The 72,089-nt window shown below is 45.4% G+C and overlaps 1 protein-coding gene across 1 annotated transcript; it reads left to right on the top strand.

Annotated features, from left to right (window-relative positions):
- Nucleotides 1-5,942: 5,942 nt before the first annotated feature.
- On the top strand, nucleotides 5,943-58,265 carry LOC136628985 (zinc finger protein 585A-like). The gene is made up of 5 exons (XM_066605070.1): nucleotides 5,943-6,115; nucleotides 6,198-6,321; nucleotides 24,629-24,693; nucleotides 45,611-45,713; nucleotides 55,322-58,265. Exons 1-5 carry the CDS (start codon nucleotides 6,020-6,022, stop codon nucleotides 57,526-57,528), a joined length of 2,595 nt encoding a protein of 864 aa, XP_066461167.1. The 5' UTR covers nucleotides 5,943-6,019; the 3' UTR covers nucleotides 57,529-58,265.
- The last annotated feature ends 13,824 nt before the right edge of the window (nucleotides 58,266-72,089 follow it).

Consider the following 72,089-nt stretch of genomic DNA (forward strand, 5'->3'; position numbering starts at 1 on the left):
GAGTGGGAGTATTTGGAAGGACACAAGGATCTGTACAAGGAGGCCATGATGGAGACCCGCCAGCCACTCACATCACCAGGTAATGGATGTATGTAGCAGGATCATAGCTGTGGAGGGGTGATGTGGGGCATGTGCCCCTGGTGCTTGTAGGCAGGAAGTGGGGTGTGAGCCAGGCAGGACACTGTGCTAGCTGGATTAGTAGAGCCATTCACTACACAGTTGATTAAAGTCAGTATAATCAGAAGGCCTACATATCACCAATACACATGTAGGCCCCCGGCACACGGGCGGAAATTCCACAGCAGGATTTCACGCAGAATTTACGCCTTTGGAAGCTGCCATAAGATTTTGTTAGAAAACGCAGTCCTATGCAGACGGCCGCCATTTGTCTGCGCGAAATCACGTGTGGAAAACAACTCGTGGTATGCTCTATCTCAGAGCCCCGCACAGAAATGTCACTCCCCGGCTGGCGGCTCCGCTCCGGCATGTGCCTGCTGGCCAGCAGCTGGCAGATCAAAGAGCCTGAGCCGCGCTGGTCCCTGCAGGGGCTCGGGTCGGGTTCCTCTGCGACAATTCTCGCAGCAGGATCTGACCCGGTCGTCTGCAGGCGGCCTTATTAATTGCTGATATGTAAGCATCCCGGTCCTACAGTGACACTAGTCAGCGACTATATGGCGGATGACTGATATATCAAACAGAATGTGTCTACAGAAGATCTCTGCTCCACCAGCCCTACTGCTGCAGTAGCCGGCGGCGGTGCAGGGCTGGAAAGGCGCCTTGGCCCATGCTGCCCCTGTCCCCCCAACCATCTCCACCAGCTCCTCCGCTTTGCATTTAATCCCTGCAGGACCGGAGGAGGAGGGATCTGGCATCACCGGTAAGAGCTGCTAGGTTGTATCTACAAAGTGGATATCCAGCTTAGTGGGACTCGTAAAATATCGTTGTCCGCCTTTATTGTTCTCTTAGTTTCATATTGGTAATTGATAGAACCCCTCTAAATTGGTGAAGGGGTCACCAGTACGGCTATGGCTACATGGAGACTCTGACCACAATACTCTTCTCATTGGGATGTAATGGCGGTCAGTACGGTTGTATCGCAGTTTGCTGTGACCCTACAATTACATGAAGCCCAGCTAGTTTGGACTTCTTGTGATTGTCGGGGCGGGGGGGGGGGGGCAAACTACAAGCCACAATGCGTTCCCCTTCACAGAAGTAGTGGATGGAAGTTGTTTCGTGGATATCGCCTATCTGGGTGTCAGGAAAGCCTTTGTACAGTTTCACATTAACCCCTTAGTGACGGAGCCAAATTTTGAAAATCTGACATGCGTCGTTCAACATAGCATAACTCCGTAAAGGTTTTGCATATCCCAGTGATTCTGACAGTGTTTTTTCGCCACATGTTGTAATTCATTTAGCTGGTAAAAATAGACTGATAGTATTTATGTATATTTATTAAAAGTACCAATATTGGGAACATTTTGAAAAAATTGTCATTTTTTTCACATTTTCAGCTATAATATCTCAAATATGTCCAAGCATACTGTACAAAGTTTTGATGGGATATATAGTTCCACCTGTTTACTTTATTCTGGATGCACGTTTAAAAAACTTGTGTGTTTTTTTAACCATTTAGGAGCCGTACAAATTTAACATTACTTTTCAGCATTTTGAAGAACGCTTTGTTTTCTTACACCAAGCTAAGATTGCAAAGGCTTATAGGTGTCAGAATGATAGATACCCCCACAAATGACCCCAATTTAAAAACTACACCCCTTAATGTATCAGCTGAGGGAGTCAGGAGTATTTTGACCACACAGCTTTTTTTCAGGAATTCAAATTTAAAGACCTATTTTTTTTTCTATAGCGCACATGAAAATGAGGATTGACACCCCAAAATGGATCCCCCTGTTTGTCCAGTGTTCAGAGACATGCGCATTGTGGCCCTAATCTTATGTCTGGATGCACAACGTGGGCCAAAATGAAAGGAGTAGTCGGTGTCTTTCAGAACATAAATTTGCTTGAAGGTGTTTTAGGCCCCATTGCCCACTTGTAGAGCTCTTGAGTGGCCAAAACCATAGAGAAACCCCACAAATGACCCCATTTTGAAAACTAGACCCCTTACCAAATTTATCTAGGGGTGTACTGTGTATTTTGAACCCATAGTTTTTGAATGAATTCAAGGAAAGCAAAAGGAAAAAATTGTGATTTTTCTTTTTTTTTGGCAATTGTCATTTTAGAAAACGCTTTTTTTGAACAGCACGCACATGAATGAAGACTTCCACCCCAAAAGAGATACCCCTGTTTGTCCCGTGTTCAGAGACATGCCCATTGTGGCCCTAGTCTTATGTCTGGATGCACAACGGGGCCCAAAATGAAAGGAGTAATCGGTGACTTTCAGAACAGACATTTTGCATGAAGGTGATTTAGGCCCCATTGCCCACTTGTAGAGCCCTTGAGCGGCCAAAACCATAGAGAAACCCCACAAATGACCCCATTTTGAAAACTAGACCTCTTAATAAATTCATCTAGGGGTGTACTGTGTATTGTAACCCTACAGTATTTTTCATTTTTTTGTCAATTTTTGTCAATTTAAAAACAGTTTTTTTTCGTAAAGCACACACATGAATGAAGACGTTCACCCCAAAATGGACACCCCCGTTTGTCCCGTGTTCAAAAACATTCCCGCTGTGGTCCCAATCTACTTACAGGAAACATGGCGAGGCCTGTAATGGAGGGAACACCGTTGTATTGCAGGGCACAACTGAATAAATTCCAGGCCCCATTGCCCAATTGTACAAAATAAAAATTGACACGTTGAAAAATACATTTCCTGGGCTCCCCGACTCCTGCGCATGTGTCCGGTGTTTTGCCGGTGGTCGCATGTGCAGAATCCGGGAAAGTTCACGGAGAAAGATCGCGTCGACTTGCAAATACGGAGGCCCCCCTAAAAGGTTTCATCTCCTCTCAACGATCACATCAGGGAGGGGAGATGAAGCTTCACCTTTTTTTACTTTTAAGTGATCGCCATTATCCATTGGAAAATGGCGAACACGTGATCAGGAACCGCTCACTGCGGCTCTCCGTGAAATCTCCAGGCTCTCGGCTAAATTTTGTAGCCAGGAGCAGGGAGATTTTGAATTTCCCGGGCAATCTTTGACTTTTGCGAATGCGTCCGCCATTTTGGCGATAGGCGCGTGCGCAAAAGCTAGGGTAAGGTCCGCGGATAAATCCAGGGGCCTTACGTATGTCATTTCATCCTCCCTCATGGATATGATCCGTGGGGGGAGATGAAATGTAAGCTTTTTACACTTTAAATGATCACATGCTGGGTGACATCCCTCTGCTCCTGGCTACACATGGCAGCCAGGAGCAGAGGGATTTTGAATTTACGCCCTGTTGTGGGAAGGGGTTGAAGCCTTATGCTGAGGCGTATCTGTAGGATCTGACAATTTGGGGCCTGTAGGGTCCCACATTATAAAAGGACCCTCAGAACGCTCCTTACCCCGCCCCCTCTGATGTCACTGGTGGGTTGGGTCCTGGATTCCTGGTGGAAAATCATAATTCCCTGTTTTCGGTCATATCTTGGCGGGAAAGCCCTCCAAACGTGAATATGGACGTGGCATATTCTTTGTTCTGATATTACATATGGTTTGAGCCCACGCACGGATGGGTTGACATCCATATTTCCCCAGATATGCAGTTCTGGGTGCTCTGAGCCTTGGACCTCAATGCCTGTAGATGAGTTTTGTTCGGCTGGTCAGCCAGATTCTCAAAATATAATTCATATTGGGCTAAGACCTTCATTCACCCAAATATCCTTTATTAAATGATTTCCTTCTGATGTAAAATTGGGCACCAGGATGTCTGCCTGAACCATCCAAGGTGCCAATCCATGCCAGCAGGGGCCTATTTAGCATCTCCTTGTCAGTAGCCGGTGGGACAAAGGGCTTCCTGTCCTCCTGTAGATCGAAGGCTTGCCAGATACAAAGGAGAGGAATAAGAGATTAGAACACTGAATTCATCCAGCTTTCCCAGGGCCTGACAAATGACAACCATAACATGGAAGCTGAGATAGGCCCAAGGCCTGACACAACAATGCCTGACGGCCTGAAGTCTCTACACCACCCTGTGCTACTTATCCAGGAAACTGCCATCCAGAACTCATTATGGTCAACGGGGTCTGTCCAGTACCTTATCCTCTGTATAAGAATAGTAAGTCGTAGTGGCTGAAGGACCAGATCCCTCTGACCACCAGGATGAAGACTCCTCTGTATAAGACTAGTAAATCCTAGCGGCTGAAGGACCAGATCCCTCTGACCACCAGGATGTAGACTCCTCTGTAAAGGAATAGTAACTCTTAGTAGATGGAGCAGATTCTTCTGACAACCAGGTTGTTGATTCCTCTGTCTAAGAATAATTAGTCCTAGCGGCTGAAGGACCAGATTCCTCTTACTACCAGGATTTAGACTCCTCTGTATAAGAATAGTAAGTCCTAGCGGCTCAAGGACCAGATTCCTCTTACCACCGGGATGTGGACTTCTCTGTATAAGAATAGTAAGTCCTAGTAGATGAAGGACCAGATGCCTCTGATCACCAGGGTGTAGAAGATGCAATCCTTTGCAGGGCAGGGTGAGGCTGGAGGGCGCCCCCTGCAGGTTTATTTTGGTGGCCATTTGTATGACCTTCAGGATGTTTTCCATCTGTCATCAGGAATGTATTAGCCGTTCCTCGCTAGTGATATTTGTTATCTCTGAGACGGCAGCGTGTAACGGGTTTTCGCTATAGAAGCGGTCGGCCTACTTTCTGCTACAGATTGGGCCCAGACGGGATAGGGCGGTGTAAACTTTACTGAGGTTTGTGCGGATTATTGGATGCCGCGATCCGGACGCTGGTAAACGTTTAGGTCGTGGAGTCAGTACGTAATTAGTACAGAGAAGTAATTAGATGGGAATGGGCTCATCTTCTCACTCCTTTTCTGGAGGAGCCACGGGCATGGCTTGATAGGCATTCTGCCAGGACAGCCCGGGGCGTCACAGAGGGGCCCCGGCTGCCATGACGCCCGGACGGCTCCCTGCGATCTCATTGCATTTTAAATGGCGCTATCAGAATTGACAGCTTATCGGAGTTGGTATCAGCCGCAGTAAACAGCCGGCGCTCGCGCTGTATGGAGGGAGATCGCCGCGCGTTCATACATACCCCGACGCTGCAGGACGTACATGTACTACCTATAGCACTAAGGGGTTAAAGGATTCCAGCAAATGTTTTTATAAAATTTCCTATTAAATGAATTCCTAATAAAGTATTTCTAAGGTTCTCCCACATTAAATGCTGCTATTAAAAATCCTACTTGTCCCTCACAATACCGGCGCTCATCCAGCTTTATTAGCAGATATAATAGCAATTGTCGTTGGGCGGTGGGGAGGAGAAATGGCTGCAGGAAGGGGTTAACGGGAGGCTGTCCGGAGGATTCTGCTGCCCGATGTCACACATACATCCCAACACGCATGTACATTGCAGACATCTATATTGTGCGCTAAAACACTGCAGCGCTTCAGAGAAAACCCTGTAAAAAGCAGCTGAACTTGGAGATGTTGGTTTTTGTGGTTTTTACATTGGTTCATATTGTTTCCATTCAGGTCCCTACAGGACTGATTCATCAAAGATGGAGAAGAACAGAAACAAGATGGCGGAGAGTGTATTCAACCTCACCCTAGATATACTGCTCCAGCTGACTGGGGAGGTGAGAGATTCTGATGATGTCACATTACATCATTCTTATCTTTAGTAATAACAGATGATGTCACTGGAGAGGGGAGAGATTCTGATGATGTCATATGTCATTCTTATCTATGGTAATGACTGATGATGTCACTGGGGAGGTGATGGACTCTGGAAATGTCTGTAGTGATATTTATAAATGTCTCCCCATATACAGGATTACACAATAGTGAAGAAGACCTCTAGTGATGACTGTCGGGCCCCTGTGTGTGATGGATGGGGAAGACCCCTGAGCCCAATCATGGGGCCCCCACTTCGCCCCCTGATACATGAGGACATCAATGTAGGGAAGATTCTAGAACTCACCAACAAGATGATTGAGCTGCTGACTGGAGAGGTGACGCTGCAGGGAATGCTGGGACATTATACAGTAACAGCACTGGAGGCTTCTGGGTGATGACTGTATATTGTGTTGTCAGGTTCCCATAAGGTGTCAGGATGTCGCTGTCTATTTCTCCATGGAGGAGTGGGAGTATTTAGAAGGACACAAGGATCTGTACAAGGACGCCATGATGGAGACCCGCCAGCCGCTCCCATTACCAGGTAATGGATATATTTAGGATCATAGCTGTGGAGGGGTGATGTGGGGCATGTGCCCCTGGTGCTTGTAGGCAGGAAGTGGGGTGTGAGCCAGGCAGGACACTGTGCTAGTTGGATTAGTAGAGCCATTCACTACACAGTTGTTAATTAAAGTCAGTGTATAATCAGAATTCCTACGGATCACCAATACACATTTACTAATTGCTGATATGTAAGCATCCCAGTCATACAGTGATACTAGTCAGCGACTACATGGCGGATGGCTGCTGTATCGCGCATCAGTAAGAGAATGTGGCTACCGAAGATCTCTGCTTCAACAGACATACTGCTACAGTAGTCGGCGGCGGTGCAGGGCTGGAGAGGTGCCTTGGCCCATGCTACCCCCGTCCCCCCAAGTATCACTACCAGCTCCTGCTCCGCTTTGCATATTGTCCCTGCAGGACTGGAGGAAGAGGGATCTGGCATCACCGGTAAGAGCTGCTAGGTTGTATCTACAGAGTGGGAATCCTGCTTGGTGGGACTTGTGAGCGATGGTGGCCAATAATATATCATTGTCTGCCTTTATTGTTATCTTAGTTTCATATTGGTAATTCGTAGAACCCCTCTAAATTGGTGAAGGGGTCACCAGTACGGCTACATGGTGACTCTGGCCACAATACTTTTCTCATTGGGATGTAATGGCGGTCAGTACGGTTGTATCGCAGTTTGCTGTGACCCTACAATTACATGAAGCCCGGCTAGTTTGGACTTCTTGTGATTGTTGGGGCGGGGGGGCAGACTACAAGCCACAATGCATTCCCCTTCACAGAAGTAGTGGATGAAAGTGGTGTCGTGGATATCACCTATCTGGGTGTCAGGAAAGCCTTTGTACAGTTTCACATAAAAATGAATCTCTGAGCTCTTATTGGCTGCAGTCCCTGTGACGTCCCACAAACCGGGCGGGACTGCAGCTGTAAACTGAGACCGGAGGGGGGACATAGCACCATGGTGGGACACAGCGGGAGGGGGGAGAGGTGAGTATATGACAGTTGGTTGTATTGCTCAGTGGGGAAGGGGTTGCCCCCAGATGGTACCACTAGGTATTTATTATATAGTTTTTGGTATTATTACCCTCATTTAGTGCTTGTATTAAACTCTATAGAACCTATTAATAAAGTTATGTTTTACTGCTACATTTAGTGATTTACCAGCATTATTTGCACATCATCTCTCGGTGGTAACCCCCTCCCCAGTAATGCTTCAGCTCCGATAACTGAACATCATTAACCCCTTAATAACGCTGCCCCCTTTTTTTTCTCCAGTTTTGTTTTTTCCTTTGCCCCTTTTAAAAAATTGTAACACGTTTTATTTACCCATCGACGTCACTGTACGAGGGTTTGTTTTTTGCGGGACGAGTTGTATTTTTCAATGGTTTTATTTAACGTACCGTATAAGGTACTGAAAAACTCTTTATGAAATTCTAAGTGGCGTTAAATGAAAACAAACCGAGATTCTGCCTTTTTTCGTCTTGTTTCTACGGCGCACAAACCTTATTCTATGGGTCAGTACGATTACTACACCAAATTTCTATAGTTTTTTTTCCTTTACTGTACTACTTTTATTTTTCTCAAAGACATTTGGTTTCTTTAAATTCTTTTCTTCCGCCATCTTCTGCTCCCATTAACTTTTACATTTTCCATTGACATAGTTGTCCGCGAACTCAGCTTTTGCGAGATGTCCTGTAGTTTGATATGAACGACCACTTGTCTGTGAATATGGTGGTGCCATCGCTCCGCCCCCTGGTGATGTCATTGAAGTTTTTACAACATATGTAAAACAGTCTTACCGACAGAAGAACAGCACAGTTAGGGCTCTTGAAAAGTGGATGACAAAAATAATAAAATTAGAATAACACTGATCTGCTATTATGTCAGACACAACTCAGCAGTCCTGACAGAACACACTGACCTACCACCACCACAGAGATCCGGTGGGCTAAAGGACCTGTGGTGATGTCACTGCTGTGGGAGGAGCCAAGCTGTGTTTGTCTTCTGTAATAAGCTACTGTTTGTGTGATGTGCCTCCAGAAACGCTGGGACTATAATGTCCTGGTAGTAATAATTAATAGTCTTGGAATACATACAACGTTTTCCTTTTAGTCATTTTTATTGGGTTTTATAATAAAGTTGACACATTTGTTGGGTTAGAATACGGTTTCTGTACCGTGACAGAGAGCTCTTAAACATGCGATACATTGTTGAACAGTAAAGAGACTGATGCTCCTTCTTACAAAAGTAATAGCTGCTGGGGAATGTAGTTCATCACCGGAGTACTAGATATCAGCTATAGAAACTTGTTGGTACAACTTCAAGGCTTTTACCTTATGGCTAAAGGATCTGTTAGGGGAAGGAGGGGGTTTAAGACCTGGATATATGAAGGGTGGGATGTGAAGGGGTTTGTATGCTAATTGAGGGGTGATTTGTCAGCAAATGTCCCATTTGGATATAAGGGATCCAATGTTCTGCTTTGGACTGGCAGTATTGTTTCGTAGGTGCAGCTAGATGAGACTATAGAAGAAATTTCATTTAATGAAAGAAATTCTGGAGCTTTTCCAGTTGTGCGCCATTGTAAGATGAGTTGTGTGTAGTATATGGCCACCCAATGGGAAGTTATCTATCCCTAGCAGTAGACGCGCAAAATCCAGTTTGCTTTTAGTTGCGTAGAGGTGGAGGGTTTCTATCATGTTAAACACCTTTTTCCAAAGGGTGGAGATTAGAGGGCAACTTCAAAAAAAATGGAACAGTGATCCTATTTGTCCACAGTTTCTCCAACAATGAGGGGATGCACTGCTATAGATGTATGAGGTCTACGAGGGGATGCGCTGCTATAGATGTATGAGGTCTACGAGGGGATGCACTGCTATAGATGTATGAGGTCTACGAGGGGATGCGCTGCTATAGATGCATGAGGTCTATGAGGGGATGCGCTGCTATAGATGTATGAGATCTACGAGGGGATGCGCTGCTATAGATGTATGAGGTCTACGAGGGGATGCGCTGCTATAGATATATGAGGTCTACGAGGGGATGCGCTGCTAGAGATGTATGAGGTCTAAGAGGGGATGCGCTGCTAGAGATGTATGAGGTCTACGAGGGGATGCGCTGCTAGAGATGTATGAGGTCTACGAGGGGATGCGCTGCTAGAGATGTATGAGGTCTACGAGGGGATGCGCTGCTATAGATGTATGAGGTCTACGAGGGGATGTGCTGCTAGAGATGTATGACGTCTACGAGGGGATGCACTGCTAGAGATGTATGAGGTCTACGAGGGGATGCGCTGTTATAGATGTATGAGGTCTACGAGGGGATGCACTGCTATAGATGTATGAGGTCTACGAGGGGATGCGCTGCTATGGATGTATGAGGCCTTAATGGAGTATAGTACAATCTGACCAATAATTTATAGTACTGTTCATGGTCGGATGCGCATCATGTAGATTTTACAGCCCATTTTTGGTCGGTTTGCCATTCTTGTAGGCTGAATTGCCTTGAGAGGTCCATTTCCCATTCTAGAAATGATACTTTTTTTTTCTTCGAAACATATCAGATAAAAATTCATAGATTTGTTGTGTCTGATTCTTGTATTGGTTAAGGGGATTGGATATTTGGTCTTTTAAAATCGTTGGAATATTGATTTGCCTGGCCGGGTGCGAAGAGGTTTTCTTACTTGGAGGAATACATAAAACTCGGAAGAGGGAATTTTATATTTTTCCTGGATTGAAGAGAATGTTGTCAATTATCCGTTCTAGTAAATCTGCTGCCGATTTAATCCCAGTGTTTGACCGTACATCGAGGGAGATTTCAGGGATCAAAAACTAAAATGTTGACCGGGGGATTGGAGGAATCTGGCTATCCTGGGGAAGGAGGTCTTTTTGAATCCTGTTCTCCACCCTATTAAGGTTGCCTGTAGTGGGGGAAGGTATGAGGAGGACAAGTGAATGGGGCGGCTGGAGAGGAACCGGAAAAAGGGTTTTCAGTCTGAGATTTGTGCAAAGTGACATTCTACTGATGGCCATGTGTCGGGATGAGTAGCACATAGGTGTTTGCTTTGATTTGATCAATCAAAAATGATTTGTGGTAGTTTTGGAGGTTAGGTAGGCTTAGGCCACCATGTTTTTTATTTTTGATCAAGAGAATGCAATGTGGGGTTTTGCTTTTTGCCAAATGAATGAGTTCATTTGTTTGTGGAGGGAAGCGCAGGTTGTGATCGGGATGGGTATAGGGAGGGTCCATAGATGATAGAGGATTTTAGGGAGTGTAACATCTAATATAGTATAATCCTGTCCATCCATCCCAACCCCAAGGAGGCTCGTCTGTCCAGTTATTCTTGTATGGATTTTATTGGGTGGGGGAAGTTGGCTTTAAGCTGGTTTGAGGTGTCAGGCAGTAATACAATGCCAAGATAGGGAATCGAGTGGGGACTCCACTGGGATGGGAAATTGGATGACAATTGTTGTGCTTTGTTATGTTAATCCCCTCATCAGAGATTTTGAAGACTTGGCTTTATAGTTAGGATAGTGAACCACAATTTTGCAATGTTTTGACGACATAAGCTAATGATGACTCTGGTTTAGTGAGTGCTAGGATAACGACGTCTGTGAAAAGGCTTATTTTCCCAGTCGTCTCCACAACAGCACCACCTGAGATAGCCTCCTCCTGATAGGACAGGAAACGCCGAGAGGTTAAAAGCTCCCCCCTCTCCCATCTTCCTCAGTGTTCTTCCTGTCCTGCCAGGAGGCAGGATCACAGAGAGGCGCTGGTGGAGCAAAAAAGAAAGAAGACTTACAATGGGTCGGGTGGACAGTGGTTGTCAGCCTGTCCCCCCTTCCTGAGGATCGACTCCTGGGATGCCACATAGGGTGGTTTCCCCAGGCCAGATTCCTCCCACAGTGGCCCATGGGGGCCTTAAAGTGGGGGTCATAGGCTTCCTCCTCCGTCCTGAGTACAGACTAGTGCCGGTATAGGGGCCGGCACAGCGCTCTCCACCTTCCTTAAGCATGACGCTGAGGGACGAAGGGCGTCGTCATGTGAGCAGCATGATGACATCAGCTTGGCGGCGTCTTGTGACTCGTGGATGGGGCGTGGCTAGGCGCAAGAAGCGCCAAATTAAAAAAGAAAAAGGGATTTAAAAAGAAATCTGACAAGACTTGCTGGACGCTAAACTAAGCTGTGCTGCTGCAGGCTTATTGTCTCAAGGTGACTGTGGTCCAGCATCGGCATAGCCAAACTAAGAAGGAATTGGGCAGTTTTATTGAGGACGTTAGGAAGCTGAGTAAAGAGGAGGTCCGTTCAGCTCTGACATCACAGACAGTGCAGCCGACGGCAGCATCCGTGTCCAGGCACCCTTATAGTCCAGAAAGATATTCTGAAACAAGTTCAGTAATTTCGGACTTTGAAGAGCAGCCAGCTCCTGAGCAATCCTCAGACGAAGACTACTATAAAAAATATTTGTTTCATCAAGAGACCTTTCAGAGCTCATAAAATCTGTGATGGAGGAGCCCAGGAAGCCTCGCACAATTCTGGAGGAAATGATCGGAGGACTAGGGGAAAGGCTTAAGCATACTTTCCCAGTCCATGGAAATATATCAAAGCTAATTCAGAAGGAATGGAACAAACACGACATGGGGTCCTTTTCCACTCGTGGGCGTCAAAAGGCGCGATCCATTTGAGGAGGTGGTGTGGGCAAACTAGGAGGAAATACCCAGGGTGGATGTGTTCATAGCCAAAGTGGTAAAGCGCACAACACTCCTGTTTGAAGAATGCCACATGATTGAGGTACCCTATGGACCGCAAAACGGCCCGGGGTAACGGCCACTTGTGTGGTTAGAACCCTGGGGGTATGGTTGGAGCAATTGGCGCTTCATTTATCCAACAAAAAAGCCCTTAAAAGCACCTCCCTTCCACCATTCTTTACTGTCTTCCTGTCCCTACGGTGGCCAGATGCAAGCGCCAGGGAGATCCACTTACCGGAGGCACGTAGTGCCAAAGATCCCCTGGAGGGAAGAGGTCGGGGCAGCATACCTTTGTAGTCCCTGCATCTCTGACCTGCGCCACCACGGAACCGTCAGCCGCCGAGTAGTGCAGGTCTCTGTGAGCCGGTCGGCACTTTTCGGCTGCCGCGATCAGGTAGTTCCTCCTGGCAGGGGAATGGCAGCGGTGGCCTCCCTGGTCCTCAGCGCGCGTATCGGTGACGTCATCTGGTGTGGTGACATCACGCGCACAACATAAGGGGCGTGGGTACCGGCGCAGACCCGGAAATGGCGCCAATTTCAAACAAACTTCTTCATAAAGCAGGCTCTACTCCTATAGAAGTTATCCTGCAGCTGCGAGAAGTGCCTCAGCATGTCTACACATGACAGCTCAGCACGAGATGGAGAAACAGATACTCTACAAACCGTGAGTGGCTATATGCCAAAAAATCGAATATGCAAACTTGCCATTTTTGATTGCTTGGTTGCATATATGTTTCCTTCTTCCCCTCTCCCCCATTTTTTGTATGGGTTAGATCAGGGGTCCCCAACTCCAGTACTCAGGGACCACCAACAGGTCATGTTTTCAGGATATCCTATAGTGAGAACACCTGTGGCAATGTCTGAGGCACCGACAATAATTACATCACCTGTGCAACACTGAGGAAGTTCTGAAAACATGACCTGTTGGTGGTCCCTGAGGACTGGAGTTGGGGAACACTGGGTTAGATGGATAAGAAAGGTCCGAAGGCTAAAGCGGACCCCAGGAAAAAATCTAAAAAGTGCGTTATCTGTAGTAAGAGACTAGAGAATAACTACAAAAAACCAGATAAGAGACTGTCCGTCTCAAAAAGAGATTAGGAACCGGCTGGCGTTCGCTCCTGAAGACGTCCGCCTGTATAGAGAAACCTCAAAGGTCAACAAACAGATCACTAAGGTGGCCAAGAAAACTTTTCTACCCTCTGAGGACGCATCTCAGCTCTCGGACCTGATGGACAAAAAGGTCGACTGTCTGATGACGAAGACCTGGGAAGCAACGTCCTTTACCGTCGAAGCTAATATTGCGGCAACATCAGTAGCCAGATCCATGGTCTTATGGCTGAATAGAATGGAAATCTCTATTAAAGACCAGGCTCCCAGGGAAGAATTAGCCAGCTGTCTTCCCCTTCTGAAAATGGCCACTGCTTTACTAGCAGACGCGTTAGCAGAAACCGTTAGATACGGCGCAAAAAAACGCGGCTCTCAGTAATACTGCAAGAAGAGCATTATGGTTAAAACCATGGGCAGCAGACGTAACGTCCAAAAATAAACTCTGCGCCATTCCGTTCCAAAGCGAATATATGTTCGCGCCCGTCTTGCATAAGATACTTGAGAAAGTGGGAGCCAAAAGCAGGGCCCTTCCAGACAGGAAGTCCTATAGGAAGCCATCCTTTCCAAGGAGGACATGACAGCCACCTCTAGAAATCAAAGGGAAAACGGGAAGATGGTCGCAACCCAAAGGAGGTCGGTCGGGGTGAGGAAGTCCAACCCATTTCTGACTCAACAGGGGGTTGACTAGCATGTTACCTGGTTCAGTGGCGGGGGATAACATCCAACCCCTGGGTACTTCAGATAAGTGAAACTGGGTATCGAAATTCACTCCCTACCTCCTAAGAGATTCTTTCTTACCTCCCAAGGCTCCCCACAAGAACAGATAAATCTGCTAGAGGGCATCCAGGAACTTAAGGACCTAGGAGTCATTACGCAGGTTCCCGAACACCAAAGGGGTGAGGGATTCTATTCCCCCCTCTTCTTGATCAAAAAAACCAAACGGCTCTATCAGAACCATCTTCAACCTCAAAGCTTTAAACAAATTTATTTCCTACAAGAAATTTAAAATGGAAACCGTGAGGTCCATTGTACCGCTAATAGATCCCGACAGCGTCATGTGCACTATAGACCTTAAAGACACATACCATCACATCCCAATAGCCGCAGTTCACCACAAATATCTGAGGTTCGCTCTGCAGGATGGTGACATAATCTATCATTATCAGTTTATGGCTCTACATTTCGATATCTTGACTGCCCCTAGAGTCTTCACGAAGATAGTGATAGAAATGATAGCTTATTTTAGGCAAAATCAGATTTCATTTTTCCATATCTGGACCATTTTCTGTTTGTATCAAAAACCACAGAAGCCATACGCGCAGATCTGTCCATAGTCCACTCTGAATGATTTAGTGTGGATAATAAACAAACAAAAGTCTGATCTGATTCCGGGTCCACAGAAGATTTATTTAGTTGTACTCCTAGACTCCCGCATCCAGGAATCTCGGCTTCCACCGTCCAGAAGTAAAGACCTTATTCAATCCGTAACATCCCTATGTCAGGCCACTACAGTGTCCATCAGAGAAGTTATGAAAGTGCTGGGCCTGTTGACAGCCTGCATACAAATAGTCCCATGGGCACAAGCCCATACCCGACAGCTACAACAGTTCATCCTTGCCAGGTGGAAAAAACAACAGACCTCCCTAGACAAGAAGGTGAGCCTGTCCGTCCAAGTTAAATAGTCCCTGCGCTGGTGGACCTTACAGAGTAACCTGAGCATGGGTACCTCTTGGTCACGAGAACCCGATATAGATCTGTCACAACGGATGCTAGCAAAACCGGGTGGGGAGCGCAAGTAGCAGACCTGACCCTGCAGGTAACCTGGTATTCCCGAATAGCCGCATGCTTGTCCAACTATAGGGAATTAAGAGCGATATGGGAGACCCTCCATGCGGCAGAACCCCACTTGAGAGGAAGGCACGTTAAAATCCTAACCAATAACATGACAGCTCTGTCGTTTGTTCGTCGCCATGGGGGAACGCGACACCCACACCTCCAACAACTGGTGGCAAGGATACTTCGGTGGGCGGAATCCACCGTGTTATCCCTCTCAGCCATCAATCTGAAGGGGTCCACAAACCTCATCGCAGACTTTCTCAGCAGACAGTGTTCTTCCAGGAGAATAGTATCTGAGCCAGCAAGCCTTTAATCATCTAACACGCCAGTGGGGAAAACCGCAGATCGATCTGTTCACCACAAGGGGAAATACGAAATGCCGGGACTTCTATTCTCTCAACCCAAGGGACAACTCATACGGAGTAGACTCCCTGTCTCAAAGTTGGGACATGGACTTGGCCTATGCATTTCCCACCTTTCCACTGATTCCATACACCCTCAAAAAGATTCAGGCCAGCCGGGCGGCAGTAATCTTAGTCGTTCCTATGTGGGACAAGAGACCCTGGTATCCCCTATTGAAGGCTTTAGCGATCCGGGGCCAACTTTGACTACCGGCCATGGAAGATCTCCTTTTCCGGGGCCTATTTGGACTACCGGCCATGGAAGATCTCCCTTTCCAGGGCCCACTAACATACACGGGGGTCGAAAAACTGAAACTAGCGGCGTGGATGCTGAAGGCGTGATACTTCAGGGGAAGGGACTTTCACACAAAGTAATTACCACCTTGACCAAAAGCCGTAAACACGTAATCACAGCCATCTATAACAGAGTGTGGAGGAAGTTCTCAGAGTTCTGTAACTTGGATCCAAGCAAAATCCCAGTTATTGATATGCCCATAATCTTTGAATTTGCTGCAGGCGGGCCTAGAGAAAGGCCTTAGCCCAAGAACTCTTAGGGTTCAGGCAGCAGCGTTAGGATCCTATTTGGATTTTCCCTTGGCGGAGTACCGCTGGGTTCGTAAGTTCCTTAAGGGAGCAGACGGACTTCGGCCCTTTATTAGGGAAACTTTTCCTACCTGGGACCTGAATTTAGTCCTAAATAGCTTTTGCAAACCACCCTTTGAACCCCTCTTCCAACTCCCTCTAAGACTACTTGCGCTAAAAGGTTTCTCTCCTAGTCGCCATAACCTCAGCCTGGAGAGTAGGAGAATTACAAGCCTTATGTTATGTGGAGCCACACATGCTGATACAAGATGATAGAATCACGTTTAAATTAGAAAGTAGTATCCAAATTCCACAGAGAGCAGATAATTACCCTGCTCTCTTTTTGCCAAAACCCCTGTAACGACACAGAACAAGAGTTTCACAGCTTAGATGTCAGAAGGGCCGTTCTAACCTATTTAGAGGCTACCCATTCTTTTCGGAAAAATAACAACCTCTTTGTCCAATTTCAGGGGCCGGGCAAAGGAAAGACGGCATCTAAAAGTGCTATAGCGAGATGGATCAAGACTGCCATCCAGGTGGCGTGCAAAGCTAGAGGTCTCGATCCTCCAGGGAAAATCAGAGCCCACTCTACACGGTCTCTCTCCTCATAGGCAGAGAAAGGCCAGGCATCCGCCAAGCAAATCTGCAAAGTGGCCACCTGGTCTAGCCTACATACTTTCATCAAACATTATAGGGTTAACGTCCAGTCGGACCAAGACCTTGGATAAGGATGGAAAGTCCTCAAGGCAGTAGTCCCACCCTAAATCACTTATAATCTGACATTGCTCCATTGTAAATGGGGCCATCGGGATGACGACCTGGAAATATACGAATTACATACCGGTAGTCCTTTTTTTGGGAGTCATCACGACGGCCCGTAATGCCCTCCCTTATAGAATATTTATGTTCTTTTCAATGTAAATATGACCGAATAAAGGTAAATTTTGGTTCCGTAAACATTGTCCACCGTAATAATTTGAAAGCCACTAAAGAATGGTGGAAGGGAGGTGCTTTTAAGGGCTCTTCCTATCCCTACCGAGGTTAGAGGGCAACCTCCATTGTAAATCGGGCCGTCGGGATAACTCCCGGAAAAAGGACTACCGGTAAGTAATCCGTATATTTTTGGACCCCAGCGCAACACTCTGTCCCCTACAAGGGAAAGGGCAAGATGGGCAGATGGAGTTACCCTAAAGGGGGGTAAATGGAGAAGCTTCCTCTTTTAACCCTCATCGGGGGACCCGCCAGGCAAAAACCATGACGCCATCCCAGTCAGGGTGAGACTGGGAAGCTTCGCAGATTGATGGGCCTCAATCTGCGAGAGCTCTTGGATCCCCGAAATTCTACAACACTGATATCGAATAGAGCTGGTATCCCATCCCAAGAGAAAATTCCTGACTACGGGGGGGGGCTCTACACATTAATTGCGATTACTCCAGCAAGGGGTTCGAGACCTACATTTAAAAGCAGTATCTTCAGTACCACAAAAAGAAAAATCCAAAAGTCATTACTCCAGGCTTTTTTTGATAAAGAAATCTTGCGGGAAGTCGCGCAAGATTATCAACCTAAAACCCCTGAAGGCATACATCAGGTATCAGAGATTCAAAATGGAGTCAATATCCTCAGCGGTGAGGCCAGGAAAAAGAGGGGCATATATGGCATTCATAGATCTGAAGGGTGCATACTTCCACGTACCAATCCACGCGGATTCCCAAAAATTCCTCAGATTTGCACTAAACATGGGAAGAGGAACAAAACATTTCCAATTCAGATGCCTTCCCTTCAGGATTTCATCAGCCCCCCAAATCTTCATGAAGATTATAGCAGAGCTAGCGGCCTACTGGAGACAAATCGATCTCGATCGTGCCCTACCTAGACGACATCCTGGTCATAGCAGAATCCAAGGAACCCCTAGCGGAATATCTGGCAATGACCCTTCATCTGCTCCAATTCTTGGGTTGGATAATAAATTGGGAGAAATCCAGCCTGAACGCCAGCAGAGAAAAATTGTTTCTAGGCATCATGCTCAACTCAGAGAGCCAATGCTCCTTCCTTCCAGAGTCAAAGGTCCAGGGAATGAAGCTACTGGTCCAGAAAATCTCTAGGGAAAAAAACCTGTACAATCCGAGAAGCCATGTCCCTTTTGGGGAGCCTGACCTCTTGCATTCCAGGGGTAGCCTGGGCTCAGACGGACAACAGACTTCTTCAAACCGCAATACTTTCAGCCTGGGAAAGGAGGCAGTCCTTTCTAGGGACCAGGATGTGGTTAGAGAATTCAGTGAAGGTGTGGTGGACACCTTCGAACCTGTCGAGGAGAGTTCACTTGATTCAGTATCTGGCTATTTGTGTCACAATGGACGTGAGTGCCTGGGGCTGGGGTACTTATATGGGAGACCAGTTTCTGCCGGGGTCATGGCCCTCAGGGATGAAGGACCAATCATCAAATATAGGGAACTCCAGGCGATTTGGGAGACCTTTCAGCGACTAGGAGAAACCGTACACAACCAGCATCTAAAAATCTTATCAGACAATACCACGGCAGTAGCCCACATTCGGCATCAAGGGGGAACAAGTTTCCCAGCCTTAAAAGATGTTTCACAGAAAATCTTACGCTGGGCGGGAGCTTGAGTACTGTCAATTTCAGCGGCACATCTAAAGGGTGCATTGAATCAGAGGGTAGATTTTCTCAGCAGAAGGCATATAGACCCCTGAGAGTGGTCCTTTTCGCAGGAAGACTTCAAGACTCTGATGGACAGGTGGGGGTCCCCACAGATCGACCTGTTCACGACAAAAGAAAACCTCAAAGTAAAGAACTTCTTCTCCCTCATTCCAGGGGATCAACCGACGGCAGTAGATGCCCTAAACCAGAACTGGGGCAGGGTATTGGTCTATGCATTTCCACCAATCCCTCTAATCCCCGGGGTACTCTAGCATTTCTGTTCCCAGAGATGTACACTAATCCTAGTGGCTGCCTTCTGGCTGGGGAGGACCTGGTTCGGCCCCCTAAAAAACTTAAGCTTACAGGATCCAGTTCTCCTGCCTACCCAAGTGGACCTACTAACGCAAGGGCCTCTGAACCACCCAAACATAGACAGGCTCTGCTCGGCAGCATGGATTTTGAAGAATCCATACTGTTAGGGTAAGGATTCTCTGAGAAAGTAACTCAGACCCTACTGTCTAGCAGGAAAGCAACAACTAACAATTTCTACCAGAAGGTCTGGAAGAAGTATTTTCTTTGGGGTCGGGAGAGGAAATTGCAGGTTTCTTCTCCGGTCATACCCATAATTTTGGAATTTCTGCAGGAAGGCCTGGATATGGGCCCCAAGCAGATTTGAGGGTTCAGATAGCAGCCCTTAGTGTCCTGTTTGACGCCAAATTATCAGAAGTCAAGTGGGTCAGTAGGTTCTTGACGGTGGCAGACAGATTGAAGCCAAGAACCACAAATCTATTCCCTGACTGGAACCTAAATTGGGTTCTCAGGGCTCTGTCTTCAGACCCATTTGAGCCAATAGAATCGCTCCCAAAAAGAATACTAACAGTCTTTTTATTGGCTATTACTTCGGCCAGGCTCTATCTATTCGTCATCCCTTTCTTAAAATCACAGACACAAAGATAGTGTTTAAATCAGATCCAGCTTTTATGCCCAAGGTAGTGTCATCTTTTCATAGGGCGCAGGACGTGGTGATTCTCTCTTTTTCGATAAACCTAGAGACACTTCGGAAAGAGAATTTAACTGTAACAGTACTAGTAGTTTTGCACAGGTACGCACAACGCGGGACTCCCTGACCCTCACCCACACCAATGTCCCTTCCTGGAGGTTGCCCCAAAGGTGGACAGGTCCAGGCCGCCAACACTGACCCTACGCTGCCTAGTGGCAGGACAGGAAGGCACCACCGTACCTATGCAGATGACAACTTACTAGTACTGACAGGCTAGGCAGATTGAATAAACCAACACGACAGGAGAACCACAGAACACAAGCAGAGCTGGATCGAGACCAGGTAACTTCCACTGGAGCAAGACCGAAGTCAGGCACACAGGGAACGGACCCAATAACTAGCAACTGCTATCAGCAACTGCCAGACTATATTCAGGAGTTTCCACCACTTGGGCAGAGACCAATCAAGCCGACTGACCAGAACTCCCAGCCATCCACTATAACTCACAGAGAGCATGCGCGCCTCTCAGAGCAGGCACGCGCACCCACACACAGGAACACAGCGCCACCGCTCGCCGACCTGAACATGGCCGCAACACCATCCCAGAACGCCACGGCGAACGGTGCCACTGCCACCCGGGGTCCCTGACCGTCGTCATGGTTACATTAACTGTCTGGACGTTATAAGAGCAGTCCTGCAATATATCGATGCCACAAGTCAGTGGAGACAGGACGACAACTTGTTTGTCCAATTTTTCAGCACAAATAAGGGTAGAAAAGCAGCAAAGAGCTCCATACCCAGATGGATCCGCCTGGCTATTACAGAAGCCTATAAAGCATTAGATAAAGAGGTCCCCTCGGAACTTAAAGGCCGCTCCACAAGGGCAGTAGCCTCTTCGTGGGCTGAACATAGTTCAGTGTCTGTAGAACAAATTTGTAAGACCGCAATATGGAAAAGGCCGCCTACTTTCATTAAGCATTACAGGGTGGACGTGCGGTTAGATGAGAATTTGACCTTTGGCCATAAGGTCCTCTCAGTGGCAATCCCATCCTGTAAAATGTATTTAGTTGGTACGTCTCAGGTGGTGCTGTCATGGAGATGACTGGGAAAAGGTAGATTATACCTACCCGATAATCGGGTTTTCAGGAGTCTCCATGACAGCCCCCGCACATTATCCCCCCCACACCCCCGAAAGGAAAATATATAATTTAATTTCCATTTATGAAGACATAGATAAAATACCAGTCTTGGTAATAATTTTAGTTAATCTCCTACCCCCGGCAATTCGTTAGAAATCAGTAAGGAAGGTGGGAGAGGGGGAAGCTTTAACCTCTCAGTGTGTTCCTGTCCTATCAAGAGGAGGCTATCTCAGGTCGTGCTGTCATGGAGACTCCTGAAAACCCGATTATCGGGTAGGCATAATCAACCTTTTGTGTGTCATGGGCCCATTCTAATTCTTCCAATGTTTTGATTATTTCTAATGTCCTCTGCCAATGCTTCCATGACAATCCAAAAAATTAAGGGGTGACAAAAGGCACCCTTGTTTGGTGCCGTTTGTTATGTTAAAAGGCTTGGATAAAAGGCCACTGATCAGAACCATCGCTGAGGGGGAGGAATATAGGCCTTTGCTGGCCTGGAAGATGGGGCCTGCAAACCCAAATGTCTGCAATGCTTGAATCAGATATCCCCAATGGACCTTGCCACATGCCTTCTCTCCATCCAAGGACAGCCACATCCACCAAGTCCATCAGGCATCTAGTACCTTTTGGGCCCTGGCAATCCTCTTTGACCAAACTAGACATCAAGGGAAATAGTCTGTTTGCTATTACCTTGGCATATAGCTTCACATCTGAATTTAAAAGAGAGATGGGGTGATAATTATTTGGGGCATTTGGCTATATGCCTTTTGTATATATTTGTGCTCTTTAAGCACTTGCTGCATGCTTGAGAAAGATCACATAGGATCGAAACGTTGCAGTGCAGTTTTTTAAGCTGAGGAATAAAGAAGTTTTATTATAAAGAAAAATCCAGGAGTGCTGATCTGTCCATTGATTGTCTGCAAAGTTCTATTTTGGATCCTGGGGTCCGGATCTACTACTGGATCGTGCACTTTTGGCTTAAGTATGCCTTTGTAATACATTTGGTTGTGCTGCTATCTACTCATCACGTTTTACAGCTTAAAGACACGTATGATCACGTCCCAATAACTGCCCCCCACTACAAATATCCAAGTTTTGCTTTGCAAATGGGTAATGTAATTCGTCACTATCAATTTAGGGCTTTGCCCTTTGGTATCTGTACCGCCCCTAGGGTATTCACAAAAGTAGTGATAGAAATGATAGCCTACTTTAGGAGAAAACAAATCCTTATCTTCCCCTATCTGGATGATTTCCTGTTGGTGTCAAAATCAGTGGAAACTATATGCCCAGATTTGTCCATAGTCTTGTCCACGTTGAGCGACTTGGGATGTGTAGTAAATAGACAAAAATCAGACCTGATCCCAGGTATGCAGAAAATATATCTAGGAGTCCTCCTAGATTCCCACACCCATGAATCACGGCTCCCCCCTTCCAAGGAAAAGGACCTCATCCAATCAGTATCGTCCCTATGCCAGGCAACGTGAGTTTCCATTAGGGACGCAATGAGACTTCTTGGCCTGCTAACAGCCTGTATACAGATAGTCCTATTGGCCCAAGCCCATACCCGACAGCTGCAACACTTTATCCTTGCCTGCTGGGACAAACAGCAGGCCTCCCTAAATAATAAGGTGAGCCTGTCTGTTCAAGTTCAACAGTCCTTATGCTGGTGGACTTCCCAGAATAAACTTAGACAAGGTAACTCTTGATCACAAGAGCCCTCCATATCTGTTACAATGAATGCAGGCAAGAGGGGGGTGGGGAACACAAGTAACTGAACTAACTTTTTAGGGAACCTGGGACTCTCGAATAGCTGCATGCTCATCCAATTAGAGAGCGTTAAGAGCGATATGGAAGGCCCTTTGTGTGGCAGATCCCCACCTCAGAGGAAGGCATGTCAAGATTCTGACAGAGAACATGACAGCCTTATCGTTTGTTCATCACCAAGAGGGAACACGACACCCGCACCTTCATCAATTGGCGGCAAGGATACTACGCTGGGCAGAATCAACGGTGCTATCCCTCTCAGCAATCCATCTGATGTTATCTACAAATACTGTTGTGGATTTTCTTAGCAGACAGTCTCCTCCCAGGAGAAGGTGTGTAAATCAATGGGCTGTCGAGCTCCTAACACGTTAGTGGGGACGAATACAAACCAACCTATAAGGTACCATAGCAAGATGGATCAGAACGGCCATCCGGGAGGCATACAAAGCCAGGGGTCTCGATCCTCTTGAAAATATCAAAGCCCACAAGATCCCCTTTTCCGTCGTGGGCAGAGAACGCACAGGCCACCGCTGAGCAAATTTGTAAAGCGGCTACCTGGATCAGTCTGCATTCATAAAGCACTATAGGGTCAATGTACAATCTAACAGAGACCTGGCGTACGGACAAAAAGTCCTCCAGGCAGTAGTCATACCCTAAGAATATTAGTATTTGGTATTGCTCCATAAGTAAATGGGGCCGTCGTGATGACAACCGGGGGAAAGAAGGGATTACTTACCATTGGTTCTATTTCAGGGAGTCATCACGCCGTTCCATAGCTCCCTCTCCTAAAAAATATTTATGTTCTTTTTCAATGTAAAATGATACCGAATAAAGGTAAATTTTGGTTCAGTATACATTGTCCACCATAATCATTTGAGAGTCACTGAGGAGATGGTGGAGGGGAGGTGCTTTAAAGGCTCTTCCTGTCCCTACTGAGGTCAGAGGGCAACCTCCATATGTAAATGGGGCTGTCGTGATGACTACCGATAAGTAATCCCTTCTTTCAGGCGGTCTTTATTTTTTTTTCTGACGTTCATCGTTCTGGGTAAAGAATATATTACTTTTGATAGATTGGACTTTTGTGGACGCAGTGATACCAAATATGTATTTTGGTTTTATTTAGATCTTACTATAAATGTGGTAAAAAGGTGTTTTGTTTTTAAACTTTTTTATTCCATTTTTTTAAATTAATTAGTAAAACTTTATACAGCTTATTTTAACTTTTTTTTTTCTTTATTCCCAGAGGGGACAACAACTTGTGATGCTTTGATCGCTCCTGCAGTATGATGTAATGCCATGGCTTGATGTGCATTTTGTTAAGACAACCCTGGAGCCATTTAGAAGGCTCCCGGCTGCCATGACACCCACACAGCTCCCTGTGATGTCACTGCAGGGGGCTGTACAGAACACCTGAATATCGTTCAGGGAATTTAAATGCCTCTGTCAGAATTGACATTGGCATTCAAAGGGTTAACAGCTCCGATCAGCTGTGCGGCTTATCAGAGCTGTTGATGTCGGCTGTAAGAAACAAACAGCGCCTGCGCTGTATGGAGGGAGATCGCCATGTGATCTCATACATACCCTGATGCTGCAGCATGTAAATAGATGCGCTGCAGTGTTAAGGGGTTAAACAGCATGGCTTCCTCCCATGACTTGTATGCCCTGTCTATAAGTTCAGCCTCGTCTCAGTGTCGCAGATTGCCTGTGTGCCGGGGATGGAGACGGGATTCAGCAGACTGAGTGAGGAAAGAGGAATAAGATGGATGGAGAGAAGAGTGCAGGCAGTACCTGCGGGGGGCTAGGGTCAGTCACTCAAGGGTTACTCAGAGTGACAGCTCTCCGCTGGGGTCTACGAGGGGGAGATGCATTATCACTGCTCTGTGCTTGGCTGTACGTGGGACAGGGAGGGGGAGACCATCAGATTATAAGGTGCAGGGAGACTTCAGGAAGATGGATGCTTGTAATAATATGTCTTATGGTCAGAAGAATCCGGTAATCATGTCTTATTATCTGTATGTGAAGAATGACTTCAGTGTCCGTCTGTGTTTCCTCCAGTTCCATCCAGTAAGAGAAGAACCCCAGAGAGATGTCCCTGTCCTCTTCTTCCACAGGACCATCTGGTAGGTGGAGATGTTCCTCTGATCTGTAGAAGGCTGTGAAGCTCTTGTCTTCAGTCTTATTAGATGTCTTCTACTTGTGTGATGAGGCCGGTGGAGATGGCAGGATTACCGCTGACCAGAGACATTAGATCAGTTGTGTCAAACTCATTGTCACCGAGGGCCACATCAGCATTATGGTGGCCTTCAAAGGGCTGATTGTAATTGTAATGAGGTCCCCTATTGACCCCATTAGTAGTAGGGTCAATCACAGTGACCACGGTATTCATACTGTCCCTGATAGTAGCCTTAATAGTAATAGTGACCCCATTAATAGTAGGGCCCCTCACAGTGGCCCCAGTAGTAAGAGTGAAGCCCCCTATTGGACTCTGGCATTGCCCTCACCTAGCCTACATCTTTGGCCCGGCAGCCACTGGTTAGTCTATGACTGCTGACCTCTTCCCTTAGCGTCTGTGCTGCTGGCTGGATGAATGGAATGCTTATTGGGGGCTGCACGGCCGGTGGGTCACATAACATGAGGTAGTAGGCTGGATTCGGCCAGCGGGCTTTAAGTTTAACATGTTTGCATTAAAGGGGTTGTCCCGAGAAAGCAAGTGGGGGTAAGCACTTCTGTATGGCCATATTAATCTATATATATATAAAATTGAATGTATGTCTGTGTGCGTGTCTGTTTGTCCTTTATGCGCTACTACACCATTCATCCGATCGCCATGAAACTTTGGGAAGTTGTTAAGTACACTCCTGGGAAGATTATAGGCATAGTACAAATATCCTACGATAAATGGCGCGCGAGCGTCGTCGAAAGTTACGCCCCCCCCCCCCCCCACGTAGATCGAATAAGTAAGCCAACTGCTATTGGGATGTCATCACTGATGTCATCAACATCGGACGCCCTTGAACATGCCCCAACATGTTCTATAAAGCTGCATTGTGATGTCATTAAGGCTCTATTATGACACGTACAGCTTGGAACCACTAGAGCACGCCAGCCAATTACCATTGGAGTTGGAAGTGGGTAAACAAGTACTAGGATATCTTCCTAAGAAGCCACAGCAGCCGGATAAATTGTATGTTCCACCCAACGGCTATTTTATTCAGCCCGCAAGGGGGAAGCAGCGGCCTACAAAATCTCATTCAGGTAGGTAGGTTCAGTTCTTGGAGGTTGGGGAATGCTTATGGGCAAGGCCTTATGTCTCATCCCAACTCGATTATTCAATTCTATGCGCAAAAGAATTAGCGTCAAATTTTTCATACCGAATGTAATTCTCTCACTTCCCAATGTCATAGAAACTTGAAATTTGGCATGAGCATTGACTATGTCATAAATAGGAAAAGTTAATGGGTCCCAACTCGATTATTCAATTCAAAGCGCCAAAGAATTAGCGTTCAAATTTTACGTACGGAATCTAATTCTCTCATTTCCTGATGTCATAGATAGATAGATAGACTGTATGCAATAACCTAGATAGATAGATAGATAGATAGATAGATAGATAGATAGATAGATAGATAGATAGACTGTATGCAATGACACGTACAGCTTGAAACCATAAATACTAGAGCACGCCAGCCATTTACAGTCAGTCTCCATTGGAGTTGGAAGTGGGCAAACATGTACTAGGCTATCTTCCCAAGAAGCCACAGCAGCCGGATAAATTGGATGTTCCACACAACGGCTATTTTATTCAGCCTGCAAGGGGGAAGCAGCGGCCTACAAAACCTCAGTGGTCGCTGCTGCCGTCATCTAGATATATAAAAACGAATGTATGTATGTATGTCTGTCTTCGCAGCAACGCGCGACGGGTACGCTAGTGCACTATGTAATATACATCGTGCATTAAATATGAGCCATACAGAAGTTATTCACTCACTTGTCTCCGTCCTCGCGCTGTCTCTGCGTCCCCGTTGCCATGGTGCCGTCTAATTTCTTCCTCAGCAGTCTGTTTTAGACGTGCTTGCGCAGTCTGTCCTCTCCCCGCTGTGAACGAGCCGCTCCAGCGTGCCCGCGCGATACAGCTTGTCTGCGCATGCGCAGACGAGCTATCACTGCACGGGAGCAGCGTTTCATTCATTACAAGTGCACGCCTCCACCGATGACATCAGTCACCTGCTCACGTGACCGGCGTCTCGGGAACGCGCATGAAAGCCTCCTGGAAGCACGGTGCACCGTGGAACGCACCCTGGGACATCACAGGCGCCATCTTGGAAGAAGAACTTTATAAGTTATTATTTCTTCAAAACGGTAAGTAGGAAGCGGTTTATAACCGCTTTAAAGGGCTGCTTTATGCCGGGGGGTGACAGGGGGAATGGGCTAATAGAAAATTTTGAGGTTTTGGCTCGGGACAACCCCTTTAAATGAAAGAACGATCAAGGTCCATTTTTGCTAAAACTTGATCATTTTAATGTGAAGGTTTCACAACTCATCAGGCTGAAGGTAAACAATGAAGTTGTATTGTGAACCCTGTAATACATGCAGGGAACATCTCTAAAGCTGAAAACATGGCTGACAGTTATATAATAGAAAGACAATGTTTATAGCTTTACCTTAAAGTGCCTCTATGGTGAAAACACATATTTCCATCCCTGCGCCCCTCATCTGATTGTCTGTCATGCTCTGAACCTGCCCTATGTGTAGTAAAGTCACTTCCACACAGTGCAGACTCCTCTCTGATGCTTATCAGGCACCATCTTGATGTAGAAATTTTTCCTGATTTCTCTTTCATTTTTCTGAGCTACGAATCCTGTGATGCGTCAGCACAACATGACATGAGCAGCTATTGTCAGTACCATCTCTGCCTGCTGGGAGGTATTATCAGTATTCACCTAATCATCAGGTAGATGGAGATATTCACTCTGTAGAAGGGCTGTAAAGCTCTCTAGTTCAGTCTTACTATACGTTTTACACTCATATATCCATTATGTAGTTTATCCAGCATCATGAAGGGACGGCAGGATAATTGGTCTGTATTTATCCTTTCAATCTTCCTTTGGAAAAACAAACAAAAGCAATATAGTAGCATAGTCTGTAAGGAGAAAAAAGACATGTCCCCCCAGATCAGCCTAAACACCCCACCCCACCCCCACCCTCCAAAACCATCACCACCAAATATTGATTAAAAAAAACAATCAGGTAGAAGCCAATTTCCTCCAATCTTGCCATCTGAATAATCCCCGGATCAGCAAGCCTGTTGCAGGTATTAATGGTTATAATGTATAATATTACATCTCTAAAGAAACACTCCAGGCCCCTCTTGTACTCTTTTATCAAATTTACCGTTACTGCGTCCTCCGGCAGAGAGTTCCTTAGTTTCACGGCTTGACATACAAAGATGTCAAGCCGTGTCTGAAAGATGTAGAAGCCTTATTTGCTGTAGAAGTAGAGAGCGCCCCCTTGTTACAGTCCTGGGTATAAATATATGATGGGAGAGATCTCTGTATTGACCCCTGATATATTTATATATAGTTATTAGGTCCCCCCTCAGCCGTCCTATTTCTAAGCTAAGTAATCCCAGTTTTGATAACCTCTCTGGGTATTGTAGTCCGCCCATTCTGTTTATTATTTTAGCTGACCACCTTGTACCGCTCAAGCTGTGATATGTCCTCCTTGAATACTGGTACCCAAAACTGTCCACGATATTCCTTGTGTGGTTTGACCAGTGACTAGTAAAGACGAAGAACAATGTTCTAGTCATGTGCCCATAGGCCTCTTTTGATGCACCCTATGATCCTATTTGCCTTGGCAGCAGCTGCCTGACATTATTTGTTTTATTTAAGCTTAATGATGATGATAATTATCCGTTCAGCTGTATCTAATGTTCGGTCCCTTCATGGATCAATGTTCTCCACGCATTTCTGTCATTCACCGCTTCTTTCGGGTCCGCAATTGACATGATTTGTGGTTGCTTTGTGGTCTGGATATGAATTTCTCCAGCAGGTTCTGGGGTATTCCGAAGCTTCCTAATTGCAAAACACTAATATACGCGCGTAAGAAGACTTCAGACTGAGACACATGTCCAGTTTGAAGCTTACAGAGAGTTCTGGGGGAAAAACAATTCCAGAGCTTCTTTTATTAAAACACATAATACCTGCCCTTTATGGGCATATAACATATTACATACGTAATGTATATTTATTTTTATTGGTTAAGCTATAAAGAATCTCTTTCCCCCACCCTCCGCCTCCTCAGGCCCCGTGTACAAACTAAGCCTTTGTCTCCTCAACATGTGGTCAGGCAAAGACCAGTTCCTTTGTCCCAGAAGTTGAGGTGGGAGTGGGGGAGGACTGAAGAGTAATCCAGCATTACTTTCAGCTCCACTCCATACCTATGTAATTTAACCCTAGAGTGGCTGCATTGGAACTTTACATTGGACTATTCTTATAGCACACTACAGAGTCAAATCACTACAGCTGTGTAATACATCTAGTTTATACAAATCAATAGACATTTTACACTAATTAATCATAATTTCTACTACACTTGATTGCATCAAGCCACTTTGCTCTTTGTTGTCCTGATCTTCTCTTTCCGCTGACCTAGCCAAGCATCAGTACTGTTTCCAGTGAAATAGTGCGCATCACGTGGCCATTAAAAGAGAGTTGCTGTTTGATTTTGGCCTCTATTAATGTTTTCGGTTTGACATGATCTAACTACCTTGTTCGTTGTCATGGCAGTCCAAGGTATCTACAGCATTTTTATCCCGAACCATAGTTCGAACACATCAATTTTCCTTAGTGTCCAACTATCGCAACCCTTACGTCGTTATGGAAAAGACTATTGCATTGACCAATCATTTTTTTATTGCAATACTAATTTCTTGTCCGTATCATTAGGGGACACAGCCATACCTTGCGTATAGCTACTTCCAATAGGAGGCGACACTAAGCAAGAAGTGTTAACTCCTCCTACTAGCTATACTCCTCCTGCTTGCATTACGCTAATCAGTTTTTAAGCTTAGTGTCTGCAGGAGGCAGATATGTCTTAGTTTAGGTCATCATGAAGACTTTGCTTGTGGGAATACGGGGAGACAGGGCTTTTCCCTGGCCTCCCTGACCAGCGGTGGCAGCGGCTGTGGAGGTCGCGCCACCGGAAGGGGACATAAATCTAGGCCCAGGCTTACTTGAGGCCTGCCTCGCGGCCAACGTAGATCTTCCCTCTTGCCATGGCAGCATCGCTTGCCGCCTTCCTCGCTTCAGCGGGCCATCCCCGGGCACTGGAGTTCAGGGGGTGATAGTTGGAGGAGCCAAAAATTTAGTCCTCGGCTCAGACCTGGAATTAAGCCACGCCCACATTGGGTCAGCGAGGGAAAGTGACAGACAACCCACTACAAGACTGGGATGGCTGATCTCTCCTCCTTTCCTGCCTCCGGCCACTCCTTCTTTCTCAGAACTTCTGGCTGAGTTCCTCGCATTAGACCAGCCGTGTGTGCGCAGTCTGCTGCGTCTGAATTGGGAGTCGGCTTCTCTGCGAACCCAGGAGCTCCAGCTGGGGCCTGACAGCCTTGGATAGGGTAAGCTCCGCTGAGGCAACTTCCTCCTGCGCTGTACTCCTCCTGCGGTCTTCACTTGCAGCATTTTGCCCAGTATTTTGTGCACAGTATTGTTAACATCACATCCGACCCCAGACCGGAAGGTTCTGGACAGGCTACAGGTAGAGGCAAGTTTTATGCTTGTGCTCATTGTAATGCGAAGCTCCCTTGCGGTCAGTCTGAGCCCCGCTGTGCGAACTGTCTCCTAGCCCGGCAAGCTCCGGGCTAGGAGTTGAACAGGCAGCTGTACCTGAATGGGCCCAATCCCTCACTGCGGCGGTCGCTGACCTAGCTAGTACATCTGCTGCGATTTTATGCAGGCTGCATTCAGACGGAGATGCTTTTTTCTCAGAGCGGTCACGGGGTAGGTCACGTAAAAGACGTAGACCCCATATCTCCAGGGAGTCCTCCCATAGACCCCATATCTCCAGGGAGTCCTCCCATAGATCCCATTGCTCCAGGGAGTCCTCTCATAGATCCCATTGCTCCAGGGAGTCCTCTCATAGATCCCATTGCTCCAGGGAGTCCTCTCATAGATCCCATTGCTCCAGGGAGTCCTCTCATAGATCCCATTGCTCCAGGGAGTCCTCTCATAGATCCCATTGCTCCAGGGAGTCTTCTCATAGATCCCATTGCTCCAGGGAGTCCTCTCATAGATCCCATTGCTCCAGGGAGTCCTCTCATAGATCCCATTGCTCCAGGGAGTCCTCTCATAGATCCCATTGCTCCAGGGAGTCCTCTCATAGATCCCATTGCTCCAGGGAGTCCTCTCATAGATCCCATTGCTCCAGGGAGTCCTCTCATAGATCCCATTGCTCCAGGGAGTCCTCTCATAGATCCCATTGCTCCAGGGAGTCCTCTCATAGATCCCATTGCTCCAGGGAGTCCTCTCATAGATCCCATTGCTCCAGGGAGTCCTCTCATAGATCCCATTGCTCCAGGGAGTCCTCTCATAGATCCCATTGCTCCAGGGAGTCCTCTCATAGATCCCATTGCTCCAGGGAGTCCTCTCATAGATCCCATTGCTCCAGGGAGTCCTCTCATAGATCCCATTGCTCCAGGGAGTCCTCTCATAGATCCCATTGCTCCAGGGAGTCCTCTCATAGATCCCATTGCTCCAGGGAGTCTTCTCATAGATCCCATTGCTCCAGGGAGTCCTCTCATAGATCCCATTGCTCCAGGGAGTCCTCTCATAGATCCCATTGCTCCAGGGAGTCCTCTCATAGATCCCATTGCTCCAGGGAGTCCTCTCATAGATCCCATTGCTCCAGGGAGTCCTCTCATAGATCCCATTGCTCCAGGGAGTCCTCTCATAGATCCCATTGCTCCAGGGAGTCCTCTCATAGATCCCATTGCTCCAGGGAGTCCTCTCATAGATCCCATTGCTCCAGGGAGTCCTCTCATAGATCCCATTGCTCCAGGGAGTCCTCTCATAGATCCCATTGCTCCAGGGAGTCCTCTCATAGATCCCATTGCTCCAGGGAGTCCTCTCATAGATCCCATTGCTCCAGGGAGTCCTCTCATAGATCCCATTGCTCCAGGGAGTCCTCTCATAGATCCCATTGCTCCAGGGAGTCCTCTCATAGATCCCATTGCTCCAGGGAGTCCTCTCATAGATCCCATTGCTCCAGGGAGTCCTCTCATAGATCCCATTGCTCCAGGGAGTCCTCTCATAGATCCCATTGCTCCAGGGAGTCCTCTCATAGATCCCATTGCTCCAGGGAGTCCTCTCATAGATCCCATTGCTCCAGGGAGTCCTCTCATAGATCCCATTGCTCCAGGGAGTCCTCTCATAGATCCCATTGCTCCAGGGAGTCCTCTCATAGATCCCATTATTCCAGGGAGTCCTCCCATTCACAGGCTGCATCTTCGCGATCCCGATATTCATCGGTGTCCTAATCTACGTCTCAGATGCAGCAGTCGTCCATCCCAGTGTCCAAGGATACTAGTCTCTCGGAGGGGGAAATCTTTCGGTCTTCATCCCCCTCGGACTTGGACGAGGAGCAAGCGTCTAAGCTAGCTGCACTGATGGACAGCTTGATCATGGCAGTGCAGGACATGCTTCACGTATCAGAGGAGCCAGCGGCAATTCCGCCTGTTGCCGTGTCCTTCAGGCAGCATAAACGCCCACGCCAGTTATTTCCCACCCCATCAGGACTTCGAGGTGGTCCTTGAAAGGGAATGGGAAGTCCCCAACAAATGCTTGAAGGGACCGGGGAAAACATGGGACATCGCTTATCCCTTTCTGGAAGATCTCGTTAAAAGGTGGTCGGTACCTCCCGTAGTAGATCCGCCTGTGTTGCGACTGTCAAAACACACCACTCTTCCCACAGCGGACGCGGCATCACTTTCTGATCCACAGGATAGGAAGCTAGACTCCTTGGCGAAATATACTTTTCCGGCAGTAGGCACTGCGCTACGACCCACTTGCATGTGCAAAGCAACTAGGCTGGGATATTCTTGCGGGTGCTCTGACCAACGAGTTGCTGGATACCGCGGATAACATCATTCAGGCCGGGAATTTTGTCTGTGCGGCGAATTTGGCAAAATTCCTAGCCCGGGTGTTAGCAGCTTCTGAGGTGTCTTGCAGGACACTCTGGCTGAAGAGTTGGTCAGCTGACACGTCCTTTAAAAAGGCGCTGACCAAGCTCCCCTTTGGGGGCAACAGGCTGTTTGGAAACAAGCTGATGCGACAAGCGGGAAGAGCACGTTCCTTCCGCAAAACGCGGTTAGAAGAGGAAAGGCTCCGCAAAAAGAGATCCTATTACCAGTCCTTTCGCCGCTCAAGCCCACGTACCTCGTCTGGGCAATGGTCCCAGGCCAAGAAGAATCCGCAGGAGCAAAAGAGAGGCCTCTTTCAAAACCAGGACCTCTTGGCAGCCTCACTCCTGTGTGCCGAAAGCTACGGGAGCAAAGCTTTCAGCATGAAGTTCAGCCCCCACCCGGTCATTACAGGGTGGGGGGCAGACTCTCCCTATACAGGGACACGTGGCTGGTGCACGTGTCCGACTCTTGGGTGCGGGAGATTGTTTCCTCTGGCTATGCCATAGAGTTTGCGACTTTCCCTCAGCATAATTTCTTCAGGCCAAGGTTAGTGAGGGTTCCAGAAAGGACGCCACAGCTTTGCGTGGCAGTCGACCACGTGCTTGCCCAAGGAGTAGTCATACCAGTTCCACCTTCTCAGCATGGATGGGGTTTCTATTTAAATCTGTTCGTGGTCCCCAAAAAGGACGGCATGGTCAGATCGGTCCTCGACCTGAAGCGACTGAATCGTTATATCAAGACGAAGCATTTCCGCATGGAGTCAGCGCCTCTATGGAGCCCGAAGAGGTTCTCTCTTCGATCGACATCAAAGATGCACATCTACATATTCCAATGCACAGATCCCACCAGCGTTTTCTTCATTTCGAGATTCAAGGAAGTCACTACCAGCTCGCGGCCCTGCTCTTGGGGTTGTCCACAGTGCCACGAGTATTCACAAAGGTACTCGTGGCGGTGATGGCTCTGCTCCACACCAGGGATATTGTCACCATTCCCTACCTGGATGAAATACTGGTTAAGGCACCGTGTCAAGTAGACAACCTGGAAAGTCTCCGCATAACACTACAGACCTTGGAAAGGATCGGCTGGGCCATCAACCACGGCAAGTCGTGCCTGGTCCCAACGCAGAGACTGGAACTCCTCTGTTTCGTGTTCCTCTGTTTCGTGTTCGAGGCCACTCTTCCGATCAATATCTAGGAGCTGCGGGCGATATGGCAATCGCTGCAGCACTTTGCTCCCCACCTCAAGGGCAAACCTGTTTAGATTCAGACGGACAACGTGGCGGCGGTCGCTTACATCAGTCACCAGGGAGGCACCCGAAGTGTGGGGGCGATGGGCGAGGTATCCAAGATACTCAGCTGGGCCTAGCTGCACTTACCAGCAAGCTTAGCGGTATACAAACCGGGGGTGTACAATTGGATAGCGGACTTTCTCAGTCGGGAAACCGTAGACCCGGGGGAATGGGAGCTGCACCCAGACATATTCCAGGCCATTTATCATCGCTGGGGTCATCAGGGTGTGGACATGATGGCGTCCAGCTTCAATCGCAAAGTATAGCATTTCGTGGCTAGGTCCCAGGACCCTCAGGCAATAGTGATTCGAACCATGATTAGCGCAAGGAAACCATCATCGTCAAAGATTTACCATCGAGCCTGGAAATGAAGCCTGTTTAGTGCGAAGACCGTCCCCTCCATCCAATCCGGATTTCTTTGGCTTGTGTGTTGTCCTTCCTACAAGCAGGACATGGGCCTGAAGTTGAGCTACCTGAAGGGCCATGTCTCGGCTTTCCCGATCCTCGATCAGAGGCCGATAGCCGCCAAGTTGGCAATCCACACTTTCCTTCAGGGGATTTTCCACGCTGCTCCTCCGTTCCGGTCACCCATGCCCGTGTGGGATCTCAATCTGCTTTTGGGTGCCCTACAGTCTCATCCTTTTGAGCCATTAAAGGAAGTGCCATTGTGTCTTTTGTCCTGGAAGGTGGTTTTCCTTGTGACGATCACTTCAATACGCCGAGTGTCCGAGCTGACCGCTTTGTCGGTCAAGTCCCCCTTTCTGGCCTTCCATCAGGACAAGGTGGTACTGCGTCCGGTACCACAGTTCCTACCAAAGGTGGTGTTCTCTTTCCACTTTAATGAGAATATTGTGCTTCCGTCCTTTTGCCCTTCTCCAGCGCATCCAAAGGAACTGACCTTGCATCGGCTACGTCTCGAACGGGCCTTGCGGATATACATTGCCAGTACTAAGGACTTCCGTCGAACAGAGTCCTTGTTTGTAATTCCTAAAGGGCCGCTTTGGGGATCTGTGGCTTCCAAAATGACCATCTCCAGGTGGATTCGCATGGTGGTGGCAGAGGCCTACCATGCCAAGGGACGGTCTCCTTCATTTTACGTGACTACTCACTCGCTGCGGGTGGTGGGGGCTTCCTGGGCGGTTCACCATGGAGCTTCAGCTATCCAAGTGTGTAAGGCAGCAACTTGGTCCTCATTGCATACTTTTGCCAAATTTTACAGGGATCATACCTTCGCATCAGCGGATACTTCCCTAGTTCGGAAAATCCTACAGGCAGCCATTCCCTGAATGCACAGCAAGTAACCCACGAAGTGGGGGGAGATCTCCATTGTTTTGCTATAATTGTTTTTGGCATCATAAAAGCATGACCTGGGGGCGTGGCCTGGCTATGGTGGAGTGAGGACATGCATACCCTCTTCTCCGTTCTACGCTGGTCTAATTGCCAGCATTTCAATATAAGATAAGATATCCCCTCCTGCCCCCTCTCCAGCGGGTGCAACAGGAGCACAGAACATCCAGCGCTTCCTAGCTGGATCCAGAAGAGTGGAGGTAGAGCGGGCTCAAGCCAACATGGCGGCAGCAGCGGCAGCATGCGTGTCGGACCGACCACAGCCTGCAGGAGCTACTGTGACCGCTCCTATATTACAAGCAGAGCGGGGAAAGGAGCACATGGAGGGACAGCAGCACTCACTGCTTCCGACACACACAGCGTTGCTCACAGTGGGGCAGAATGCAGGTGGAGGAGGGGAGAGCTCATTAACCCCTCGTGCAGCAGCAGCAACGGAGGAAAAAGCAAGTGGAGGAAGGAAGAGCTAACTAACCCCTTGTGCAGCAGCAGCAATAGAGGAGAAAGCAAGCAGAGGAGGGGAGAGCTCATTAACCCCTCGTGCAGCAGCATCAGAGGACAACTACAGCCTGCTACAGGGAGAAGGTCCTCAACACCCTCTCCTGGACAAAGCTACCAGAAGTCAGGTACTTGGCTGCACCACATCTCCCAGCTCCCCCTCAACACAATCAGCTCCTGGCCACACTTGCACCTCACTACCCTCCACAGGCAGAGATCATTCCCCCAACATGGCAAGCAGCACTGATCTACCATACAGAGGAGCAGACATGACATTTCCCACTGTGTGTGTACCTATGCAGGGAATTGCAGCATTAGCTGAAATCAGAGCTCTCAGTTCCCATATAAAAGCCATACCAACTAAAGAAGATATGGAAGCATATATCGCTAGATTAGAGAACTCATATAAAAGCGAACTGGCCTCTGTTTGTACGGAGATTCACCAAATTGACACGAGGGTCACTACAGTAGAGACTTCCCTGGCTGATCTATCATCCCGAGTTAATGCACAGGAGGCACTAATATTGTCCCATGCATATCAAATGCAGTATCTAGCGGATTCTATTGATGACACAGAAAATAGAGGAAGGAGAAATAATATTCGAATACGCGGTATCTCTGAAGAGGTGGAACAACAAAATCTAGGGGACACCCTACGCCACATTTTCAATTCCATCCAGGACTCCCCCCTTGAGCTGGACTGTGCGTATAGATCCCTAAGCCCTAGGTCCCTCGACCCGGACCGCCCTCGAGACATAATGTGCAGAGTCCACCGATAGCAAGTGAGAGAATCCATAATGAAAAAAGCATGGGATCGTCAAACGATACTTCATCAGGGCAAACGTATACAAGTACTTCCCGATTTATCCTGGGTCACACTGCAAAAAAGAAGGGCCCTGCAACCTCTCTTGGAATCTTTGCGCCAACACAACCTCTCATACACATGGGGATTTCCTTTCCGCCTACAAGTTTGTCACGAGGGTCATTTACACGTGCTCCAGACTCCCAGAGACATCTCTTCTTTCACCTCAACTTTAGGCCTTCCCAATATAATGATTCACGACTGGCCTTCTATGCCTTCGACTTCATTTGAGGGGGTACCCCCAAGACCCCAGAGATCGGAAAGACGTCGCAGGGGAGATAGGTCGGGTAGGAGACAGAGCCCAGGTCGACTCGGCACTTAGTTTACATAGAGCTTCCTGCTGGAATACCCATGGGACCCTTGGATGTCTCCATCCTGCATTGTTAGTCAGCAGACTTTCTAGCAGTAAAATAGCCCATGGCCGTTTGTCTCCTTCCCACGATAGGGAGATGAATACGCTAAAGCACTTGGAGAATGAGCGCCCCATTGGGCCTGCGGTATGCAGGGAGCAGAAGACAGATCCTCCCGTGAATCTAGGGGTGTGCCCCATACATGCGAATTCAACCACAGAGGTCTTATCAGGCACCAATGGAAGGTGCTGGCGCTAATAAGAGAAAAATACAGAAAATGTTTAGCCAAAGTGGGTCTGCTTCTCTAGAGGTACAACAGAGATATGATGTGGGACTTCAGAAAATGTTTCACCCATGTGGACGTTAATTTCAGTTTTGAATTTATTGCTCTAAAATTAAATGGTGTTAAGTTAAGGCTGGCATCCCGGTGTGGGGGAAGCTCTCTTCTGTAGAAAGCCCACCACCCATTAGGGACATCACGTCCTTGGTTTTAGGACGCAGATTAAACCACAACCCCTCCCCCCAACGTTTCCTCTTTTCTGGTACTTTAAATTTCCTCTAATTTCTTAAGCGATGCACGTCTGTCATTGCTCTTGTAGCAACTTTCTTCTCACCCATCTCTACTTTCTAACCAATAACTGTTCTACCTTTTTTTTTTTCTTTCTTTCTTCCTTTTTTTTTCCCCCTCCCTTTCCCCCCCCCCCCCCCAAATAACCTTACTAATGGCGCCCCTCAAACTTTGCTCATTGAATGTTCGAGGACTTAATATTCCTCAGAAATGGTCACAGGTTCTTTACCACATGCATAAGCAGGGGGTCCAAGTGCTCCTTCTCCAAGAAACACATTTTAAAGTTGGGCATGTACCTAACATAAGAGACCGCTACTACGCGCATTGGTTCCACAGCGCCAATCCTGACTCTCGCTCCGGGGGGGGGGGGGGTCTATTGCAATACATAAATCCCTGACTCACTGCCTGATAGACAAATGCCTTTACCCAGAGGGCCGTTACCTCCTCCTCAAATTAATGATCGGATCGACTAGGCTTACCATTGCCAATTGGTACGCCCCCAATCAGCGACAGGTCACAGCATTTCTCTCATTTCTTAACAAGCTGTCCGAATTCGCTGAAGGGGTGCTCGTTGTTGGAGGGGACTTTAACCTTACTTTGAACCCAAATATTGACACCTTGATGGGCCAAGACTCAATCTCCACTAGACAATTGCAATCACTTAAACGTATGCTGCATGCCCTTCAGTTGGTGAGTTCTACACCCACAAGATAAGGACTTCACTTTCTACTCGCACCCACACAATTCATAGTTGCATAGATTACTTTGTGCTAGGCCAGTACGCACTATCTTGGCAACCTTCAGCCTCTATTGGGGACATGCTGTGGTCAGACCATGCTCCAATATTTGTGAACATAACACTGCCAGACCGCTTTGATAAGCAGTGGACTTGGCAGTTAAATGACAACCTCTTAAAAGATGCCGTATGCGTAGCTGACATAAAGGAGCACATTGAATTTTTCTTAGAAACATGCATCAGACAACACATCTGTACCCACCCAGTGGTGGCGCTGAAATGTGTCCTTAGAGGCATCCTAATTAAACACGGTACGCGACTTAAGAAGGAAGGGGCCCTTCAGATGTTTAACCTCCTCCAAAGAATTAATGATTTAGAAACTGCTCACAAACATACCCTTTCTCCAGCTACTTTGGCAGACCTAGTCATAGGAAGGAAGGAACTCCAATCTACGCTAGATAAAAAATACCTACGTTTTAGAGATCAATGCAAATGCTTCGATTACGAGTATTTCAACAAAGCGGGAAGGCACCTTTCACGACTGTTGCATCCACGGACGGCACACACTAACATCCCCAGAATTAAAAACTCAGTGGGTTTAGACACTCACAATCCCTCAGAGATCCTCGATATATTTCGGACTTACTGTCAGGGTAATTCTTACGTACAGCACCAATCAGGCCCACCCCAATGCCCCGCTGCCGGCGGTAAAGAAGAGACACCACACACGGAGGTCTGGTATAGTTCCTCACACGGGGACATGGCTGCGCTTCCCTTTATTACAAATTACATGGGATCTTATACCCTTTGCTCTTATCACTAGCAATGGGTGATGGGCTCATTGGCTCAGTTCACCGCATAACCATATATGGGAAGTCCGGATTTCCGGCCTGAGACAGTGAAAGTTCAGATGCATAGTTGAACGGTCTTCATCTTGATACAGCGCTTCTGGGAAAACTGCCAGGCACACGGCCTTGTGTCTGGTTCTGTATCTTCTCTGAATTTCTGGAAACCTCTCTCTCAGCCTTGCAAACTTTTGGAATATCTGATGTAAGGCGAAGTATTAAGTTTTTCATAGAGTTAGTACATATAAGAATAAAGTTAGTATACATATAAAAAGAAAGGCACATAACTATATCTATATATAAATGTATATATATTCCAGTGTTTTCTTTTCTACCTACAAGGATATATATATTTCCTTCTCACTTACTACTCAGTTATATGATCTTAGGGTACAGTTTGCAGACATGAACCCATCTACTCTAATGGAGCGAATCTCTGCTTACATTGCAGAGACAGCCTTACCTACATTAGACACTGATTCCAGAGAGACATTGGATTCTGACATCACGGAAGAGGAGATTAGGAGACAATTAAATCCACCCCAACAGGGAAGAGTCCAGGTCCCGAAGGCTTTACACGCACCTTTTACAAATTATTTAGGGAACAAATGACCCCCATTTTAGCTAAAGTCTTTTCAGCGATTTCTTCAGATTCCCCCTTCACGCGACAATCCTTGGAAGCACACATTAGTGTCCTGCCTAAACCTGGTAAGGATCTCCACAGTTTTCCACTAATTATAGACCTATATTACTGATAAATGCGGACATTAATCTTTTTTCCAAGACACTAGCTAACAGATTGTCTCATTTCCTCCCTTCCATCATACACACAGATCAGGTAGGATTTATCAAAGGTAGGGGGGCCAGAGACAACATTATAAAACTCTACTAACAACATCTAGAGCGAGAGTGGGGTCTTATCCTCTCTGTCTGCTGTCCGTGAATGCAGAAAAGGCCTTCGACAGGGTCCATTGGGGATTCTTGTCAGCAACTCTCAAACAAATTGGACTTGGCCCCACATTTCTGGACAGAGTACTGGCCCTTTACACATGTGCTACTGCTAGGATAAGGGTGAATGGATTATTGTCCTCTCCCATACATATCAGAAATGGCACCAGGCAGGGTTGCCCTCTGTCACCTCTTCTGTATGTGTTGGTAATGGAACATCTCACAGTAGCGATAAGAAACAACCCAAATATACAAGGCCTTCAAATTGGGGGGAACCATTATAAGACGGCCATATACGCTGATGACCTCCTACTGTACATCTCCCAGCCCCATACCACACTTTTGTCATTAATACAGTAGTTCGAGAGATATGGACATCTATCGAACTTAAAAATAAATTACTCCAAAACAGAAGCTCTGAACATTTCACTCCCGTTAGCAGAAAAATATATCTCAGAGCAATTTCCATTTGGATGGCAACGGGAGGCTATCCAATACCTTGGGGTGTTTGTCCCTACTGACCAATCTAGGTTGTTCCCCTTAAATTATCAGACCCTCCTTAAGCGCACCCTAAAAGACCTCTCCAACTATGCAAACGGAGACATCTCATGGTTTGGGAGGATAAACACCCTAAAAATGGATGTGTTACCTAAATTCCTATATCTCTTCCAGGCTGTACCTATCATACCCCCTACATCGTTCTTTAATTCATTAAGGTCGGCTCTAATTAAATTTGTGTGGGGATTGCTCGAGACCCAGGGTGGGAGTGTGTACCCTCTTTCGCCCCAAGAAGGTGGAGGTGTAGGTCTGCCAAATTTCAGACTATACCATGCTGCATGCTGCAACGGTTTTAACACATATTGTGGACTGGCACTACCACTCAGCTCACAAGCAGTGGATACAGTTAGAACAGGCGGATTGCTTGATTCCGATAAGACTTCTCCCATGGATTCGTCCCTGTGACAGAGCTCAAATCCTATCTACCAATTACCTATTGAAAGAGACACTTAAACTCTGGGACTCGAAAATACAAAAGCAGATCCTGTCAAGTCTAGATTGTCCCCTCACACCACTTTTCTCCAACCCAGCATTCCCACCAGGTAACAGCCAAGGTCTTTTCATGGCTTGGGAGGCTCGAGAGGACCCCCGGGTTCGCAATGTCCTAGGTGGTCCCTCAGTGCCTTCCTTTCAAGAATTAAGATCTAGGTTTGGTGAACTGAATCTCTCCTGGTTAGAATTTCACCAACTTCGCTCTTTTCTTAACACTCAAGGAGATAGAAACACTTTTCTAACAGCCCTCACACCTTTTGAGAGTCTATTTTCAAGAGGGTCCCCTCCGACACACGTAGTATCCCTGATATATGGTCTGCTGATCCAAGAAACATACACCACGGATCCTGGTTTCAAATGGGCTTGGGAACAGGAAATTGGAGTCATGATCTCACAGAGTGAGTGGCGGAAGGCATTCATCTTAACTCATGAACTGTCTATGGCCTGTGCTGCACAGGAAAAAAATTACAAAATTCTTACAAGATGGTATAGATATCCTACCCGCCTTCATGCTATATTCCCTTCGGTGTCTGAGGTGTGTTGGCGCTGTGGAACTGATAGGGGTACAATGACGCACATTTGGTGGAGCTGTGACTTGTTGAGACCTTTCTGGGACAAGGTATTCTCCACATATAACTTAATCAGCCGGGGAAATATTAACAATAATGCCCAAATTGCTCTCCCATCCATACTGCCGGGCTCAATAGGTTCACAGAAAAAGGGTTTTTAGCAGCAGCAAGAGCAGTTATCCCGAGCCATTGGCGTTCCACACCAATTCCTTCCATGACTGAGTGGCTTTAGGAAATGTCTCATCTGCGCCATATGGAGGAATTATGTGCAGAACATAATAGAGAATCTGAAAACTTTCTGTCGGTATGGCAATTGTGGATCGACTTTGAATCTTCTTCAGATTTCCGAGCGCTCTTTTCCTAGTTGCTCAATCGCCGCGGGGGTGAGACGGGTTATTAGAAGGTAGTAATCTGGATATTAAACATTCTCGAGGGATTCCCCCCCCCCCTTTTCTCCCGCTTCCTTCAACCAACTATCTACCCTTTAGTTTACCCATCCTTTTTTTTTACTTATTTAGAAATATTATTTATTTTATATTATTCATTTTGCCTTCTTGCTTTTTCTCTTCCCATAATTCATCTCTCTTTTTGTCTCTTCTCTCTTTTGTATATGTCATTTTTGTTTTCATTGTTGCAAGAGGATAAGGCCTCGGGTTTCTACCCGAATACTACAGACCGCAAACATTTTATTCTCAAATTGCATGTTCGGGTATTATCATTATTGGGGTCACCCACTACGCCCCTCCAAGAGTTTTATTTAGATGGATATTTTCAAGAAGAGGCCGATTTATTTATGTTATGTCTTTTGTTATACATGTTTTATAGGTCCTGGTAGACCTTTTTGAGTTGTATGTTTTCTAACCTACCCTATTGAAAATTTTAATAAAAACGGATTCAACTATAAAAGCATGACCTATCGGGTACCTGCCAGGCTTGGGGAAGCTATCTAAGTTCATCAGCAGAAGAGCCAGACTCGGATCCCTTGGGGTATTTTTTTTTTAAGTTTTTTTTATAAGAGGGCAAAAATTTCTTCCCAAAAGCCCTTCAGTTTCAGGCAGAACCAAAATATGGGAGATCAAATACTGATCTGTCCACATTCTCTCCAGCAAATACCACTTCACCTATTTATACTGCTGGCCATAAGCTGGGGAGAATAGTTCCATCTCACCTACAATTTAAATTTGGACTCGAATAGCTGCTCCTTCTGTGGATTGTACCGCTCCTTTAAATGCTTCCAACCACATTCTGATGGAAATTTTTTCTCCCAATTCTTTTTCCCAATTTAACTTATTGGCTTTTTTCCTTGGACTATGGTTTCCTGTTAGCATATTGTAGAAGCAGTATGTCTCCGATTTCCTCAGATTTGGCTGTGCAGTGACTTTAGTTATGATATCCAAAAGGAATAATAGCAATTGGGAAATTACTTAGGAAGAAACTGATCCTGATGTATTTAAGCCTATCTCTATCTGGAACCCAATAAGCCATCTGTAACAATTCAAAGGACTTCATCCCATCTGCCGATATAAGATCATCTACTAATCGCCTCCAGTTTGATAAAGCTAAGATTGGGATTAGGTAGCTTAGGGTTTCGATGGGTAATGTTGGTTTCTGTAGGCAATTCTAATTATTTAGCTTCTGTTTAAGGGACTTCCAGGCATCGACCGTGGCTCTCGTGGGTGGTGACAGTTCTCGGGGCACCAGCTTCAATCCCGGAATATTAGACAAGGTTGTTAGAAATGTCGCGTATAGTGAGGTAGTATATAGTATAGTTTCATGTCCCTTTTTTCAATAGTAATAATTTAATATTCAGTGCATTCAAGATCTAACTGATCGCGATAATACTTTCTTCTCACACCCTCATAAGGTGTGCAGTACAATATATTGATTTTATGTTGGTGGATAGAAACCTTAGTAATGTCACTTCCACAGCCATAGGCACCATATCGTGGTCAGATCCCGCCTCTATAATTATATCAATTCAGGAACACATGAATCACTCTTCTATTAAAATCTGTCAAAACAACTATATGCTTTTTGCCTCCATCCTTTGGTGCCCCCATAAGGCCTTTATAAGAAGCCACTTTATTAAAAAAAAATGTGTCCTATGACAAAAACCTTAGAAATTCTCCAACCAGAATGAAAAACACAACCATGTTCACTACACAGACAAAATAAACTAGCTTTTTCCGCAGAGAGAGCTGAATAGATAGTCACTGTAAACCACCAACTTCAGCAGCTCCAGATGTACGACCACGACCTGCCCTAAGAAAACTGAGAGTGACTATTACTGGCAAGGCAAGAAGCCAGGAGGCCTACTAGCAAAACAGCTAAATCACAATCATCTAAACTCAACGTACCCTTTATCCGTGACTCCCAAAACAATAACCTTTTTAACCCTCAGGAAATCATAGACACTTTGGCAACTTTTTACAAATCTTTATACAATTTAGCTTACAATATATTTACTGTAAATACTTCTCCTTGTTTAATTGCTGAAAAATTGCAATATTTGCTAAAGAAAATAGAACATAAAAAGAAATAAAGGATCTAACTTTCTAGTAGTTGACTCTGCCTCTTTTCTCTACATTCCCACCTCTGTCCAAAGCGGATGTCCCGTCCTAATAGGAACCCACCAAACCCACATTCCTCGGCCACTCACTGTCCCTATCTACAACAGAAGCAAAACATTTAAGTAAGAATACAACTACCACCACTAACCACAGTACTTGGCTTGAGATGATCTGGGAAAAACAGGAGACCAAGATGCAGTTCTGATTCCAACAACCATCAGGTGAAGACTGAGAATAACCAGCACAGGACCACAGCTAGGACCGGAATAAGAGCCCTCCCTAATTGCTAACCAGGTTCAACAGGTAGCAGAACACTCTCATAGACATTCCTAACAGTGCTAGAGAAAGCTGGGAGGAAAATACAAAACAATACTAGCATAAACCAGACCTCCGTGAACAAATGCTAACACTTCCCGACTGCAATCTAGCAATCGGAATAATCCCTGTATCGCTCACTTTTCTGGAGTAATCAGTGATAGAACATGTAATATTATTACACTCCAGGCCCCTCTTGTACTCTTTTAGTGAGTACACCATCACCATGTCCTCAGGCAGAAAGTACCATAGTATCACTGCTCTTACAATAAAGTACCCCATTCGATGTTGCGTAGAAACCTTCCCTCTAGACGAAGATGGCGCCCCCTAGTTACAGTCCTGGGTATAAATAGATGATCGGAGAGATCTCTGTATTGACCCCTGATATATCTATATATAGTTATTTGGTTGCCCCTTGGCTGACTTTTTTTTAAAAACTAACCCTAATTTTGCTAACCTTTCTGGGTGTTGTAGTCCACCCATTCTACTTATTAGGTTGTTTGTTTTGCCCTTCTTTGAACCCGCTCAAGCTCTGATATGTCTTTCTTGAGTACCGGTGCCAAAAACTGTCCAATTACTTGTCTGATGACCAAGACTAGTAAACTAAGACATCTGGACTTAAATCCCGTATAATTGTCACTACAGTTAAAGATAAAAAGAAATACACTTGTCAGATAATCGGGAAGAGAAACGCACTTAATTCTGAAAGCAAGCGTTTTAATGAAGCCAAACTTCATGAACCTGATGACCGAATCAATTTAGGAAGCCTCCAATTTGACGTGACTGATAACTACTGCTGTCCGGTCAGTTTTGGTCATCATGATGATTAATGACCTTTTCTGGTCATGTAAAACCTTCCACACGACTTCTCCAACCGTCTGCTGACTTTTACAATATTTGTCCCACAGCTTTTGTTTCAGGATGAAGATCTGACCAAGATTACGACTACAGAGACAAATATTAGGGGCGATCAGCGGTGTAAAGAGGGGATTCCTACAGGTAACCGCCCAGGTGAGTAGTAACCACTAAATACAGCAGAGAAGAATCATAGAATGGAAGAGTTGGATGGGACCTCCAGGGTCATCGGGTCCAGCCCCCTGCTCAGTGCAGGATCACTAAATCATCCCAGACAGATATTTGTCCAGCCTTTGTTTGAACATTTCCATGGAAGGAGAACTCCCCACCTCCTGTGGTAACCTGTTCCATTCATTGATTACCACTGTCAGAAAGTTTTTTTTTTAATATCTAATCTGTGTCTCCTCCCTTTCAGTTTCATCCCATTGCTTCTAGTCTTTCCTTTTGCAGATGAGAATAGGGCTGATCCCTCTGCACTGTGACAGCCCTTCAGATATGTGTAGACAGCTATCAAGTCTCCTCTCAAACTTTTGCTTTTGCAACCTGAACATTCCCAAATAATTACCAATCCTCATAGCACAATATTTGCAGACCGCTCACCATCTTGGTAACTCTTCTCTGAACGTGCTCCAGTTTGTCTGTCTTTTTTAAATCGGGGTGCCCAGAACTGGACACAATATTCCAAATGAGGTCTGACTAAGGAAGAGTAGAGGGGGATAATGATCTCACGTGATCTAGACTCTCTGTTTATCTTAATTAGAGATGAGCGAGCGTACTCGCTAAGGCAAACTACTCGAGCAAGTAGTGCCTTATGCGAGTACCTGCCCGCTCATCTCTAATCTTAATACATCCCAGAATTGGTTTTGACTATTTTTTGCTACTGCATCACATTGTTGACTCATGCTCAGTATGTTATCTATTAGTCACAGATTCTCCTCGGTCACCGGCTGCAGATAGTTATGTAGATTTATTCATTCAGCTGGAGTACAATTTAAATATGGATGACATGTGATACCGTTATAGGTGATAACACAGGATGGGCATTTACAGCACGAACATGAAACACACCTATGTGAGCGAGGACTACTATTCATTATATGATGTCTATACTGATGAGGGAGAAATGGTTTTACAGTTCTGGGACTGAGGGTCCTTTCACACTGACCAACTCTTGATCTGATGTAACCAGCGCTGATTGGTAGGCAGGTTGGTCGCTGCTGGTTTACTTTATGTTTTACACATGCAAAGAATTACTGCTACGGGAACGAATGATCTTTAGTCTGACCGCTGATGCACATAGGCCGGCTGGTCATCTCCTCGGTAATATGGAGAGATGTAAAGCTACCAGGGAGCATTTTATGCTTGCTGAAAAGAAGATATTGCAATAGAAAATGGGGGGGGGGGGGGGGAATGACAAATGGTGCTTTTAATAAATATACACAAATTCTAGTGGTCTGCTTTTTCGCCACATCTTGTACTTCATTTAGGTGCAACAAACAATGTCAGAATCCCTTGGATATGCAAAACCTTTACAGAGTTATTGTATGTTGAAGTGACACATGTCAGATTTTGAAAATTTGCTCTGTCACTAAGGCGCAAACAGGCTTCATCACTAAGGGGTTAACATAAGCTTTTTCATTTACGTGATTCACATAAAAAACTGTCCTATTCTGGTTTGATTCCCGGACCAGAATCGGACATGCAGTGCCTACTGCCTGCCAGCATGGGGCAGCACACAGTCCGTATGTGTCCATGTGATGTCCAATGCGAGTTCTCAGCACAACTCGCACTCAGCCATCTGAATATGGCCGACCAGATAAATCATATTTCAGGTGTCACATCTTATCTCTCAGCTGGGAGTGAATGCGGTTTCTTAGAATCCCACTCCCTTACATTGTACTGTAGATTATACAATCCCGCAGTGTGTGATCTCCCCGTAATACTCTTCCAGTTGCCATAAATGGGCACAATTGGGAAACAGATTCCGAGTAGTTTCATCCTAATATAACATCTGAGCCGATTATAAGGGGGTTGGAGATAAAGTAACGGCTTACAGATGTGTTCTCTAATGGCTCCAAAGAGTTAGTTCAGAATCAGGAAGAGTCTAATGGCCGGACCGCCATCAGGGCAGGATAAATGGTTACAGAGGCCCCCGCTGACCGCTGGCTGCTGCCTGCCTGTCAATAAAGATATCAGTATGTCCTGAGCCAAGTCAGTGATCGCCGGCACTCTGCACACTAGCAGTAGGAATTATATCTCGGGCGGTTGGATCCCTTTAACCCCTTCCCGCTATATGATGTACTGGTACATCATGGGAGCCTAGTACTTCCCGCAACATGACGTACCTGTATGTCATCGGGATAGCGCGAGATCATGACTGCCCTTGCCCTATCCTGCAGCAGGAGCCGGCTGTCAGTCATAGCCGGCGTCCTGCTGCAACAGCGGGGGGGGGGGGGGGCATCGGAGATGCGCCCCCCACTGTTAACCCCTTCCCTGCCGCGATCTAAGTAGATCGCGGCAGGGAAAAAGTTCACAGAGGGAGCGTGCTCCCTCTGTGTCTCCGGCCGGCTCTCGCGATGTTATCGCGAGAGCCCGGCCTGTTGCCATGGCAACAGGATGCCAGACACTGGCGTCCTGTATTGCCAATGCCTATGATTGCTGTATAAGCGATAAGGCATGGCAGAGCAGTAGCTCTGCCATGCCTTATCACAGCGATCATAGGTACAGTGCTGCAAGTCCCTCAGAGGGACTCACATTGTGTAAAAAAAAATGTAAAAAAAAGAAAAATGTAAAAAAAAACATTTTTGTGCTTTTTTTAATATTAGCATATTTGGTATTGACGCGTCCGACACGACGTGTACAAAAAGTTGAACATGCTTTTTAGCATTTTGCCTCCCAAAAAATGCAATAAAAGTGATCAAAAAAGCCATACATTCCCCAAAATGGTACCAATAAAAACTACAGCTCGTCTCGCAAAAAATAAGCCCCCATAGAGCTCCGTACATAAAAAAAGAAAAAAAAAGTTACAGGACTTTGAATGCAGCTATAGAGAAAAAAAAAGATTTAAAAAAAGGGGTTTTATTGCAAAAAAAGTTTAAAAACCTAAAAAAAATATAACAATTTTGATATCGTTGTAACCGCACCGACCCGCAGAAAAAAATTAGTGTGTCATTTATGCTGCATGATTAACGCTGTAAAAATCTATGGCAGAATTGATGCGTTTTCTCTCCCTCTTATCATAAAAAAATTTATAAAAGTTTTACCATATAGTCTATGTACCCAAAAGTGCTTCACAGTTTAGACAAAATTTAAAATCGTTCCTTTTATTCGATAAATTTAAAAAAACATAAAGCAAAAAACAGGGCACTACAAATAACCCTCTAAGTAGTTAGAGGTATCTTGACCTAGGTCCGAAAATAGACGACTCTAGCAACTTGCTTAATTTTTCGTGTACCCTTCTGATATTTCCAAAAGGGCCGTGTGTTAAGACAGTAGTGCATTAGCTGTTATGTCCCAAATTCGGGATCAGATGAGAGCTATTGACCAAGGTCAAAGAGTAAACGACTCCAGCTACTTGCTTAGTTTTTCGTATACCCTTCTGGGATTCCAAAAGGGCCGTGTGTTTATACAGTAGTGCAGTAGCTGTCGTTGTGTCCCAAAACTCGGGATCAGGCGAGAGCGAATTTATTTCTTAAGCATCACTTCCCATATTTAAGGTCTTACGATGAAGATTGATCAGGACTTAGACTAGAGATCGAGGTCACAGTATCTAGTCTTGCATCGTAAGACAGTGAGTTTTGTAAATACACAGGGAGTGTGCTTTTGAACTTAATAGTACTGGCATATGACCCTTGCTTTAGATAAGGTTCAAGTATATAAGGGCTCATCACCTGTTTGTGTTTTCATCATTTTCATTGTAACATCCTAGTCTCCAATTTTTTGTATATGTATTGTTCGGTCTCGTATTTTTTAGCGTTTCACCGCTATTTTTAGCGGGTCATCAGGAGATTTTTGACAATAATTGTGACTTTAGTTGTAATTTGGTACGTTGCAATTTGACACGTATTCCGGAGTAAGAGATGCTTTTGCGTAAATCTGTCAGCAGTAGTAAAGGCAGTTTAGATTGCGCTTTCCAATATAGAATTGATATATTCTTATAGGACGGCACCTTCAAGATTAAGGTGATCTCTATATTTAGATTTGAAACCAGTATGAGATTTCCCTATTATTCTTAAGATAGCAGTATTATGATAGTCACACTGCTACTATAGATAGTATAGGGCTCATACAGTCAAATGATCTTCAAGGTGTCCAAGATTTGTACATTTGTAATAGAGGACGGCCTTTGGTATAGGTGGTCTCTCTATATGGTACAAATCTGAGATCTATATATTTTGTGTTGTTCTTTATATATATATATATAGAGAAAGCAGTCTGTAGTGAACAGGCAGCGTCTCCATAAGAGTTAAGTTTTGCTGTTTAGAGCAGAGTGCATTCAGCCGCAAGTCTATGTATGAATAAGGGGTATCGGGTAGAGGTTCCTTAGATTAGTCACTGCAGGCTGAAAGCTAGCTCTTTTCCTAATAATACTGCCTATTGCTGATATGTCTGATCAGGAGCAAAAGCGGTAGCGCCTCTGGCCTTGATGGTAGGTCAGGGCTATCTGAGTGCTGTGGAATTGTCTTCTCTTATATAGCAAGCTTACTCCTCCCAGAGGGGGTGTATCCATCTTCATTTGACCAATAGCGTCGCCTCATGGGCAGACCTCTATTGCTCTTGCATATAATTAAGTTTTATTTATATGGTGTGAATAATAGTTTGTTGCTAGGGCTTCATATTGAAGTTACAAGTTTATTCAGCATGTTCTTCGATTCCTCTTACTGATGATCGATCATAGAATCGCATCATAATGACCCTATGCGCTGTGCCTGATGTCCGTATCGGATCCCCCTCTTGTGGGTGTTGTCCCCATACCTATAATATGATTGGGTGAGGTGGAGGCGCTGGTCGCGCTACGGTGTGCTTACGTCATCAATGTGATGACATCACCCCGTCATGTATGCCTCTATCCAGTACGGTTGGTGGGCGGATCTGGGGTCCGAGTAGCTGTATAAACGCGACACGCAGCTCGACGTAAGGGCAATGGTGCTTCCGGGTACGAGGAAGTCGCCGGGACGACGTCATTGACGTGATGACGTAGCGACGTCGTAAATGGGCCGTTCGGGTGAAGCGGCTAATAACCTAGCTGACGTTTCGCCGGGACAACGTCATTGACGTAATGACGTAGCGACGTCGCAAGTGGGCCGTTCAGGTAACGCGGCTAGTGACGTAGTTGAAGTGCTGACATTTCAGCGCCGGGGCGCCGTAATGGGGACCTAGCAACGTGAAAGCGTCATGAAGTGATGACGCTTTTCAGTCTCAGTGGACCCGATGGCTTCTACTGTATCGGCTAAGGATACAAAATAATCGGCACGATATATTAGTTTAATATCAAAAGGAAATGATGGTTAGATTATTTGATAGTCTAGTCATTTATCAATCATACCGATTCCTGGATAAATATTGTTTAAGGACACAGATGGTAAAAGTGAGTTACAATAAAATTCATAATAATAACGATTATATGTCTACGTTGTTTTGATTTATATATCAGACCATTTTATTATATATACAGCGCACATAGCTGGAGGAGGTAATTCTTCTCGATTGTGTTTCATATATGTCTATGCATGCTTACATATAAATGTAAACATATATACATACATCCCCATGCATCTGTTTGTTTGTGCAGGTAAGTGGACATTTTTTAGTTTGTCCTTATTTATTACAGCATACATTGTTGGAGGGGGTAACTCATCTCAATCTGTGTTGCATATATGTATATGTATGTATATATGCAACCACAGACATGTACACTTACATAACCATGTATCTGTTTGTTCATGTAGATAAATAGAAGTGGTTTTTTTTTGTTTTTTTTTTAAAAGAAAATTTATCGTCGCATCGGTCTTCCTTTATACTCATTTTCTCAAAGCGTATGAGTTTTTTCCTAGTCATTTATATTTTATCCTTTAGCCGAGTTAGATTGATGATCACATCATATAAAACAATTGAATGTAAGCTGTTCATTTAACCCTTTTGGTTGTACCGTGTCCATCCTATAGATCCATCTTGTTTCTTTTTGTAGCAGGAAGGTATCGATGTCCCCTCCTCTTGTATCTCTACTTATGAGTTCAATTCCCTGAAATTTCAAGCTCTCAGGATTCCCCTCATGGAATTCCCAGACGTGATTTGAGATTGGTGTTTTTTCCTTTCGTCTTACGTTCCCAACATGTCCTAGGATTCGTCTCCTAAATTCTTGTCTAGTTTTCCCGACATATTGTTTGTTGCACACGCAGGTTGCCAGGTAAACAATATTTTTGGTGATACAATTGAAAAAGCTCTTAATTTTGTATATTTTACCAGTTGTATTTGATGAAAAGGAGCTACTCTTCTCAATGAAGCAACATGCGGCACAGTTGTGACACTGGAAGGTACCATTTGGTACACTTCTTGATAGCCAATTTTCATTTGATTTTCTTCGATCAAGGTGGCTTCTGATGAGATGGTCCCTGATATTCCTGCCCCATCTATACGTAATCTTTGGGCTTTCTGGGATTACTTCTTTGAGGTCTTTATCATGACAGAGTATGTCCCAATATCTTTCCAGTACTGTTCTCATTTCCTGGTGTGCTGTGTCGTAAGTGCCCACTATTCTCATAGTGTGGGTTTCTCTTTTTCTCTCTCTAGGAATTAGAAGTTGTTCACAGGCATGCTTGTATGAGTCATCCAAAAGTGTTGTTGGATATTTTCTCTGTTTGAAACGATCATGTAGTTTCTTACTTTCACTTTGGAAGGTGGTCATTTCTGAACAGTTCCTCCTGACACGAAGATATTGTCCCTTAGGGATTCCCCGTTTTAAGGAATAGGGGTGGAAACTATCCCATCTCAGAAGATTGTTAGTAGCCGTAGGTTTACGGTAAAGGTTAGATGATATGGAGCCATCTTGTTTCAGCTCGATTGTCACGTCTAGGAATTCAATGAGGGAATTGTTTATAGTTGATGTGAAGCGTAGGTTGAGCTCATTTTGATTTAGAGAATCCACAAATTGGTTTAATTGTGTCTCCCTTAGTTCAGTGTGACTATCATAATACTGCTATCTTAAGAATAATAGGGAAATCTCATACTGGTTTCAAATCTAAATATAGAGATCACCTTAATCTTGAAGGTGCCGTCCTATAAGAATATATCAATTCTATATTGGAAAGCGCAATCTAAACTGCCTTTACTACTGCTGACAGATTTACGCAAAAGCATCTCTTACTCCAGAATACGTGTCAAATTGCAACGTACCAAATTACAACTAAAGTCACAATTATTGTCAAAAATCTCCTGATGACCCGCTAAAAATAGCGGCGAAACGCGTCGAGATTTATAAAAAATAAGGAGATCTCTAAAAAATACGAGACCGAACAATACATATACAAAAAATTGGAGACTAGGATGTTACAATGAAAATGATGAAAACACAAACAGGTGATGAGCCCTTATATACTTGAACCTTATCTAAAGCAAGGGTCTTATGCCAGTACTATTAAGTTCAAAAGCACACTCCCTGTGTATTTACCAAACTCACTGTCTTACGATGCAAGACTAGATACTGTGACCTCGATCTCTAGTCTAAGTCCTGATCAATCTTCATCGTAAGACCTTAAATATGGGAAGTGATGCTTAAGAAATAAATTCGCTCTCACCTGATCCCGAGTTTTGGGACACAACGACAGCTACTGCACTACTGTATAAACACACGGCCCTTTTGGAATCCCAGAAGGGTATACGAAAAACTAAGCAAGTAGCTGGAGTCGTTTACTCTTTGACCTTGGTCAATAGCTCTCATCTGATCCCGAATTTGGGACATAACAACAGCTAATGCACTACTGTCTTAACACACGGCCCTTTTGGAAATATCAGAAGGGTACACGAAAAATTAAGCAAGTTGCTAGAGTCGTCTATTTTCGGACCTAGGTCAAGATACCTCTAACTACTTAGAGGGTTATTTGTAGTGCCCTGTTTTTTGCTTTATGTTTTTTTAAATTTATCGAATAAAAGGAATGATTTTAAATTTTGTTTAAACTGTGAAGGGCTTTGATATAGAAATTAGACTTTTTTCTGCCTCTGTGATTACATGTACCCAAAAGTGGCATCGATAAAAACAACAGTTCGCCACGCAAAAAACAAGCCCTTATACCGCTGCATCGATGGAAAAATAAAAAAGTTATGGCTTTTGAAAAACGGAGATGGAAAAGTACCAAAAATCGCTTGGTCCTCAACGCCAAAATAGGCGATGTCCTTAAGGGGTTAAGGAGCCCCCCATTGGTCAATGACAGGTTACTCTGCTCCCCACCTCCCACTAAAGATGCCAACACCACCGCCCACCCATCCCCTGGGGCTCTCATTAATCCCATTATATGGGAGCCCAATATATCTCCTGGCGGCTCTGTGTAATGGTCAGGGCCCGGCTGGGAGATTTTAGCCTGTGAAGCAGGAATATATCACAGGCCCATGAGTAGCGCTCGACATAAGGATGTGTCACACGTAGTGGGTAAAGACCACAACAAATCTGCGTCATATTTCAGTCTTTAGCACTGTTATGTATTTTGATGCAGATCTGCTTCAGACTTCACCCCTTCAGATGAAAGCAGGAAATCTGCTGCGGATCTGTGCCATAACCCACACCGTATAGTGTGGATTGTCATGCAGATTTTGGTGTGGACCTGCAGCACAATCTGCCGTGTGTGAACACACTTTAAGGGTGGAAACACACAGTGCCGGCCACAATGTGTCCTTGCATCCTTGTTTATCTATTTAACAGGAATCAGAACCAAGGCCATAACATAATTACAGCACCAGAACCAAGCTTGGTGATATACATAGATGCAATACCAGAACCAAGCTTAGTACGTAAATACAGCAGCTGAGCCAAGCTGTGTACATGTATACAGAACCAAGAACTGTATTTCCCCTTTATGACCAGTTTCAGACGAGTGCATTAAGGGCACATTTTACAGATGTGTCCCAGCCCGACTGCAGGTCTACAGAGCAGAGCTTGCCGCATGACAGGGAACTATGAAGTGTATAGGCTCCAGGGTCATACAAAGAAGCCATGGGGCCCCAGAGCAATACTCAGAATGCCTCCCTGCCCCGGCCTAGTCCTGGTCTGAGGTGACAGAATATAGAATTACTATATGTACCAAGCTGTCTTATAGATGAGCAGTTCTGTATTTGCTGCACACCGTGTGTTACTGACATCCGGCTTCATGGGAGATTTTATATGAGTTCTTTATGGAAAACCAGAAACTAATGTTGGTGCAGAAATGGCCGAACTCCATCTGTATGGAATATACTATTTCTGTAGCTTGGGCTCCAGATCTACCGGGGACAGGAGCCCGGGGATTGTGGGGGACTCTGCTGTAAATTACTCTTCATGACCCTTTTTCAGACCCCCAGGACCCCCATGTTATTGATGAAAACCAGAATTAGTTACTTGTAAGTCCCGCTTAACATCTGTAGTTTTTGGTGATGTTTTCTGCACTGACAATCACTTCGTCTTTAAGTGAGCTGCAAACCAAGCGCCTTCTATAAGAGAATGATCCTCACTCACTTGCTCTGTCAGGATCATTTTAAGATCTATAATATGAAAAAGAAATCAACTTTATTCTTGACAGATGACGGTACGGGGAGCTTAGAGGGACGTCTGATATCTGCAGATTGTAAAGCAGAGGATTGTGGTATCATACATGCTACATATGAAGAACCTGCCATTATCCCAGATATCTCCTCAGCCCTTCACAGTAAAGACCAATCATCTGATGCTCTCATACAGGTCCCATCTTCTGATTCATCACAGATGGCTAAATGTCACAGAAGGAGAAAACCTCAAAGAGCTGACAGAAAGGAGAAGCCATATTCATGTTCAGAGTGTGGGAAATGTTTTGCAGCAAAATCACATCTTGTTACACATCGGCGAATTCACTCAGGAGAGAAGCCATATTCATGTTCAGAATGTGGGAAATGTTTTACACAGAAATCAGACCTTGTTAGACATCAGAGAATTCACACAGGGGAGAAAACATTTGTATGTTCAGAATGTGGGAAATGTTTAACTCATAAAACAGGCCTCATAAAACATATGAGAATTCACACAGGAGAGAAGCCGTTTGTATGTTCAGAAGGTGGGAAATATTTTACATTGAAATCACATCTTGTTAGCCATCAGAGAATTCACACAGGAGAGAAGCCATATTCATGTTCAGATTGCGAGAAATGTTTTACACAGAAATCAGGCCTTGTTAAACATCAGGTAACTCACACTGGAGGGAAGTCCTTTTCATGTTCAGAATGTAGAAAATGTTTTGCTTTTAAATTTTGCCTTATCGCACATCAGAGAATTCACACAGGTGAGAAGCCATTTGTATGTTCAGAATGTGGGAAATGTTTTACTAATAAAACAGGCCTTGTCGCACATATGAGAATTCATACAGGAGAGAAGCCATTTGTATGTTCAGAATGTGGGAAATGTTTTACTTATAAAACAGTCCTTGTAAAACATATGAGAATTCACACAGGAGAGAAGCCATATTCATGTTCAGAATGTGGAAAATGTTTTGCTTTTAAATCTCGCCTTGTCGCACATCAGAGAATTCACACAGGTGAGAAGCCATTTGTATGTTCAGAATGTTGGAAATGTTTTACTGGTAAAGCAGGCCTTGTAAAACATATGAGAAGTCACACAGGAGAGAAGCCGTTTGCATGTTCACAATGTGGGAAATGTTTTACTAATAAAACAGGCCTTGTAAAACATATGAGAATTCACACAGGAGAGAAGCCGTTTGTATGTTCACAATGTGGGAAATGTTTTGCTTTTAAATCTCGCCTTGTCGCACATATGAGAAGTCACACAGGAGAGAAGCCGTTTGTATGTTCACAATGTGGGAAATGTTTTACTCATAAATCAGGCCTCGTAACACATCAGAGAATTCACACAGGAGAGAAGACATTTTCATGTTCAGAATGTGGGAAATGTTTTGCTTTTAAATCTCGCCTTGTCGCACATATGAGAATTCACACAGGTGAGAAGCCATTTGTATGTTCACAATGTGGGAAATGTTTTACTCATAAATCAGACCTTGTTACACATCAGAGAAGTCACACAGGAGAGAAGCCGTTTGTATGTTCACAATGTGGGAAATGTTTTACTCATAAATCAGGCCTCGTAACACATCAGAGAATTCACACAGGAGAGAAGACATTTTCATGTTCAGAATGTGGGAAATGTTTTGCTTTTAAATCTCGCCTTGTCGCACATATGAGAATTCACACAGGTGAGAAGCCATTTGTATGTTCACAATGTGGGAAATGTTTTACTCATAAATCAGACCTTGTTACACATCAGAGAAGTCACACAGGAGAGAAGCCGTTTGTATGTTCACAATGTGGGAAATGTTTTACTCATAAATCAGGCCTCGTAACACATCAGAGAAGTCACACAGGAGAGAAGCCGTTTGTATGTTCACAATGTGGGAAATGTTTTACTCATAAAACAGGCCTCGTAACACATCAGAGAAGTCACACAGGAGAGAAGCCGTTTGTATGTTCAGAATGTGGGAAATGTTTTACTCATAAATCAGTCCTCGTAACACATCAGAGAAATCACACAGGAGAGAAGCCATTTGTATGTTCAGAATGTGGGAAATGTTTTACTGATAAATCAGGCCTCGTAACACATCAGAGAAGTCACACAGGAGAGAAGCCATTTTGCTGTTCAGAATGTGGGAAATGTTTTACTCGCAAATCAAATTTACTGCAACATCAAAAAGTTCACACTGGAGATAAGCTATTTTTTAAACCTGTTTTTTCTAACCATGATGAATAAGAAATGTATGTAATTACCAATAAACATCCGTAATCCAGAAACAAATATAAATCCAGATAACCCACCTTTATATCAGCCGTGTACATAGAATATTTCACACTGATACATATAACTGCATCTCTAAACTTGTTTCTAACTGTTCATAAAAGTTTACTTGTATAACTTACATGTTTGTATTTTGGCCGATCTTTCTTCTTCCTTTAGATGATGTTTCCTCAGAACTGATGGAGATGAGTTAGAGCTGGTACCCATTATGTGTATAAGTAGTGGGGGGAGAATCACTGCGGATCCCGGACTTAGTGGAGTTTGTTAGGATATTTTTTGGTTTTGAGAATGATCCTTTCATAGATGATAATGGTAAGAACCGTATTCCACCACTGAGCCCAGCAAGGGCGTCTCCCCTCCATCTCATCACTATAGGGTCATATACTAGGAAGAGTCGCACACAGTAATATACAGCTGTGATCACATGGGAAAGGTTCTACAACTTCAGTGTAACATATCAGACTTTATTTATACAGGACTATACAACTTGGGGCGCACAGCCCGATAAAACAAACCCCCTACATGTTTGACGCTCAGATGAGCTCTGAACACACCAGATTTCAGGAGAGCCAAGAGTTTTATACAGAAGTGACAACTTGGGAAATCTGCTGCGACATAATAGCCCATATCAGGGTGCAAACATTTACAGATCAGGTAGATACTGCCAACAGGAATACATGAGATCTTACTTAGACTTCAGGCATAACAGAACCCGGGCGCACATCTCCATAATCCAGTAAGACTCTTGTAGGAAAGGTTTTCTGTGCCAATCACCTCACTGAGAGGGAGGATTAACCCTTAGAAGACATATTGAATGAATGGTTTTGGATGAAATGTTGTGGTGTCATTCAGGCAATATGAAGAGATTTTTCATTAAAGGGGTTGTCTCGCGAAAGCAAGTGGGGTTAAGCACTTCTGTATGGCCATATTAATGCACTTTGTAATATACATCGTGCATTAAATATGAGCCGTACAGAAGTTATTCACTTACCTGCTCCGTTGCTGGCGTCCACGTTGCCATGGCTCCGTCTAACTTCGGTGTCTTCTTGCTTTTTTAGACACGCTTGCGCAGATCTATCTTCTCCATTCGGCTCGTCTCGGCATTACCGGCGTTTTGGCTCCGCTCCCTTGTACGCGTCATCGCGAAGCTCCGCCCCCGTCACATGTGCCGATTCCAGCCGATTCCAGCCAAAACTCCAAACCCCAATAGTTTTTGTTCAATTCTGTAAAATTCACCAATCCTTTCTCCTCTCCTTTCCATATTAAAAAGATATCGTCAATGAATCTACAATAAAATTTTATATTGGGGGTTAAAATGTTTTTCTCGAATGCCCCCATAAATAAGTTAGCATACGCCGGGGCAAAACGAGTCCCCATCGCGGTCCCTCTTTTTTGGATAAAAAACTGATTTTTATATATAAAATAATTGTTTTTTAAAATGAATTGGATGCCTTCTAAGATAAAACTTTTTTGTCTCTCTGGCATCTCCATGTCTGTCTGTAAATATTGTTTGACTGACTCTATTCCCCGTTTCATGGGGGATGTTAGAGTATAGCGATTTAACATCCAGTGTGCATAAAATATAATTTTCTTCCCAATCTATCTGATTTAAGAGTCGTAAGAAATGCCCTGTGTCCTTTATATACGCAGGGAGTTTAATGACTAGCCTCTGTAAAATGTGGTCAATATATTCTGACAGGGCGCTTGTTATGGAGCCTACTCCCGCTATTATCGGGCGTCCTGGTGGTGCTAATCTGTTTTTGTGCACCTTTGGTAAGAAATAAAAATATGGGACCTCCGGTTGGCGTATTAATGTTTTAGGCAATATGGGTTCTTTGTACATTATAGCCATTTCCTTCCCGGAGAGGGGATTGGCACAGGAAACTATTGGTACATGAGTTTCCTGGATTATGGAGTTGTGTGCCCGGGTTCTGTTAGGCGTGAATTCTAAGTCTGATCTTATGTATTTGTTCTGACAATATCTGCCCGATCTCAGATTTATATTTTCACTTTCTGTGGTGATTGAATGTAAATGTTTGCACCCTTATATGGACTATTGTGCCAGACCAGATCTTCCAAGTTACCACTTATGTATAAACCTCTTGGATCAATTAACAACTTACCTGAGTTAGAAAGGTGTAGGTGGGGAGTTTAATGGGTTCTGCACAAAGGGCTATCCCTAATTCACTAATCTCAGTCCTTGCCACACACTCCCCTAGATGCTGAGGCACCTCAATAGTCAGGGAGGGGCGCTGCTAGCAGTCCATCAGGATTCCGTTAGGTGATTATAAGGAGCTGATGAGCACCAGCGGCAGCCGCAGGCCTGGCAAGGCCCTCCAAGTCAGCTAGAAGCATGGCGTAATAGATTGCATATCAGTTATAGAGCTGAAATAAAAATATCAATCCCACCTTGGCCGGCTTCTGCTCCCTGTTCCTTTCTGCAGGCGTATCTTGCAAGACTTAATTAGCCACCGTTTTCTTTGGCTTTCTTGTACAAATGTAATTAAGAACAAATGTGAGTTTAACCCCTCGTTACTGTGCAACATTGACTGCCTTACACTCGTTGCTTCCCGTTAGCTACGACGTTCATGGCATCACATGGTACTATTAAATATCAAGTAAATTCATATACATACACAAATGAATTAATTATACATAATTTAATAAAAGTGTTAGAATAACATTGATTTCGTTTGGAAATTAATTGATTACATATCTGAGTAACTTGTTGGCATAATCTGTTTCTGGATTTTATTCTTCTAATAGCAGTTGGTAAAATCCTGCCGCTGCTTGTGTTGTAACCGGTCTTATAGATTTCAATTACCTTTATATGAGAATCTAATGTAAATATCATTGGGTATCCATTCTATTTCCAATGGATTAAACACCTGTTTATGTACTATTATTATGGTTCATTGTCGGTGACGATCTTCATATTACCGCTATTCATTCTACATCATCTATTGGCTTTACATGCAGATAGATTAGAGTTCTGTTATTTTACAATAAGAATCACATATTGATGTTTTATATAAATACATGAATACACATTATCAGATAATTCAGCTGCCTTCGCTGATTTTCAGGATATGCAAATCCTATTCTATAAATAGTGAAGAAATGGATGCTAGCATATATAAAACAGATCAGACCTCTGATTCACCCCTCTGGGAAGCCTTGTATCCAGTGTTGGTATCCGATATGCTTCTCTTTTGATCTCCTGCTCCTGGCTAATTACACCATTCTTCTTGCTGGATACTTTTTCTATACCATAGAAAATAACATTTTCTAAAGTACCCGAATGTTCTTCTAAAAAGCGTCTTACTGCGCCCGAGCGATTGATGGTGCCATTATTAATGTGTCTTACATGTTCAACAATCCCTGTTCTTATTGAATCGTGCATCCTATGTAGTATTTGTTACATTCCGTGCTAGAGATGATACAAATAGCATTAGTTGTGTCACAATTATTAAAGCTCGTTATTTTGTACTCTTTAGATTTTTCACTGTCCTAGAATGTATTTTTCTTAGTGGCCAGATGACATCAGCACATCTCGAGTTACCGCATCCGAAAGACCCATTTATACTCAGCCAATAAGATTTTTCATCTTTGAATTAAAGATACTAGGTAGAGATGATCAAGCATTGCCCTTAGCGAGTTCCTGCCCGCTCGGGAGCAAAGATTCGTCTGCCGGCGGTGGGGGAGAGCTGGGAGGAACGGAGGGGAGATCTCTCCCGCCCCCCTCCCCCCCCCCCCCCCCCCCCCCCGCTCCACCCTGCTCATGGCCGCAACTCACCTGTCACCCGCGCCGGAAGCCGAACCTTTTGCTCCCGAGCGGGGAGATACTCGCTAAGGACAATGCTCGATCGAGCAATTGTCCTTAGCGAGTATGCTCGCTCATCTCTAGTACTAGGGGATAGCAAATCTCCCAGATTTCTACTCTTCCTGGCTACACACATCACACCTTTATCCAGGATCTTACCCCTTGTCTCATCCTGCCGCAAAATTGGTAGATATTTATGAAAAACCTTTTAGATCACATAAAAGTTTCTATTAAAAGCTGTAGAAAAAAATTAAACCCTTTTCTTTCGTTTTTTATGCTTATTTTCTACCAAAAGTGTATCTCTATTTGCAGTGTCTATCCTATTACATGCTTTATTGAGCATTGGTTTTTTATATCCTCTTTCCAGGAGTCTTTCCTTTATTTCCGCCTTTGCTTCAATAAATGTGGATTCTTTTGTGCAGGCTCTTGTCCCTGTCGGGATCGCTTTTAATGTATGTCTGGGATGGCTCCTCTCTGCATGCCGTACGGCATTCCCTGCCATCTCTTTTCTGAATTACCTAGTTCCTTGTCATTGTGGGAAATCAACCATTGCACATTGACAGGATTGCTATTTATATACGTTGCAAAATCAGATATATCTGTGCTTCCTTCATTAGCTGGAGGTTCTGCCCTATCCCAAATGATGACTGTCATCAATGAATCTAGCATACCACACCATGCGGCTATGTGATGCCCTGAACGTCGGAGCTAACGGGAAGCAACGAGTGAAAGGCAGTCAATGTTGCACACTAACGAGGGGTTAAATTCACAAATGTTTTGAATGAATTAAAGGTTTAGTTTTTAAGGGAGTCTGTTAGCTTATTATGTAGAGGTGAACAAGGTTTTATAAAAACTGAAACACGTTCTGCATATTTGTGAAATGCACATTTTATTAATAAAGCAGGAAATCTGAAATGCAAGCAGCATCCCGACTGTGAATTACATTTGTACATCTCCGCTATACCCTGACAGGTTAGAATATTTTGGACTGTTACCAGGACTGTGACTGTAACAAGGGAGCGCTTTCTAAATCAAGAGGAAAGAAGGTTTCTACGCAACATAGAATGGGTTCTTTACTGTAAGAGCAGTGAGACGATGGAACTCTCTGCCTGATGATGTGGTGCTGTTCACTAGAAGAGTACAAGAGGGGCCTGGATACCTTTCTTGAGTGCAACAAGATTACCGGTTATAGTCACTAGTTTACTTCAGAGGGGTCGTGATCCCGGGATCGCTGATCTAGTTGCCAGACTCGGAGTCGGAATTTTTTTTTTCCATTTAAAATAAGGAAAAATGGGGGGGCGGAGCCTGACCGCGGAGACTGATGGCCGTGCAGTGAGACAGCTCCGGCACCGAGGCAAGCCCGCAAGCACCCCAAAGCAGCAATAAAGCGCTAAAATGGGCAAATTCAGCAGGGAGAAGAGCGGAGAACATCTGGGGACACCCCGACCGGCCCGCGGACAAGCTGATATGCAGAGGTACCTGAGAGAGCGCACCACGAGTTCCCCGCACTCCTCAGGCAAGATGGCGTCCGCAGCTGCCCCAGCACCGCCGACAGTGAGGGAGGGTGAGTCGTCCTCGGAGGGAGAGGAAGACGGAGCTGTGTCAAAAAGCTTCATGAGGGAGCTTATCTCCAGCGCTCTGAGCCCGGTCCTGACAGAGCTGACGGGCATCAAAGAAGAAATGAGGCATATGGGGAGGAGGGTAGAGGAGCTGGAGAACACCTCAGAAGCATTCACCTCCCACGCACTGGAGATGGAGCATATATTAAAAGCTCAACACCAACAGCTCAACAGGTCTCTCCTTATGCAGGAGGACCTGGAAAATCGCAGCCGGCGAAGCAACGTTCGCATTAAGGGGGTCCCCGAATCGTGGGTGGCGGAAGCCCTCTCAAAAGTGACTTTAGAGATTTTTGCCTCACTGGTGGGCGCTGAGAGAGCAAAGGAGATGAAGATAGAAAGGGTACACAGAGCCCTACGCCCGCAACCAGCCACAGGGGAACCTCCTAGAGACTTGATTTGCAAGCTGCTGACATTCCCAGACGCAGCAGCCATCTTGGAGGCAGCAAGAAACCGTCGAGACCTCCAATACGCAGGGGCCACAATTCAATTATATCAGGACTTAGCCCCTACCACCCTGGCCAAGAGAAGGCTATTAAGACCACTACTGGACGCCTTACAAGCCAAAAGCATAAAATATGCCTGGCTGTTCCCCTTTGGCCTGGGGATAACACATAAAGGCAAAAGGCTCAACATAAGATCGCCGGAGGATCTGAGGGGCAGCTGGCGGCTCTTGGACCTAGAGCCGATAGACTTACCAAACTGGCTCCCATTGCCAGACATCCCTGCTTTACCCCAGCTACCGGCTACGGAGAGCTGGAGAATAGCAACACATGCAAACTCCTCCAGGAACAGCCACAGGAAGAAACCCAGGGAGGAAAGTACAGTCGACGATCCATGATTGCTGATCACAGACCTTCTACTACACCCGCCATGACCTGGTCTCAGACTAGGTGAAACGACGGGGGACCCCGCCGCCGCACCGGGGCCCCCCCTCCCCCCATCTCTAGTCCTCCACCCGAGACACCCGGGATGAAGTTCCCCGCTTGCCCTACCCGTACCCATTCTCCTGAAAGTAGAATAATGATAACTATACACCCTGATAAGGGGTGCTTGTTTGCCTCATCCAGATCAGGCAAGTTTTTCTGTTCAAAGTTAAAACTTATGACAGTTACCCCCGTTCCCCCGAAAAAAAATAGACGAGAGCAGATCATAGTCTGCCACTCGCCTGCAGCCCTTTCCCATACAGAGAGGGAGCATTTTGATCACCGTCTTTACGGTTTTTGTTCTTGTAGTGAAACCTACTTCCCCAAAAACCCTATACCCACCCCAACCTCACCCACCTACCCCCCATCCCTTTATCCACATTTTTTCATTGCGCCATCTGAACGCCAGTGACTAACCCGTCTCACTAAAGAGCGGCTTGGCCACGCGCCCCTGATCGGTCGCCACCCGAAGGCGGAACAGGAACCACCGATACACCCCCGTACCAAACCACTTTCCCTTGGATTAAAATCTCTTCCTCATTTTGCAGATGTCCAGCAGCATACCACTGTCAACGTCGCTGACGGAGGAGCTAAGGTGCACGTCTTTCAACGTCCGGGGCCTCAACACGCCGAGAAAAAGGTATGGGATCTCACAGCTTTTAAAAAAATACAACACAAAAATCCTCCTCCTACAGGAGACACATATCAAGGGGGATAGGCCCTTCTCCCTCCCGGGGAAACAGTTTACACAGCATTTCCACTGCTCCCATCCCACTTCGGCTTCCAAGGGGGTCTCGATCTTGTTCCACAAGTCGGTGCACTTCGAGACCCTTGCGGAATACTCAGATGAAGAAGGTAGGACTCTTTTCATAAAAGGCACCCTCAACGGGGTGAAACTAACAATAGCAAATCTGTATGCCCCAAATACCCGACAAACAGAGTGGGTCACCAAGCAAATAAAAATTCTTAGAGAATTCGCCATGGGAGCGATAATTTTGGACGGGGATCTAAACATAACTCTTAATCCCCTCCTTGACTCCTCTAGGGGCAGATCCCAGGTTTCGCAGGGACGACTCAGCAGGCTAATTAAAGAACTAGAGGATTTGGGCATAACAGACGCATGGCGAACACTTAACCCCACGACCAGAGACTACACCCACTATTCGCAACCTCATAAGTCCTTTCAAAGACTCGACTATTTATTTATCTCTAACTCCCTCTTGCCACAGGTAGGACAGGCTAAAATCGAGACCATAACGATCTCAGATCACGCGCCCATCCATTTGGACGTTAGGATCTCTTCGGAAGGCCCGGGGGAGCGAACCTGGCGCTTGAATAATACAATACTAGATAAAGAAGAGGATAGACTTAAGCTTACGGAACTCCTAGAGGAGTACTTCCAGCTCAACAGCGGGACTGAGCCAAAAACCCCGATAGTTTGGGAGGCCCACAAGGCCTACATGAGGGGGTTACTCATTGCCCTTGGAGCTAAAATTAGGAAAAAACAGCATCGTGAGATTGACACCCTACTCTCTCAAATAGCAAAACTAGAAAGTATAGCGAAACTCTCACAAAAAAAAAGAAGTTTAGATGAACTAACAGACAAAAGGAGAGAGTTGGGAAGCCTCTTACGCTCTAGATTCAACAGAAATCATCTACATCTCAAACAATCGGTATATATCCAAGGCAATAAGGGCAGCAAATACATGACAGCTTTATTAAAAAAATCACAGAAAAGAAACCACATCAGCGCGATAAAAGATCAGTCGGGTAAGATAGCTTCAGCCTTCCACTCCTACTACACAAAACTGTACAACCTGAGGGATCGTCCAAGCCCAATAGATCAAGCCCTGCAAAAAGAAAGAATTAATTCCTTCCTACATACAACAAACCTACCAAAACTAGATGAGACATCCGCACTAGCCCTACTGACACCAGTGACTGACCAGGAAGTCGAGGACCTAATCGACTCAAGCCCGGCAGGCAAGAGTCCGGGGCCGGATGGCCTCTCAGACAGATACTATAAAACCTTTAAACCAACCCTAGCCCCCAAATTAAAAGAGTTATTTAACTCCCTCCTGCAGGGAGGTGAACTCCCCAAGCAAGCCCTGGAGGCACACATCACACTCATACACAAAGAGAACAAAGATCCCACGTCCTGTATGAATTACAGACCAATCTCACTCATCAACCATGATATGAAACTATGGGCAAAATTCATGGTCAAGAGGATGGAAGACCTCATCCCCAAATTGATCCACAAGGAACAAGCAGGTTTCATAAAGGGTAGGGAAGGAAAGAACAATTGCCACAGAATACTGCACGCAATAAGATTAGCCCAACTACAAAAAACCCCACTGGTATTAATAGGCACTGACGCCGAAAAGGCGTTCGATCGAGTAAATTGGACCTACCTAGAAAGAGTTCTGGCCAACTTTAACTTCCCAAACGCCTGGATATCGGCAATCTTTTCTCTTTATAGTAGCCCACATGCGAGATTGAGAGTAAACAACACTCTATCACCCGCATTTGGGATTCGTAACGGAACTCGGCAGGGGTGCCCGCTCTCCCCGATCCTCTTTGTACTGGCCCTAGAACCTTTGCTACACAAAGTCAGAACACACCCAGAAATTAGAGGAATTACAGCAGGTAACCTCTCATTCACCACAGCCGCCTTTGCGGACGACATCATGTTCCTGATCTCTAATCCGGCAATAGGCATACCCAAATTGATTTCTTTGCTGGAATCATTCGGCACCATATCGGACTTCAAAATAAACTACTCAAAGTCGACCATCCTCAATGTATCGGTCCCTCGGAAAGCCAGTGCTACACTAAAGTCCATCTCCCCCTTCACATGGACGGAAGACGCTATAGACTATCTTGGCATTAAAATTACCAAAAAAACTGAAAACCTCTACACATCCAACTTCCAACCTCTCCTCACGGTAATCAAAAACATCCTACGGTCATATGACTTGCCATATATTTCATGGTTCGGAAGAAAGAACATTGTCAAGTCATATGTCCTTCCCATCGTAACATACAAAATGCGCATGCTTCCGATCTACATACCCGGGTCCTTCTTCCAATCCCTCCGACGACTTTTCTCTCAGTACATCTGGAAACAGAAAAAACCGCGTATAGCCTACACCTTGCTCTCCAGAAGGAGAGGGGAGGGGGGCATTGACCTGCCACATGTTCCAGACATACACAGATCCATCCAACTCAGCTACTGGTTGGACCTTGTACACCCGACAAGAGACCCTTTGCTACTAAACCTGGCTAAATACGCTCATGGAGACACCACACTTGACGACCTCTGGCACCCTTCTCGACGCAGCTACAGCTCCAGGGGATTTAATCCCCTGTTGAGGGCCCCCTGCGAGACCTGGGACTCATTGAGATCCAAGATAGCCCCGGACCCCTCCCCAATCACGCCCATGAACACTCTGGGTAAACTACTAGGGCTTGAGCCAGACCCGGTGTCTAGGAGCGTCTGGGAGAGGTTCGCAGGAATCAAATTAGGAGACCTACAACCCATAATTCACCAAGGAGCAAGAGAAGCTGTTCAGCTCTTAGCCCCAGACTTAAATATCCCCTTCCTACAAAAAGCTCAGATTACTAAAACAATAGAGGACTTTGCCAAGAGATATAAATCAACTAGGCCCTTAACACCGTTCGAGAAATTCTACCTGGAAGGCGCCCCTAAAAATAAGATCATCTCAAACCTACACAAAAAACACATCTCACCCTATACAGGATATAAGCCCGCCTATCTAACCTCATGGGAACGCGAACTTAACATCACCATCTCCGCGGAAGACACAAAAATCATCCTCAGACTGGCCTTCGGATTATCCCCCTGCGTACTCTTACAAGAAAGCCACTACAAGATTCTAGCAAGGTGGTATAGAACACCCCAATGGCTATATACGCACAAATTAGCTCCCCACGAGAAGTGCTGGAGATGTGACACCGCGACAGGCTCGTACAGACACATATGGTGGGACTGCCCAGCACTGGGCTCCTTTTGGAAGGACATCGAAGGAGCAATCAAAACCGTTAAACCAAATTTAAAACTAACACCAGAAATGGTGCTCCTTTGGATACCGACGGATAACTTCCACCCCCTTAAGGATAAAATCATTGCCCTACTGTTAGACGTCGCGAAAGCCTTAATCCCAACTAGATGGCTACAAAAATCCCCCCCTACCACAGCACAGTGGAGAGACAGGGTAGATTTAATATACAATCTAGAGGAGCTAACGAGTTGGAAAACTAATACTCGGGACAAATTTCTAAAGGAATGGGAGCTGTGGAAAAGAATTCCCCAGTGAGGCCCGCCTCACGGCACCGGGAATTTCCCGGGGCTGGTACGAGAACCTCAGGGAAACACATAGGCCTAAAAATAAAGGACCTTCAACCATAATTACATTTATAACACTGAAACAAAAAAAAAAACAAAAAAAAAACAAAAAAAAACCGAACTGTACCGTGAGGAAGGCCCCGGACGTTGGAACAGACGGTGCGAGGGACACGGGCGTGGACCACGCCTGGCAGACCGACCGCGCCTAAGACAGGCTCCCTCCTCCTGGTAGGAGGCAGCGACCGCAAAGTAAGACCGAGGGGGCAACCCCACACATAAGCGCATAGCACCACCTACCCCTTTCCTTCCCCACCCCTCTTTCCCTACCCCCGTCCCCTTCCCACTTAGGTTTTGCTTTAATTTATGTTTGTATAGAACGAAGGCTATCATGACACCTTATGTAGCCCACCAAGATAAAGTTAGTTTATATTGTTTATGAAAGAAAAAAAAAAAAAAATCTGTTGTTTCAATGTAGTTTATTGCAAATTGTAAAATTACTGAAAATACTGTCACTAGGAGAAACACTCTTAGCTTTGCGATCTTTATCACTGCAATCTTGTTTGTATGTAACCTGGTTTTGTATTTGGAAATCTCAATAAAAATATGTTAAAAAAAAAATAAATAAATAAAATAAGGAAAAATGGCTTTTACCTCATTGGGTATATTTGCCTTCCTGTAGATCAATATTGGGGTGATAGGCTGAACTCAGTGGATTTACTATGTTTCTATGTTTTGTTACTATTTATTGTATCGCTGCAATCAGAATCTGCGATAAAGGATAACATCTATATAAATTACACCAGCATGACAAAGTAACAACGCACCAAGTGTGGAAATTCAGTTTTTTTTTTTCAAAAAAACCTCTCTGTAAAACGTGAAAGAAAGTAAAAAATCAAAAACCATAAATTCAATGTTGTCCCCACAAGCATAAAGAATGACGGCTCACCCGGCCTCACTTGTTCCGCTGTCAGGAAACTTCATCGGCTCCATTTATTCCTAGGATGATGGGAATTTGATTGTGGAAATCCTCGTCTTTTGTGCAATTGCATCTGAAGCGATAGGATTGCACAGAGAGGATGTTATTTTTCATTTTTGGATATGGACCCTTTTGTAGTGTAACAGGCGGTTATTGTCCGCTTAAAAAAATGTTTTGGTAATTATTCTCCCTTCTTCGTGACTCACACTAAATAGTCAATAGATCAGAGTCTTGGCCGGTAAATGTAGGATTACAGTCATTAGTATTAAGGTACGGAGTAAAATGTAAGAAGACCTGTGAATGTAGCGTCTATATAAATTCCTATGTGACCAATGATGCTGGGATGATGTGTGTTTCCTTACAAACTCTCCCACATAGAGAAGTCCATACATAGAGTGGCAGCATCCACGGCAACAAGATGAATAAAAAGGAACTTTATTCCATTATGGTTCCAGTAGCAAAAACAACAACATGGACTGCAAAACCAGGTAGTAACGGCGACATTTCGATCCAGATAGGATCTTTCTCACGCCCAGTCACACTACCCACACTCAAAGTTTATATACATGTAATAATTAAAAACTAATTACCACCAGCTGAACGATCGTCATCGGTCTGCGTCCAGTGAGCGCCGTCATCACACTGGGACTACCACTGCCACAGCGTAGGCCTTCCATCATCGGAGCGGAAAAGTGTCATACCCACCCATCATACCCACTACACATGCACCAACCAGGCCGGTTGCTACACAGCCCAACCTACGTCACTCCTCACATGCCTTAAGCGCATGCGCAAAAAAGAACGGCTATCGAGCAGCCAGTTGCCATAGCAGCGGATGCTCCCAGTGGTAATGCGGGCCCATCATGCCTACTATGCATGTGTCAACCAGACCGGCTATCGCACGGCCCACCCTACGCCCCTCATCACATACCTAAAGCGCATAATGCGAATCTTTAGCTGGCTGACTGCATGGCCGGCTGAGTCAAAATGCCTAGGTATCGGCAAATCTAGCTTCTTCGTACGAATAGTACTTTTATGGCTCAGAATCCACGACCAATCCTCCATCGTGGTTTCACCCACATATAGTAGGCCACACGGACACACGATAAGGTATATAACATACGTGGACTGACAAGTGTATCTTTTCCGGATCCGGTATCGTTTACCCGTCCGGGTATGGTGGAACGTATCACCCCTAAGAAGGTTGCTACAGCGCAAGCATCCGAGACAGGGAAAGTTGCCTACACGTCCAAAAGATGGGGTGCCTGCTGCATAACTATCCATCATACTATGCACCACTCTGTCCCGGATGTTCGCACCTCTTCTGTATGCCACCAAAGGGGGCCAGGCAAATTCATCCACCATCGGGCAATTTTTTTCCCAACATATGCCAGTGCCTATGAATAATACTGGAGATCCTTCAACTCATGGGTCCAAATGTCGAGATAAACGGTATCCTAGGGGCCTTTTTAGATTTCACTCTGGGAACCAGCAAATCACCCCTCGGCACAGTACGTGCTCTTGCAGCCGCAGATGGCACCAAGTCATCAGTGTAACCCCTCTGTAAAAACTGTTCACACATCTCCGAAAGCCTGGCATCAATGCAATAATCTGCTGCATTTTGGTGAACACGAAGGCATTGACTCCATGGCAACGCCTTCAGCAAACATCTAGAATGACAATTCGAGTAATGGAGTAAGTTATTTCGATCTGTCTCCTTGTGGTACAAGTCAGTGGTAAGCACCATTCCCTTTTTGACCACTAGGATATCCAAAAATTCGATCAACACAGCAGAGGGGGTCAGCATGAATTTCAATTCCGGAACTAAATTATCAAGGTAATTGTGGAAATCTCTCAGCTCATCAAATGAGCCGTTCCAGAGCATAAAAATGTCATCTATATATATCCACGAGCTGCCAGTGTGGAGACACAGACACACCTCTCAATGTGGTCCATATACATGTCCGCATAAGTAGGGGCCACATTGGACCCCTTCACAGTGCCCTGGCACTGCCTATAAAAGTTTTATTAAAGAGAAATAAATTCTCAAGAATGATTCCAGTAGCGCCAGGGCAAACAGCAGGCATGTATTGGACCACTGAGATGTCAACAAACACTCCCTTACAGCTTTGAGACCTCAGGAATGGGTAATGTTAGTATAAGGGGACACCACGTCCAGTGTCACCAGGATCGGGGTGTCAGATACCCTCGCTGCACTCAACTCAGATAAAAAATCCCCGGTGTCTCGAATAAAGGAGGTGGCCCATGTTGCTTATTGTCAATGGGCTGTGCGACAGCTGCTCTTTCTGGTGCAGGCACTATAGGTATGTGATGAGTGACGTAGGGCGGACTGTGCGATAGCTGGTCTGGTTGGCGCATACATAGGAGGCATGATGGACCCGCATTACCACAGGGAGCGTCCGCTGCTATCGCAAATGTCTGCGTGATAGCCATTTTTTCTTGCTCATGCGCTTGAGGTATGTGAGGAGTGACGTAGGTTGGGCCGCGCGACAGCTGGCCTGGTTGGCGCATGTGTAGTAGGTATGATGGGTGGGACACTTTTCCGCTCCGATGATGGAAGGCCTACGCTGTGGCAGTGGTAGTCCCAGCGTGATGACGGCGCTCACTGGACGCAGAACGATGACGATCAATCAGCTGGTGATAATTAGTTTTTAATTATTACATGTATATAAACTTTGAGTGTGGGTAGTTTGAGCTTGAGAAAGATCCTATCCAGATCGAAACATTGCCGTTACTACCTGGTTTTGCAGTCCATGTTGTTGTTTTTGTTACTGGAACCATAATG

The sequence above is a fragment of the Eleutherodactylus coqui genome, chromosome 5, assembly GCF_035609145.1.
Source record: "Eleutherodactylus coqui strain aEleCoq1 chromosome 5, aEleCoq1.hap1, whole genome shotgun sequence".
Taxonomy (NCBI): domain Eukaryota; kingdom Metazoa; phylum Chordata; class Amphibia; order Anura; family Eleutherodactylidae; genus Eleutherodactylus; species Eleutherodactylus coqui.

Coding starts and splice junctions, on each gene's coding strand:
- LOC136628985 (XM_066605070.1), top strand. CDS start 6,020: ATGGGGCCCCCACTTCGCCCCCTGATACATGAGGACATCAATGTAGGG. Junction 6,116..6,197: donor TTGAGCTGCTGACTGGAGAG/GTGACGCTGCAG, acceptor TTGTGTTGTCAG/GTTCCCATAAGGTGTCAGGA. Junction 6,322..24,628: donor CCAGCCGCTCCCATTACCAG/GTAATGGATATA, acceptor TGTTTCCTCCAG/TTCCATCCAGTAAGAGAAGA.